Source organism: Triturus cristatus, chromosome 1_1 (genome assembly GCF_964204655.1).
Source record: "Triturus cristatus chromosome 1_1, aTriCri1.1, whole genome shotgun sequence".
Lineage (NCBI taxonomy): Eukaryota > Metazoa > Chordata > Amphibia > Caudata > Salamandridae > Triturus > Triturus cristatus.
This window is the reverse complement of record NC_140579.1, coordinates 86,920,498-86,992,586: the sequence shown is the minus strand read 5'-3', so window position 1 is coordinate 86,992,586 and position 72,089 is coordinate 86,920,498. Positions and strand designations below refer to the sequence as shown.

At 51.3% G+C, this 72,089-nt stretch overlaps 1 protein-coding gene across 6 annotated transcripts; it reads right to left on the bottom strand.

The window, feature by feature from the left end:
- Positions 1 to 15,763: 15,763 nt before the first annotated feature.
- On the bottom strand, positions 15,764 to 47,230 carry LOC146869552 (G protein-coupled receptor 4-like). Of its 6 annotated transcripts, none has more exons than XM_085654235.1 (3): positions 47,159 to 47,187; positions 20,805 to 20,910; positions 15,764 to 18,111 (listed from the first exon to the last, which is right to left on the bottom strand). In XM_085654235.1, the coding sequence occupies exon 3, from the start codon at positions 17,909 to 17,911 to the stop codon at positions 16,955 to 16,957; it is 957 nt and encodes a 318-aa protein (XP_085510361.1). In that variant the 5' UTR covers positions 17,912 to 18,111; positions 20,805 to 20,910; positions 47,159 to 47,187; the 3' UTR covers positions 15,764 to 16,954. The 6 variants fall into 6 exon arrangements, with proteins under 6 accessions (XP_085510361.1, XP_085510374.1, XP_085510366.1 ...); XM_085654248.1 differs by lacking the exon at positions 47,159 to 47,187 and adding an exon at positions 45,808 to 45,909; XM_085654240.1 differs by lacking the exon at positions 47,159 to 47,187 and adding an exon at positions 21,327 to 21,447.
- Between the last annotated feature and the right edge of the window lie 24,859 nt (positions 47,231 to 72,089).

Here is a 72,089-nt window from a genome sequence, read left to right as displayed (position 1 = left end):
TTAAAGACTTATTACCTTTGGCTTTCCCAGAAATGTTCCTAGCTTCTGTTGACTTAAAGGATGCTTACTTGCATATCCCTATGTGCCCCTGTTCTCCGAAATATTTAAGATTTTGTGCTTTAGGCCAGCACAATCAATTTTGTGTCCTTCCTTTTGGTTTGGCTCAGCTCCTAGAGTGTTTATCAAGACTCTGGCACCTTTGGTGGGTAACCTTCATTCGCAGAGATTGATGGTTTTTCTATACTTAGGCGATTGGTTAATCTCTACATCTTCTTTTCTTAAGGGGCCAAGAGACAGTCCAGTTGGTGTGCAAAACACTTAGAGAGCATGGCTGGCTGATAAATTGTCCAAAATCACACTGTGTGCCTTCCCAAGAACTGCAGTACATCAGAGCCCTGTTAAACACTGCAGTGGGCAAGGTATTTATGCATCCATCTCATCAGGAAAAGCGCAAGTCTCTGTTAAAAACTAATTTGCAGTTTTGTCAGGCTCCAGCAGCCAATGGTTGACAGTCCAAGTAGACATGGCTGTGACTCTGTTGTTGGTACCATTGTCTCGTCTTCACCTTTACCTTCCGGTATATCATCTTCTTCAATTATGGAGTTAGACTTCCCAGAATTACGAGGCCCTGGTACTCGTTTTGCCAGACATTATCCACAAATCTCAATGGCGGTTGGATTCCAACAGTCTCAACAAAGGAGTCTTGCTCTCTCCTCCCCTTCTTGTGACCATCACTTCAGGTGCAAGCAGTCTGGGGTGGGTGGGTGAATCTGTGGAAACTATCAGTTCAGGGTCTGTGGATGGCGTCAGAATTCCCCAATTCCTCACATTTTAAGGAGCTGGAAGCAGTGTACAGAGATTTGCTTGTCTTTTACCCCTGATCAGCAACAAACCTGTGTTAATTTGCATAGACAATCAGCTGACAAGAGCTTATGTCAACCATCTGGGGAGTACCCAAATCCCCCTTTGACCTAAATAGCAGAAAACATTTGGGTTTTGGGGGGGGAGGGGGGAACCAGTTGAGACCAGGTTAGTCTTCAGTTTATCTTCAGGGGAGGAAGTATAGGCATGCAGATCTTCTGAGCTGCACATTCCCCTCTTTAGTGACAATGTCGCTTTCCCCACTTCTCTTCCAGGAGATAATCTGGAAATTTGGAGAACCCTGGCTAGACCCATTTGCTTCTCCACAAGACACTCAACTTCTAATGTTCTGCTCCTTTCTTCCATCCGAGTAAGCATGGAAGATGGATGCAATCAGTTTTTTGTGGCCCAAGGGCCTCCTCTTTGCCTTTCCCCCTCCCTTCCCTCTAATAGCCAAAGTCCTGGCTAAAATTAGGGACGAGAAAGCAGAGGTGCTTCCAGTCATTCCATCTTAGGGTTGTCACCCATGGTACCGGTTACTCAAGCAGCTGGCTTTCCATCCTCCTTGAATTTTCCCTGAGACTCCTTCTCCTCTTAGATTCCCATCCCTGCAGGAGAGAATGCTCTGCCGTCTGTTCCTGGGGTCTGGAACAGTTAAGAATGGAGACCTGTGGAGGTCACCCCGAAAATTGCTTTCTCAATTCAAAACTCTAGACGAAGTAGTACACTTAAAATCTATGAGAGGAATTGGAAGGATTCTTCTAATCGGTGTGAGAAGGACTTCCTTAATCCTGGACAGCATTCAAGGGTGCTACCCTAAAAGACATTTGTTCTGTTGCCACTTCATTTGTGCTGCTGCCACTTGGGCTACTCCCCATACTTCCATTTCGCATTATAAATTGAAAATACAGGACACTTTGTTTCTCTTCTTTCAGGTCTAATTTGCTTTCTACAGTTTTCTAATTTATCTACACTTATTGTTTAATAAATTTCACCTGTTGCATTCCACTTCCTCTATATTACGTCTCTTACAATAGAAATTGTTGTTGTCTTGACTTTGATATATGCTCCATATGTCAGGACTGAGAGCCTGACGAGGACGACAGAGGAGGAAGGTATTGACTTATGATAATCTTCAAACTTCGAGGCATAGTCTTCCGCATCCCAGTCCTCAATTCCCTCCCTTCCTCCCTGGGTTTTGATAAGTGTTATACTAAGCTTTGTTTTGCTATTTTCAAACAGCTTATGTTACTTGGTACAGTCATGATGCTCCTGACTGGGCCCCTCCTACTGATACCTTGAGAAGTATCTTTAAGTGGGAGGGGATTGGCCTGGGAGAGTTTTTTTAAGCTGGGTGAATTCATTTGGAACAGGAGACATCGCTCCATATGTCAGGACTGGGACGAAGAAGACTGACTTGGAGTAATGAAGATTACCGGTAAGTAACCGGATCCGAGTCATTTGATACTGTCCTACAAAAGAAATCAGAGCCATAATATTAAGTAGCTCAATATCTTAAAGGTAAGTGTATATACAGGTAGGTATAGATTTTCTATTCTTCGTACCTCTCCCTCCCTGTCGCATGGCAATGTGTATATGTGTAAGGTACCTAGATGTGGAGTTATTAATAGTAAATCTATGCGTAGTTACAGATACATACCTTCAATATTGCGGTAGTTAACACACTGGCTATATTTTTGGAGAACGATACTTTTGCATCCAGTATTCTAACCTAAAACCCATCCTAACCCCACTAACTTGTGAATGCTATCCAGAAAAACACCTAACAAAAATCTTCAATTTATTGGAAAGTACTACATAACAATCCCACCTGAGAAAAACTTTATTCACAATTCCAGTCTTGTTTGGGTGGTCTTGCCTTACAATAACATAACAAACATGACAGAATTTAGCCAACTTTCCAATCCCCTTATGATCTAAGACCTTTGTTCACACAAGACAAATTTACAAATCACATGACCTCTTTGCCAAATATCACTTTCTTTCAAAACCAAAGAAACACACCCAAGAATAGGTCAAAGGTTTTTTTCTAGTATTTCTGAGAACCATTAGTCCCAGTCCCAAATTTCACCACCAATCAAATCATTCAAATAAGTGGTGATCTCTTTACTTCAGGCAGAAAACAGAGATTTTTCCATGGATTATAACTCATGACAATCTACTGAATTAACATACACGATGCAGATCCAGCTCCAAAGATAATGAATTGCTTCCTATGAATCAGCATCATAATCGCTAAACTCGCAATGCACAACTGGTATTGTATACGCTATTTAAATAAAAAAACAATTTAGCATATGCATTACATTTGAATGAGCATTGCCATTAATGTGTCACCAGTCACGTCTTTACTATTCACAATTACATTAAATTTATTGTAAATATTAAAACAGCACGCTATTGTCAGCACTTCAAAGGGAATAGTGGTTGGACCACTATAAATATCTGAATGACTCCCTCAAATAACGGTCTAACCAAACTATGGGCTCCAAGTCCGCAACGCGACACCTTTAAAAAGGCGACCAATAGGGCAGTAAAGCTACAATCCCGTCTTGGATACAAAATCAAGTTCAGCTCCCGCTCTCACGCATGGATGGTAATTAAAGACTAAAACTCCATGACCCCAGCACCTCACCTGGCAATCCCGTCCTCAGCACGTATAAAGCGCAAACTCATGATTCCGCGCAGGAGTAACGTACTAACACTAGCAAAGCAACCAATTTGGAAATACACTGGTCCGACATCATGTAGACTTTGCAAAGGAAAAAAAATCTCTCACTCATTGGCTCTGCATCTGTCCCAAACTGCGCAAGCTACGCTCATAAATGTTAAAGAAACGGTTCGACGACAGAGGGATCCATACATGTAGGGAATCCATAATAGCATGCCTTAATCCTGGAGACCTGCAGTTAAACTGCACATTTCTGGGAATGGCTCAAACCGAATAAAGAGTGAATCTAATATTAGCGTGACCAGTCCACTAGCACACTATCCTGCTTTGGGTGGGATAGGCGGTTGAACACAAGTTACATTCGTGTGCGTATTTGCACAAGTACTGCCACAGTTTTAATGCTGAGTGGCTATAATCATGTAATTTTTGGGTAAAAAAAAAAATGATTGCATAGGATGTAATATTTTATTACATTATATATGGTAATATTTTATATTTTAAACTGGGAAATTGTCATGGCTTTGCATATTTGCACATATACTAGCCCATCTTTTAAAGCTGATTGGATTTAATCATGTCATTTTGGGGTAAAAAATTGATTGCACCTTTCCTTAGGATGTATTATTTTATTACATTATATATGGTAATATTTCATACCTTAAATTGCAAAATTGTCATGGCCTTGCGTATTTGCACATATACAATCCCGGTCTTAAAACTGATCGGTTTTAATCATGTAATTTTAGGGCATAGTCACGGATTGCATAATTTCTTAGAATTTACTATTTAATCACCTTACATATGGTAATATTTATGCTTAAGTTGCAAAATTGTTATGGTTTTAAATAACTGAAATTATAAACGTGAACTTGATATTGTAATTATTGCAAGATTTATTAATTAAATACAAAGTTTGCCTTTCTATGGTCCCAAATCAACAGTGTTTTATTTTAGTTGCTTTGCAATTTCAGGTTTTTTAAAACATTTTAAATACTTTAAAACTGTTTGTGCTGAAATATGAAACTAAATAAAAACCCTTTGCTGACTTTAGACGTTTCCATTTTTTACATTCAGATTTTGCAATTGCAGCTGTCATTTTAACATGGAGGACACTTTATGGGTTTTCTCATTGTTTTCAACTAAATACACTGTGAGTGGAGTTTCTTAGTATAGAGTTTTGAGAGTACATAGGAAATGAGGGAACTAAGGAATATGTTGGTTATGAATAGAAGTGTGGTACTAATGAGGGGTTATCACAGCAAAGGTGGGATTGAGAATCTTTTTTGGTAGGGTGGACTTTTGATTTTGAGTTCTATCTTTTTTAATCTATGTATATGATGAGAAGGAGGAATCTGATTTACTGGAATGCTGCTTTTTAGGTCTCGTGAGCCAAAGGCTCGAAGAGACATTTTATATCTGGGCTTTTTCAAAGTGCTGCCGTGGCCTAAAGCTACAGTGCACGTGAACGTGCACGCGCGCAGTGCCATGTGTCTTTCCTCCGTAGCGATCGTAATCACGATCACTTTCACTTTCGCGGCCGCGTTTCCAAAGCTTGTTTTCCTTATCTTGGAGCATTTCTCGGCAAGTCACCAGGACATAAATGGCAGAGCTACAGAATAACTTCACTCTTCCATCGAAAGTAAGCTCATTCTAAACAAGAGACTGTTTTCTTGTTTGCAGCCATTTCTACTCTCTAATTATGAGTCGCTTCATAAGGATGGATGAGGGCGCTTTTAGAAGTATGAAAACAGACGACTGAAATTACCAAAAATGCCACTGGCTTTTATTTTTTCATTAACTTGCTGCTAACCTTTTCACTTTTCAAAGTGACAATTCTCAGCTTTATCCTAGAAGTGCACTTGCTGTTAATGATAACCCGGTTAACAACAAATAAAGTGGAGCAGACTTACACATCACAGTCTTACACCTACGATTTGTCTAGATCTGTTTTTTAAGAATGCTCAAATTCCGAGGGGTGCGTTAGAAATGTAGGAAGATCATTTTCCAGGCCCCGAATCGTACCCCTGCAGCTTGTGTACCGTGTCAAGAACCCACACGGTCAGTGCAGGAGTTATTTTTCACGGTTTGATATTTTTCCACCTGGTTAACAATTTTGCGCGGGGAGAATTCTCTCTCCTGAAGCCGCATAAAAATAAGTCGTATGTATAAAATATTTTCTCTCATTCTTACACCAATGTTTTTCGTAACTGAAGTGTGCATTTACGGAAGGAAAAGCCATTAAGATGGTCTGTGAATACGCACACACTTGCATTTTGAATGGGTGCCATAGATTTTCAGGGGTCACCCCTCAGATCTCCAGGGGACTCCTATCCTCCCACCCACACATTACATTTACGGCTGCGGAAAAAACAACCCACCCGGTGGAGTTTTCACAGCTGTGCGCGCTGAGGGGTGCAGGTATCCACCACGAACCCCGCTTCTCTTACCTGAAAGCTCTCCTTTTCAGGGAGACACTTTGCGCCCTCCTAATTTCCCTTTGGTGGTGACACTGTTTTGTGAATCCGGCCCACAGGGAAGGAGCAGGTGAAGTACAGGTAGGAAGCATCTTTCGCTCCCACTTCCCATCACACTCGAGCTCGGCCTCTGGCACACCCGCTGCTTCAGACAACAGTACCAGGCGTCAGCTGGCACACACATTCTGCAATGGGACTGGACAGCGCTGTGCTCAGTAACAGCCACAGGTAAGCATCAAACTGTACAGCTAAAGAGGCGCGAGGCAAGAGATGAACAATAAATGTGTTACTTGCTGTCATTTCATTTCCCATGGCATTGCTGGGCTGTGCCTTTTTGAACTCTGCTTGCACTGTGCTATCACAGCTCTTGTGTTATTCATGATTCAACGGCTCATCCTGCGCAGGTAAACATTTGTGGGGCTGGGCTTGTCCTCATGGGTCTATGGGTCATGGATGGATCGTACATTGCACATGAGTCATGACCCCAGGGCTAGTCGTTCATGCGAGGGTCCCTGGCAGTAAGAAGCATTCGGCCTCTGGGCAGCGAGGTGGCACCAGCACCTCTGCAGAAGGCGGCACTGCCACATGCTGATCTACGTCTGTGCCTCCCAGGGGTGCTGGAACAATGTCAGAGTGGGGGGTGGGGGCTGCCATCGGCGTTACATCACTGAAGCCGTAAAGATTGTGAACATTCCAGGCGTCACACAGTGAACACGTGCGGCCCTTGTGTTTAGCGGGACAGTGGTCAGGGGGTAGTAAGTAGGTGCTGGCGCTCCTTCGAGAACACTCTCACAGATATCTCACTAAAGCATGGCAGCGCCACGTCATTACAGAGGACACATCTTCTATTGAACTGGCCACTACATTTGCGCAGTCACACCGTTTTTTTACTGATAAAGAGGTCACAATCTATAATGTATGGAAATTGGGTTTAGGAAATAAGTATGCCTTCATTTCTATTGATTGTATCAACATCTTTGTTTTCATTACACTTCAGAATTGCACGAAAGATGCATCATTTGAGCTCACCGCACTGCTGTGAAAGTCTGAAGCATTTATGTTTTAGTATGTGATAGAAAAATGACAAACACACACATGCATTTACACACACATATGAACATATACAAACACACACAGACATGCATAAACATATGCATATACATGCACACCAACACACCAACCCCACATACACATATAAACAAGCACGCACACCAACATACTCAAACACATATACATACACACAAACATGCATACACAGACATAGGTATACACACAAACATGTGTACACATCCATGAAGACAAATGAACACAATGACACACCCATACTTGCACACCAACACACACATGCATACACAAACATATACACATACAAACACACACACATGCATACACACAGATATATACATATAGACACACACACTATGCACACACACGCATCTCCCATACTGTCTCAGGGGAAGAGTTGGTGTCAGCTGTCTCCTAGAGGGAGATCTCGCATGAGACAGTAAGACTCAGAGACATGTGGCGGTGGGGAGAGACAGACATGCCTCCCTTTCATTGTGTTGTTGCAAGATGGGGACTATCTTCTGCCACTGGTGCATTCAGATAAGCGGCAGGAAGTTCGCCGGACACATGCACTGGTTTCAATTTCGAGAAAGTGGGGTGAACGTTTCACAGATCGGGAGTGTGTGTCAACACGTGTTTCTCCTTCACGGCAAGGCCAATCAGTACATTTTGTTTAACCGTGTGGTCATGAATCCTTTAATTGCATAAGTGAGCGGGTATGGATGTAAACAAAAATTTAACACTAATACCACATTTTCTGTCACTCTTGTGAACAGGTTTGCTGTGAATGTATGAATGAGAATGGCGTTTTAGAATACATTGCATGGAAAAGGGTCAACATGGTGTATACGTGTTTTTGGGTGTTTTTTTTATTTTATTTATTTTTTATAACATGGTTAACGTCATGATATACCGGATTCGGATGCTTCATTGCAGATCAGTTGTTTGGCCCGTGGTTATTTACGAGTTTGGAAAATACTTTTGTATTGTTTCGATTCTTTTTGTATCTGCCCTATCTATTGGCTGCGTCCTTACTCTCTCCCATCTTCTCTCTCCACCTCTTTGCTACATGTTCTCTCGTAATGTTTTCATTTTCCCCAACTATCCTCTTTACTCTCTCTAATTCTTTTTTTGCTCCTTTTCTGTCTCTGTCCCTTCTCTCCTCTTTCTCTCCCCACCTGTCCCTTCTCTAACCCCACTCCTCTTCCTCTGCCCGCCCCCCCATCCCTCTCTCTCGCAGTACTGCAGCATAGGCAGCACCAGGTCTCTGATGCCTTCTCAGTGTTGGCCCTGGGGGTGGATGAGGTAAGTCAGCCCCCCAAGTGAATCCCATTATCAACAGATAGTGAACCTCTATTTACATACAAGTACGGAGCGGTCTCGGGTGACGGCTGATGCGAACAGTGATCTGCTCTCTGTCCCGGCAGGGCCTGTGGGGTGGGGGCGTTACCTTACACTAGGAGAGGAAGTAAAAGTGATATCCTCCCCTCCCCCCAGTCCACCACTGTCTATCCTCATCCTCCACCCCTCTCTCTCTCCTCCACTTCTGAATCCCTTTCATCTCAGTCTCTCCTTACCCTCCACCTCGGTCTCTCCTTACCCTCCACCTCGGTCTCTCCTTACCCTCCACCACGGTCTCTCCTCACTCTCCACATTGGTCTCTCCTCACCCTCCATGTGTCTCTCCTCACCCTCCACACGTCTCTCCTCACCCTCCACACGTCTCTCCTCACCCTCCACGTGTCTCTCCTCACCCTCCACACGTGTCTTCGTCGGACACATGCACTGGTTTCAATTTAGAGAAAGTGGGGTGAACGTTTCACAGATCGGGAGTGTGTGTCAACACGTGTTTCTCCTTCACGGCAAGGCCAATCAGTACATTTTGTTTAACCGTGTGGTCATGAATCCTTTAATTGCATAAGTGAGCGGGTATGGATGTAAACAAAAATTTAACACTAATACCACATTTTCTGTCACTCTTGTGAACAGGTTTGCTGTGAATGTATGAATGAGATTGGCATTTTAGAATACATTGCATGGAAAAGGGGCAACATGGTGTATACGTGTTTTTGGGTGTTTTTTTTATTTTATTTATTTTTTATAACCTGGTTAACGTCATGATATACCGGATTCGGATGCTTCATTGCAGATCAGTTGTTTGGCCCGTGGTTATTTACGAGTTTGGAAAATACTTTTGTATTGTTTCGATTCTTTTTGTATCTGCCCTATCTATTGGCTGCGTCCTTACTCTCTCCCATCTTCTCTCTCCACCTCTTTGCTACATGTTCTCTCGTAATGTTTTCATTTTCCCAAACTCTCCGCTTTACTCTCTCTAATTCTTTTTTTGCTCCTTTTCTGTCTCTGTCCCTTCTCTCCTCTTTCTCTCCCCACCTGTCCCTTCTCTAACCCCACTCCTCTTCCTCTGCCCGCCCCCCCATCCCTCTCTCTCGCAGTACTGCAGCATAGGCAGCACCAGGTCTCTGATGCCTTCTCAGTGTTGGCCCTGGGGGTGGATGAGGTAAGTCAGCCCCCCAAGTGAATCCCATTATCAACAGATAGTGAACCTCTATTTACATACAAGTACGGAGCGGTCTCGGGTGACGGCTGATGCGAACAGTGATCTGCTCTCTGTCCCGGCAGGGCCTGTGGGGTGGGGGCGTTACCTTACACTAGGAGAGGAAGTAAAAGTGATATCCTCCCCTCCCCCCAGTCCACCACTGTCTCTCCTCATCCTCCACCCCTCTCTCTCTCCTCCACTTCTGAATCCCTTTCATCTCAGTCTCTCCTTACCCTCCACCTCGGTCTCTCCTTACCCTCCACCTCGGTCTCTCCTTACCCTCCACCACGGTCTCTCCTCACTCTCCACATTGGTCTCTCCTCACCCTCCATGTGTCTCTCCTCACCCTCCACACGTCTCTCCTCACCCTCCACACGTGTCTCCTCACCCTCCACGTGTCTCTCCTCACCCTCCACACGTGTCTCTCCTCACCCTCCACACGTGTCTCTCCTCACCCTCCACACGTGTCTCTGCTCACCCTCCACACGTGTCTCTGCTCACCCTCCACACGTGTCTCTGCTCACCCTCCACATGTGTCTCTGCTCACCCTCCACACGTGTCTCTGCTCACCCTCCACGTGTCTCTCCTCACCCTCCACACGTCTCTCCTCACCCTCCACATGTCCCTCCACACGTCTCTACTCACCCTCCACACGTCTCTCTCCTCACCCTCCGGGTCTCTCCTCACCCTCCACGTCCCTCCTCACCCTCCACGTCTCTCCTCACCATCCACGTCTCTCCTCACCCTCCACGTGTCTCTCCTCACCCTCCACGTGTCTCTCCTCACCCTCCACGTGTCTCTCCTCACACTCCACGTGTCTCTCCTCACACTCCACGTGTCTCTCCTCACCCTCCACGTGTCTCTCCTCACCCTCCACACGTGTCTCGCCTCACCCTCCACACGTGTCTCTCCTCACCCTCCACACATGTCTCCTCACCCTCCACACGTGTCTCTCCTCACCCTCTGCTGCACGCCGCTGCATGTCACAGTGCTGCATGCCTCACACTGCTGCACGCCGCACACTGCCGCACGCCGCACACTGCTGCACGCGGCACACTGCTGCACTCCACACACTGCTTTTATGCGAGTTTATGCTACTGACATTGTAAATGACAATGCCTTTTATTTGTTTTAAAACCAAAACATAAATAAAAGGCATTGTAATTTTACAAGGCTAATAGCTCAAACTCTTATAAACGCGAGACCTATTGCATTGCAAATGCTTGTTAAGTGAGGGGCACTGTTTTGTTTCATTTGAAATTTAACTTAAGATTCCTTTTTAAGAAAAGAATACCAATTGATTATTCATATTCTTTTCTATCTTTCGGCATGTGCTTGGAGTGTTTGTTTCTTTCTTTGCTTTATCGATTCACTTGATGCTAAATGTTTTTACATTGTTTGACTGGCATTTGTGTGTAATTTTTTGCACTTGAAATTTCCATTTGTTAATGTATAGACACGTAAAGGTCTCAAATTTGGACCGTGGTATAAAACAAGCAATGGAAGTGTTGGTCCAGCCTCGTATTTTATTGAAGCTGATGTTCTAGTACTGCTTTTTAGAAATGATACATGTCTAAAAAGGCACCAATCAAGTCCATCAACAGCCACCAAAACCCTTCAAATGTGCCCAAACGTGGTCGTAACTGACTCTTCTCAAAAAATTTAAAGTCTAGAAGTTCATTTCAAATTTGTAATATGTTACTTAGAGCTACTTGTTGTGTTTAGTTCTCAAATAAAATAGAATTGTGTTTATTATTCCAAAATTATGATGCAAAATATTGAGCATCTTCCAATAAATATTCAGAAAATATGTTTCTTAAATGCTTCAATGGCAGCTGCTTAGGCAGGTCGCTCCCCTCGCCGCACAGCACCACCAGGTTTGTTGCGCCCTTGAGCCCTGCTGCCGCTCTGCCGTGAGATCGAGGCCCTCCTCCACCCGCAGGCTACCACCTGCAGGCTACCACCTGCGCCTTATTCCTGATGGCCAGTGGTAGGCCGCAGGTTTGCTTGCTTGCTTGGTTTGTTGCCCACATTGTATTGTAATTGTGCCCGTATTATTTTGCAATTGTATTCTGTACTCGTGTGTCGCCCCTTAATTTCCCCTATCTCTGCTGTGCCCCTCTTTTTCCCTTCTGTACCCTCTGCCGATACCGCTTTCCCGCCGCTGCGTCCCCGCCCCCCCGCTCCCATTCGTCCGCTTCCTCCCACCTCCCAGCTGTCCTCGATCCCACCTCCCCCTTCTTATGGCGTCTGCTGCGCGGTGAAGGCAGCGATCCCTTGACCCTGCTTAGGCAGGTCGCTCCCCATGCTGCACAGCACCACCAGTGTGTTGAGCCCTTGAGCCCTGCTGCTGCTCTGCCGTGAGATCGAGGCCCTCCTCCACCCGCAGGGTACCACCTGCGCCTCATACCTGGTGGCCAGTGGTAGGCCGCAGGTTTGCTTGCTGGCTTGGTTTGTTGCCCGCATTGTATTGTAATTGTGCCCGTATTGTTTTGAAATTGTAATCTGTACTCGTTTTTCGCCCCTTTATTTCCCCCATCTCTGCTGTGCCCCTCTTTTTCCCTTCTGTACCCTCTGCCGATCCTGCTTTCCCGCTGCTGCGTTCCCTGCGTCCCCGCCACCCCGCTCCCATTCGTCCGCTCCCTCCCACCTCCCCTTCTTATGGCGGCCATGCCGCTGGCGTGCCCCTGGTGCGCCTAAGGCAAGCCCGTCTGCGCCTGGACCGCGCCCAGCGCAGAACCCCTGGCCCCTGCGAACGCCATGACACCCGTTTCTGCTACAACTCCAGCACCCTACACGCACTCAATGCCGGCCAATCACGCACCTGCTGCCTGGCTGTCCCGAAGCGCACCCAAGGACCCTTCTCCTGGCGAAACTGCAGCTTCAGCAGCATCCGACCCGCCAACGCACCGACCAGGAAAGAACCCAACTACCTCAGCTGCATGCTTCTCAACACCCGCTCCGCCCGCAAACACGCCATTGAACTCTGGGACCTACTCTACTCTACCTTCCCAGACGTCGCCTCCCTGATGAAGACCTGGCTGAACCCCTCCTCAGCACCCAACATCGCCATAGCCATCCCGGAGGGCTACAGGATCCCCCGCAGGGACTGCACCAACAGAGTAGATGGAGGAATTGCCATCATCCACAGAAACACCCTCAGAGTCTCGACCAACACCGACGGCACCCTCAGCACTGCCGAACACCCGCACTTCCAGATCCACACCGAACCCAACACCACCCTCAGAGGAACCCTCGTCTACAGACCCCCCCGGACCCTGACCACAGTTCAGTGACTCCATCACCGACTTAGTCAGCACACACGCCCTAGCCTCCACAGACTACATCCTCCTCGGGGACCTGAACTTCCACCAGGAGAACAACAATGACACCAACTCCACCACCCTGATCGACAACCTAGGCAACCTCGGACTCAGACAACTTGTCACAACACCCACCCACTCCGCCGGCCACACATTTTACCCCATCTTCTCCGCCAGCCCCACGTCCCCTTCAACCACACCACCGAACTCCACTGGGCCGACCACCACTGCATCCACTTCACCTTCAAGAAGCCCACCGCGCACCACCGCACCCAACAGATGCCTCGCCGCTGCTGGAGCAAAGTCACCGAAGACCAGATAACCACCAACCTCGCCCGGAGCCCACCCGCCGACACTGCCGCCCGCAACCTCAGACAGTGGATCGACGACTGTGCCAACACCCTCGCTACGTTCAAGAAACCCCCCAACAATCACACCAGCAATAAAGCCAGCTGGTTCACAGAAGACCTCCAGGCCTCCAAGCAAACCTGCCGAAAACTGGAGAAGAACTGGCTCCGCGAACAAACACCGGACACCTACGCTGCCCACAAGAACACCACCCACAGACACCATCACCTCATCAGATCCGCCAAAAGGGCATCCTTCAAAGACCGCCTAGACAACAACGCACACAACAGCAAAGAGCTCTTCAACATCGTGAAGGAACTCTCCAACCCCAGCTCCAACACCAACGACATTCCACCTTCGAAAGACCTGTGCGACTCGCTGGCCACCTTCTTCCACTGCAAGATCGCAGACATCCATGACAGCTTCAATGCCTCGACCGCCCCAACAACCACTAACATCGTGAAGGAACTCTCCAACCCCAGCTCCAACACCAACAACATTCCACCTTCGCAAGACCTGTGCGACTCGCTGGCCACCTTCTTCCACTGCAAGATCGCAGCCATCCATGACGGCTTCAATGCCTCGACCGCCCCAACAACCACTAAGACCTCCGGCCTAACGACCACCACCCGCACCAACCGCATACTCTCCTGTACCAACATCAACGACACCATCAAGCTCATGAACACCATCCACTCCGAATCTCCGTCAGACCCATGCCCACACCACATCTTCAACAAAGCCAGCACAGCCATCGCACCCCATCTCCGGAAAGTCATCAACATCTCCTTCGAGACAGCAACCTTCCCGGAGAGCTGGAAGCACGCCGAGATCAATGCTCTACTCAAGAAACCCAAGGCGGACCTCAAGGACCTCAAGAACTTCCGGCCCATCTCCCTGCTCCTGTTCCCGGCGAAGGTCATCGAGAAGACCGTCAACAAACAACTGACCCGCTACCTTGATGAGAACAGCATCCTGGACCCTTCCCAGTCCGGGTTCTGCAGCAACCACAGCACCGAAGCTGCCCTCATCGCCGCCACAGATGACATCAGGGCCCTGCTGGACAATGGAGAAACAGCGGCCCTCATCCTCCTGGACCGGTCAGCCGCCTTCAACACGGTCTGCCACCGCACACCAAGAACACGCCTACAGGACGCCGGGATCCAAGAGAAGGCCCTGGACTTGACCACCTCCTTACTCTCTGGCAGAACACAGAGCGTCCGCCTCCCCTCCCTTCTGCTCCGAAGCCACTGAGATCATCTGCGGCGTACCCCAGAGCTCAGCCCTATGCTGTTTAACATCTACATGGCACCGCTCGCCCACGTCGCCCGACTGCACGACCTCAACATCTCCTACGCCGATGACACCCAACTGATCCTCTCCCTCACCAAAGACCCCCACACCACCAAAACCAACCTCCACAAAGGAATGAAGGTCGTCGTGGAATGGATGAGGAACAGCCGACTGAAGCTGAACTCTGACAAGACGGAGGTCCTCATCCTCGGATCCACCCCTTCGGTCTGGGACGACTCCTGGTGGCCGACTGCACTGGGAACTGCTCCAACACCCACCGACCATGCATGCAAACTAGGAGTCATCCTCGACTCCACCCTCTCCATGACTAAGCAGGTCAACGCCGTCTCTTCCCCCTGCTTCAACACCCTCTGCATGCTCCTACACCGAAACGAGAAGAACGGTCACCTAGGCCCTCATCAGCAGCAGGTTGGACTACGGAAATGCCCTCTACGCAGGAGCCTCGGCCAAATTCCTGAGACGGCTTTAACGCATCCAGAACACCTCGGCACGCCTGATCCTCGACATCCCTGGCCGCAGCCACATCACACTCCACCTGAGAGACCTGCACTGGCTCCCCGTCAACAAGAGGATAACCTTCAAGCTCCTCACCCACGCACGCAGGGCACTCCACAACACCGGACCAGTGTACATCAGACGACTCAGCTTCTACACCCCCCCCCCCGCCAGCTCCGCATCCGAAGAACGACCTCCGGCGGCAGATCATTCTCCCACTTCGCCACCAAGACCTGGAACACCCTCCCCATCCACCTATGGCAGACCCAAGACCTGCTGACCTTCAGAAGACTCATCAAGACCTGGCTTTCAAGCAGTAGCAGCACCCCCCAGCGCCTTGAGACCCTCACGGGTATGTAGCGCGCTTTATAAATGACATGATTGATTGATTGTAATCCATGAGGCAGATTTCTGGACATATACTCTGCTGTTTGCTTTGCTTTTCCTCAAAAGGTATTTTGAAGGGTTAATATTCTGTATTGAACAGCTGTGAGTATATGGAAATAATTCCTTCTGAATGTGGTGAAAGGCAATGTTAATTTAGCATAAAGACAACAATAACATCTTAAAGTGTCACAGCTTTCCTGGCTGTTAAACATACAATTGTTTTCTATAGGAAAAATTGTATTTTCACCATTGTGGTTATTACATTATATGAAATGATTCTATTGTTTTTCTTAAGAGTTCTCTCTACCATATTTTTATTTTTGAAGTTTTGCTAAGTTGTTTTGGCAGTTGTTCTACAAACAAGTATGTTGGCACAGCACTCTCAAAACAATACTACTGTGAGCTCTAGTTGCCCTTTTTTATCATACTTATTTCTCTTTTTATTCCAGTTTTTGCCTATGTTCAGGATAGCGGTATGCTAAATTCCCGTACCTTATGTTGTTGCTTATCCTCTTCAGTTTTCTTAGAAGTACATTTAGCATTCGCACAAAATTTTTGCAATGTTATAATTTTCTCAATAATTTTTTTTGCATAAATAAGTTAAGATTCATCTTTGTTTGAAATTATATCTATGCATTTAAAATTTAATTTACACAAATATACAAATATTTAATAGCCTATCACATGTTTTCAAATATTTTCTTTGGCTGTCTTTGATATAGTGAGATACGTTACTGTCACCTGATTTCTTTACTTGGCACAACCTCATCCATTTTTCTTCCATTAGCTGTGACAACTGTTTACTCACCTGTCTAATTGACAGTTTAGATTGTTCAACACTTCAATTAAAAATAAAATCTTACATTGTGGTTTTTATTAGTAATTTATTCTTGTCATTTGTTTAATTAAAAAGGTAAATGTATTATTTCTTTGATTTTTATTCTGATCCTTTTTCATAAAGGTTTTTCTTTTCACAATGTAATATACCCTTTCCGGTGATTTGTATTACAATTAAACTCTTATGTACAATTCATGTTAGATTACATTTGTGGAAAGATGTCACCTAGAATCTCTGAAACTATACCAGGGTGCTTTGTGGTACATATATACCACAACACACTCTGTTATACTGCCATGGAGAGCTACACTACTTGTACTCTAAATTGCCGAAACCGAGCCCTCAATCCAGCCCATTGCAGAGATTTAGGATTTCACTCTTTAAGCATTTACACAACTTTTACAATGAACAGAAGCAGAAATAATGCCTACTTTCTCTTAGGACACAAACACCCAATTCTAAATGCAAAAAACTATTCATCCTTTAACAGGTTGAAAATGACTTCAGTTCATTAGAACAGATAAATAAACTACAGAAATAATAGAAAAAAGTAATAATAATAAGTGCAGTGTGTGAAGAGTCTTTGTTTTAGGATAGTCCTTCACCTCTCCTTCCAATACAGAAACAGTCTGGCAGCCAGTTGAAGGGGTTTGTAAGCGTCTACAGTCGCATCTTTGCTGAGCAGGACATATACCAATGGGTTCACAATGTTCCCCAGGGTTGTCAAACCAAGGGCGATCTGGATGTACAGTAATATAGATGCCTCGAGCCTGCAGAGCTCTCCTTGGTTGTTCATATAGATGATTTCCATGAGGTGCTTGTAGAAGCTGGCGACCTGGTAGGGCCCCATGATCAAGAAAAATGTGACAACAGTTAAGATTGTCAAAACAAAGATCCTTTTTTTCTCCTCCGGCGGAATGGACTTCACCTTTCTCAGCTTCAAAAGGATGCTACTGTAAAAAACCACCATTAGGAGTGATGGAACAACAAAAGAAAGCCATACTGTGGATAACTTAAAGATGGAATAGTTCTTTCCAGTGGGATAGCCCTCATAGCACAATGTGGAGTTCTTGTGAACAGGGTCGTTCCTCAAGATAATGTAGGCAAGGGCGCACACCAGAGCTACTAACACCCAGGCACAAACACTGATTTGAGCAGCTCTCAGCAGAGTGTTCCAGCTGCGGTACCTCATCACGTGGACCACACCAATGTACCTTTCCAAGGCTATGAGGCAAAGAAAGCCTTGCTTGGTATAGAGGTTGGTGACAAAGCCCAGGCCCACAGAAGCACAGGCGGCTGAGCCCAGATCCCAGACGCGACTATGTTGGAAGTAGTGAATCCAGAAGGGCAGTGTGATGAGTTGCAGGAGTTCCGCCAGGGCCATGTTGGTCATGTATACAAAGAGCACTATTTTCCTTCGGATCCCTGAGATGAGGACCCACAACGCAAGGCAGTTGAGTGGAAGTCCGATTGCCAAAACCAAAGAGTACAGGCTGCTTAGAAACACATCAGCAATGGCAAAATCCAAGTCACAGGAGGTCACGTTTAAAGTATTCATGCTTTAAATGTCAGCACAGATGCGATGTAGCTTGTAGTTCTGTATGTACTGATTGAAGTTCTGCAAGGCTTCTTTTTAAAGTGGATGCTTTTAAGTGCAGTCTGCCAACGCAATACCGCTGGGGGTTCTTATTTTACAATCTCATGCAAGCTTTCCCTTGATAGTGTTTAATTATGAGAACTTTTCCCCAATGAAGGGATCTGCATAAAAGAAGGAAAAAGGAGAAACATTAACTGCCTTTGAAACACTTTGTACAGATGCATTCACCATCAACCCATGTGAGCATCCAAAACAAATAATGTACAGATGTTCTCATCACCAAGAGTAAACATTTCTCATTCCCATAAGAAACATGACCTGTAAATGAAATCAGCTTTCCACTAAGTCTCACTGAATTTGATAAAGACTATAATGATGCTTTGGCTACGAAACGTCTGGAAATGTATATTAAAGCCTTAACTCTCTGTATCCAAACTTTGGTCTCATCACTCTGCTTCTTAAACAAACCATATGCTGACCAGTGATCCTATCGCCTGTTCACTCCAATAAGTACCAGTAATAGGCTGCTGGCAAGAACGATACTAACTCCAGTAAAAGCCAAAATTGATCTTTCCGGATCAGCCTCATTTGATTCCGGGATTCGCAACACAGTAAATGTACCATGCACAAGATCGGTGTAGGGAATTATTCTCTCACTTTTGAAATTCCTAAATAGTGCCACACTTGCAGGATTCAGGACTTTTGGAGTGATTTACAAACCTCTCACACTGTAGAGGAGGGCTAGATAGGGTTGTCACCAATCCACTCATTTTTGCTGTGTCCATACTGCCCCTTAGCTTGCTCAGTGTGCAACAAGCATATATACAGAGGTATTAAATCCATCGGCATGAATCAATATTATAATCATATACTGATACTCTGTAATGGACTCTTGAAAACACTGATAATACACTCCCCAATGTGGGTAAACATGAAAAGTTAAGAATTACAAGTTATCTCTTCCCAGAAGCAACAGACTAGCAGAAATACCCTACAAAATGGGGTATGGTCCACTCATAGGTCTAGTGACATTACTATCAGAAGAATTCCAGAGGCACCCTTGAAGTGCTGAAAGTCATGGTACCCACCTGGGTTTTATTACATGTAGCCTTGATGGTTAGACTCCTGAATCAAAGGGATTCCTCTTCCCTCAACCCGTTGCCAACATCCTTGGTTAATTATTTAGGGGCCTACGCTCTGCTCCCCTTTCCCTCACTTTCATTGAAATCCGCTGATCCTTCTTCGTGATCTGAGTGACCTTGCGTTTCGGGATCATGAGACCTGTCACTGATGGCTCAATGCGCTAAATAGTGAATTCACTATTAAGAGCACCTCTGCCTTTGGTTTTAGGGTGGACAATTCCTTAAGGGTTTACTATGTTCTATAGGGTGATACAACTCATGATGATCATAGGTATAGCATAGCTTAGTTGCTACTAGAACAAATACTGTGACAAATGATCCAGAAGTCTGTAATGCTTCCCCACATAACCTTGATTTACTCCTTGGAACCCACATCATCGTGACCTTACATCGGAATCTGCATTTGTCATTCTTAGGGTAGGTATACAGTCCTGAGGAAACCTGTTAATTAATAATAGATTATTCTTTATATTTCTATGTGTTGTTTTTGGAACACACTAATGCAACCAGTGGAAGCTGCAGAGTAGAGGATAGCCAAGGAAGAAAGAACCATATACCAGGTTGACAAGTCATTCAAGTACAAGTTGTTGGTGGAAAACGTAGGTTTCAGGTATTTGTTATACTAAGTGATGTCTAACAATGCTAAGGGGCCAATTACGAGGGGGGCGTGGCTAACCGCCGAGAATGGCAGCCGCACACTGACGGAGCTACAGTGCGAGATCCGCTTAATCCAGTAATTACTATGAAACCTGGGGGCAATTTCTACCATTTGCATCCCCTTTTCGCACCGAGATGCTGTGGACAACACTTGGTCTGAGTGTCGACCCCGGAAATCCAAATCTGACTGGTGGAGCCGTGAGCGAGTTTCCCAACGAGCTGCGTAGCCCGGTGGGACAACTGTGCGCGGCCTTCCTTGGCCAACCTGACTGCCACCCTGAACCGCCGGCTTTCATCAACATGGTCTGTCAGTCCGCGAGGAATGCGCAGAGATCTACCCATGCCCAACACTACCGCCCATGCCATGGGAGAGCCTTGAAACGGAAAACAGAGGCCATCGGCTGGGCCCGTGTTCGGCTTGGGCCTGGGCTTAACAACTATCGTGGAAGCGGAGGAGAGCGGAGGGCTCCCTGAGACGGCACTGGGTATCGGAACATCGGCGCTGCTTGGAGTTTGGACAGAGGCAATCTCTAATCTGGCTAGCGGATTGCTTGGATTGCTGCCAGGACTGCCCTTCTCCCCGATTACACAGTGAGGACACGGAAGAGGCCTAACTAAGCCATCGCTGGCACTGAACGGAGGCCGGTGGGAAAAAACCTTGACTGGGTCTTCGCATAAATTGGGCCGGTCTCCAGCAAATATCATGGATATAGAGGTGATCGGGGGGCCCCCTGGCGCGATCCTGTGACCTGGTGTGCTGATACTGCCTGTGGCTCAAGGGGGGGGGGGTGCCCCCCGGTCTTACGGAGGCCTTCGGGCCATTCATTCTGGCCCTGCATTTGCTTCTCTCCCTGCCTACATACCAGAACACTGGGGAAGCCTATCTGCGCCACACTCATTGAGGGGTGAGCTTTGTCTCTTACCCTTCGGCTGTGTCATTTCTTGGGGTTGAGGTTGGTTGGTGCACCCCTCCCACCATTGTCATTGCTGTATCCGGTGCCTGCAGATCCCCCTTTCAGTTTACTGAACACACACACACCAATAGAGGAGCTTACCTTGTGAACTGAGTGATACCGAGCCACACTGAACTGCTCCTGGGGCCTTTGCTCATGCTGCAATCGCAGTCAGGAAAACGGCAAAATATATACCTTGGCTGGGCATCTAAAAAAAGATTTGTTTTACTCTTTTTAGGACTCCTACAAATACAGTGTATACTCCATACTCTATGTTGTACAACATGGGGCCATTTCCATCTATGCAATAGTAACTGATATTTGTCCTGATACATTGCATTCGCTTTGATTTAAAACTTGCGGTTGAGCGAACACTTGAACACCGCAGATACGACCCCCTTTCCCCAATATCGTGTAGACGGAGATTATCGGTCGTGGACCTCTTACTCAGTGAGCCGCTGCCCTCGATCACGAGGCCCAGAAACAGTGGGCCAGTAACTACGCCGATTTCTAAATTGAACAATTTCACACAATCGCAAATGTAAATTGGCTTCTATCGATGGCTTAAACAACAAGTCAGTCACTCTACCCTGTGGCTATACCCTACGTGGCTCTCCCTCTCACCTCAAGTTCACCACACGTACTGGAATGGGGCACACAAAAGGAAACATTCTGATATGCCATCAGCGGAAGTGCCAACCCAGGGGGTCTCCGACTCAGCCTCTCAATCATCCTCCATAAGCTGTGTCCCACCGATATATTTACCAACTGTTCCTGATAAGCTGGATCAAATTCTGCAGGAAATAAGAGACTCACGTCAATCCATTGAACACCAAATTGGCATACTACTAGAAATAGCACCACAACATAAAGACCATGCGTATCAAATATTGCAAATGCAAAAACAACTGGCCACCCTTCTCGATAGAGCCGATGATGCAGAAGGTACAGCCAGACGTAATAATGTTCGCATCATTGGAATGCCGGAGGGTTCTGAGGGCACAAACGTGACCCAATTTGTGATAAAATGGCTGAAAGAGCACATAGCCCCAGAAGGCCACTCTGCCTATTTCTGTGTGGAAAGAGCACACCGGATCCCTATGGGCAGACCGACAGCAGGAATGCTGCCCAGACCACTAATAGCCCGTATCCTGAACCTTACAGACCATGATTTTCTGCTGCAAAAGGCTAGAGAAAATGCTCCAATACAATTCGAGGACACTCTAATCTCTCTCTACCCAGACTATACTGTACAAGTGCAACGCCAAAGGGCATCCTACCAGCCACTTAAGCGGAAATTCCAGGCTCTCAATTGAAATATGCCCTATTGTTTGCAGCATGACTAAAAATTATATACAATCAAAATCCCACTTTTTTTAATGCCCTGAGACAGCAAATGACTGGCTGAAGTCCACTCTTCCCTCTCAGACTCTGGACAATATTGATCCGCAACTACGACATGTCCCAACAGGGTCAAATAAACCTGGACCCCGACGCAACAGATCAACACAAAAACTCCCCACCAAGAAACCATCACCGGAACGGGCTCCACTAGAACAGGAATTAGCATTGGCGGCGGCCGCCTCAATGCGCAACCCTACCAAGATAACATCTCTGGAACAATCAGATGATAATCTGGTGCCTAATCAGGAGTTATTGCAGAGTTATCGGCATTTTATCCCAGCCAAAGTCGCGATAAATTTATCACCCCATTCACAAGCTGGTGGTAACAGCCCATATCACCAGATTACCTGCGATAGCATCCGCAAAAAACATCGCCACAGATGACCCCGGCAACTATCGCTAATGAGATGCAGAGTAGGCGTTCCCGAGCAAAAAGCTGTGACAACACCACAACTCAACATTCTCAACAACCAGCCAGATCGGCGATAAGACCACAAAACAGGCAATAAGGCATGTTTGCAGCAGGAAACTAACACCTACTCTGACCTGGTGCAAAGTCAGACGACAGCCTGCACCAGAAAAGGGAGCCCAGCACAGAGCCACACTTGAAGACCAACAGATGATATGGAGCCAAAGATAATGCGACTTGGACACCCTAGAGTGCCACAACAGCCACCGCCACCACCCCCAGGACCGCCACCCCCCCCAGACTCCACCCCACCCCCCCCAGACCACCACAGAGGCAGCGGAGACAGACAGCGGACCTTCAGGAAACGCACCAGCCTCACTGACCTAACACCAGACAATGTCATCGCCCACTACAGGCTCAAAGGGACAACCATCCTCCGCATCCTGACCATCATTGCCCACAGGCTAACGGTACCAACACAGCGGACAACCAACATCCCACCGCAGACATAGCTGCTGGCTGTGCTGCACCTATTGGCCTCTGGTACCTCCCAACCAACAACCGCCAGAGTCGGAGGAGTCTCACAGTCAGCCCTATCCAAGTTCCTCACACCTGTCCTGGATGCCATCATCAGCTTGGTACCCCAGTACCTATACGTCCCCCACACAGCACAGGAACAGCTGGAGACCAAGAAAGGCTTCTACGCCATAGCTGTATTCCCGCACATGTTGGGGCAATCGATTGCACACATGTCCTACTTGTGCCCCCTGCCGACACTGCACACAATTACCGCAACAGAATGCACATGCATTCCATCAATTTGCAGGCAATAGTGGACCACCGGGGAATCTTCACCAATGTCGTCGCCAACTACCCAGGCAGTGTGCATGATTCATACATCTTCCAACAGTCCATTATCAACCGGTGCTTCTAGGAAGACACCTACGGAAATGACCTGCTCGTTGGTAAGTACAAACTGAACACACCACACCCCCAACTCCACAATCATGCAACTTACAACTCTGGCAATGCACACGTCACAGACTCACATACAACATGCCAAGCAACATGCCCACCCACCAGACACGACAGCACAACTTACTGTGGCAAACTGGGCTAGCCATGTACATGAACCAACAGCATGGCACCTCAGCCACACAATAGTGGAATGGGGGGAGAGGTGGGAACCAGGCATGTGCAAAGGAGTGACCCATGAATGAGAATGTACACAATGCTAAGTGTGGCGGAGATGTGATGGACAGACTGCAGTATGCATACCACAGACATATCCATGTCTACATGCACTGCTGGTGTTTGGAGTGTAGTGGACAGTGGACACAACCATGTCACCCCAGCCAGTGGGGAAGATTGCGGAAATGTAGCTTGTGACGCCCCCCGCCCCTGAAAGCGAGTGCGGAGTTAGATGGCCTGGCGCCCGCCAGGCCAGCGTAGGGGTGTGAATAAAAAGCACGTAGCTCTGGGCGCGGTTCTCTTCCGGAATGCCCAACGTGTCTGCCAGGGCGGCGCCTTCCACCCTGCCATGAGGCCGACGCCATGAGCGGTGTTGCCTGCGATCCTGTGCACCTGCTGCACCCCGGGCGGCTGGTCCCCAAACCTGTCTTGCCCGCCCCTGCGCACCCAGGCCTCACTGCTCACCTGCCGATACTGGCGTGTGTCAAAGAGGGCCCACCACGTGCCGGCGCAAGCTCCGAGCCCGAGGCCCACGACCTTGGCAGCCTCCTCAGACCATCACGGCCTCTGAGACACAGGCCCGCAGTACTCCTTTCTCGTTGACGTACTCCACCGGCCTACACTGCGGTCAAGTAGGTCACACATTTGGAACCGAGTCTTGATTATGCAATGGCAGAGCACACACTTTATGGCAGAGTTTATATCACTATACTCCCTTCGATGTGGTGCCACCAAGTCTGTGCAGAGCATTTCAACCATACGTGTCTGTGGTCCCTCGCTGACTACCGCCTTTGGGCCCCACTGCGGGCCAGTAGGTCACACGTTTGGAACGGAGTCTTGATTTCTCAATGGCAGAGTCCATATCATTGTACGTCAGGAGAGGAGTAAGACGAAGACGCGGTTCAGTCCGGAGCAAAAAAGGATCATCGTTGCAAAGGTGTCCGAACACTACCAGAAACTGCTCTGGTGTCACTGATTGGGTTTCACGCGAGCCAACGACACGTGGCTGTGGGCCCCTGTTGACCGCTGCCTCGTGCCTTCACTGCGGTTGAGTAGGTCACACATTTGGAACTCAGTCGGGATTTATTTATGGCAGATTTTATATCATTGTACAGGCCTCATCAGACTATCTCCTTTCAGCTCCAGTGCCACTAAGTCTGTTCCCCGACATCCATGGACACTTTCTGGTTGAACTTTGGTGGTAACTAGTCTATGGACTGGGGGTTGTCTTCATCATCATGTTGTTGATACTGACTTTGTGGCAAGAACGAGGCTGTAGCATGCCACTCCTCCATTTGCCACTTCCGGCAGGCTTCTGCCCTCTGTATCATGTCCCAGAGGATACCTTCCACTGTCCCCCTCAACCCTCCTCTACATTTACCTTTGACATCGATGAGGACCCCGCTCACCTCGCGTGGCCCTACCTCAGTGCACCGCAAGTCCCCGTGGAGGTGTGCCTGTGCCAGCCGCAGTGCATCCGGGGCCATTAACTATGTACAGCTCAAGTTATGGACCCTGTCTGATAGCATATTGGATGGTCTCTGGGTCGATGGCCTGGGGGTCATCAAGGCCATGTGTCTGTGACCCTGCGCTGTCCGCTGCCTCCGGACTCAACTGCGGTCCACCTGGGCTCCCACATCAAATCTAGTCCTGACCTACTCGGACGTTGCATCACACCAGGATGCACATGCCACCACCGCCAGGACCAACTCCAAACAGGTGCCAGAGTCAGAAGTGTCTTACTGCCAAACTATCAGAGTCACTCACACCGGTCATGGGTGCCATCATTAGCTTGATACCCTGCTCAGCTCTTCAGGTGCCACTAACTCAGTGCACCACATCTCATGGACCATTCTGGTTGCATATTGGGTGAACACTGTACTTTCTCTGGCTACCACCATGATGCTTCACAGTTGTTTCTGTTATGCTGGTGTTTTCTGTTTCCGCTTTAATTGTGATCACTGGTCAAGTTGTTGCCAGCACCAACGACTCCATGAGGGCTGGCTTACACTCACCCCACACACATTCAGCACAGGCATCACTGTACATGTGACCCTTGCAATAAAGGTGTCGAGCGCACGTGCCCGTAGCCAGTTCAACAAACTGAGTGTGTCCATGTGCTCATAATGTATGCTTTAGGGCCCCGGGTCCTACAACATTACATTGTGCCGTGTACAGCTGATGCAGCCATGTCACCGCAGGCAGCGGGTGAGACCTTGCACATGTAGCTTTGTTGTCCCCCACTCAATACGTAAGAGGAGTGAACTGGGCCGGCGTGTGCCAGTCCAGCGTGGGGGTGTAGATGATTATCCCGTGGCTCTGGGTGTGGTTCAGTACTGGAAATGCGCAAAGGCATGTGTCTCTGTCGCAGTGTGGGTCTCCATTGGGGAGTGTAAGTTGTCCCTGATGGGACTCAGACACCCACGTATGTGGTCTAGTTCTGCTTCCATGAGGTCGAGCCCCACTCACACCTGTTTGGCTACCCCCTTCTGGCATGTCTGACACATGCCCTTGGAATGCGATGTATGCTTCGGTGGGATGCTGGGAGCCAGCCGTGGTGGTAGGTGCATCCAGCTGTGTGGTCTGTGCAGGAGGTGCCGTATCCTCAATGCAGCTGGGCTGCCCTGCTCCTGGAAGTCAATTGCCTGAGATGTCCATGAACTGTTGTAGGGCGTCGGTGTCGAAAGTGTGGCAGTCCTCTTCAGCATCACTGTAGAGTTGTCTGGTCTGCTCTGCTAGGAGTGTTGATTGTCCCTCTGCAATGTAAAGGGGAGATGCTGGTTGACAGTGTGTTCCATGTATGTTGACACATTGCACATGTTTACATACAGACTGCACAACAATGTACATTGTGACTGTTTGGAGCTGACTATTTCATGCTGAACAGTGGACATTTGAACTACATCAGGGATGTGAGGTTGTACACGTACACTCATCTCACAGTTTCCTGCTATGCCAGATGTGATTTACTAGTTTCTACGCACAAGCGGAACCAATTGTGTCCTTTGTTCTGCAGTGTAAGTGTTGCACTGTGTACCACATTGTCGGCACTGTGAATGTGCTGTTATTGCTGTGTGTGTGTGATGCATTGTGGGAGAGTCGCCCATGCAGATGTGATTTTGCTGCCCCTTATCCCTTGGAGGCGGTGTGCCTTTGACTTTTGTGCTTTTAAGGTGCTGTGATGTTGGCGATTTGTGTTCTTGGACGGTTTGGTACTCTTGTGCATTGTTTGCAGAAATATTGTTGATGTCAGTGGTTGTTTGTGCACGTGGATGTGTCAGTATGACCCGTCCTTTACGGATATGGTCCACACTCAGCCACCTCAGTCTCGTGGCGTGCACAATGTCATGGTGATTGTACTCCAGCCATGCTGATCGTCATGTAGTGTTACTTGCATTGTCAGTGTGGCTCACAAATACGCATCTTTGCTGTGTTTCACATGGGTGCATGTGTGTATTGTGGAATTGGTGATGTGTGGGGTGGGACCCTTTTGGGCACATGGTCGACGGGGGCCTACTTGATGTTTGTATGTGTGCTGCAGTGTACTACGGGGATCAGGGACATGATCCAGTGTCATTGTGGGTGTGCTACACATTGTTGTGCATGGGTGCCATTGTGCCCGTCTCCCCTGGTCGTTACCCTGTTGATGTTGTGTCAGGTCATGTCGAGCTGTGTCCGGACTCCCTACTCATTGCACCGTCCCCACACAGATGACTGTGGCCACCATTTGCTCAGGGTCCTCCTGTGGCGCAGGACTCCCACCTCCAGTCGCCGTTGCTGCCTTCCTGTTGGCGCAGATTTCTGCTTGGTTTGGATTTTCACATCATTCCAGCACATCTTGACCTCCTCAACACTCCGACTGCATTCACGATGGAATGACATTTATCCGTCAGTGTTGCCAATGACACGGTGGAGGTGATGGACAGTTGTCGTTAGTGTTCTGTCACCTCCGTGACGACGATCCGGCTGTCATGCATGCTGTACCACGTCTTCCTTTTCCTCTTCCCCTTGGCCTGCCCAGACCCCGAGGTTCCTTGCTGGTGGTCTGTGGGGCTTGTGGGATTTGCGTTGACCTGGGCACTCGGTCCGGAGGCATCCATGGTGCTACACAGTTTATTTTTTTGGCCTTTTTTTTGTTCTGCTTTTATAGTGCATTTTCCAGCATTACGCGTGGGAATTGCAGGCCTGTCGCTGGTTATCGATGATTTTTGTATTGCGGTTGGCCTCATCGCAACTTTGTTTGCGTTTCGCATTTTTGCGGCATTGCATTGATTTTAACGCAGTCATTTGGCGCGTTATCGTGGGACTATCGCATGGTGCCACGGGGTGAGAATACTCCGTTAACATTGCGTTGTTTTCCCACGATAGACTGCGATGTGCAAAGCTGCGTTAAGCAAATTTTGCGGTGATTGTCACACGGTCTTGAGAATATGCCCCATATTTGGTTAACAACAATGGAACATCACACAACAACTGTTATAATTAAGGACCTGACCGAACATGCCAGAGGTAAGTAAGATACTATCAGTGTATTACTATTTAGTTTTTTTCTCCCCAGATTTCTGCTAAATTTTTTATCTTGTTATAGGGTCCCGCCATGAGTATAGCTCTGTTTGGAACTGCCAAGTCATGTACGGCATAGGACCCACCCCCCCTGCAGTTATTGCATTGCAGTTTCTTGAAGATTTATGGGTTCCTGGCTCACCCTATCTCATACATTGTAATATATTCCTCGTGCCTCCCCTGGGTATTTTCTTATATCTGTCTGATATTGAATGGCTGTGTTGGGTAAATACAAAGTGCTAACGTGGAATGTACGGGGAATGGGATCAGTCTACAAACGTCATAGAATTTACACCCAACTAAATAGACGAAAAGTGCAAATAGCCCTTATTCAAGAAACATCTAACCAATTCAAAAGTGACCAAAATGCGTAAAAAATGGAAAGGCCAAATATTTAATACAACCTATTCTGCCTTTGCAAGAGGATCACTCATTTGGATCAGACATGGGGTACCATTTGTTCTTGTGGAACAGCATATAGACACGACAGGGCGTTATGTATTGCTACAGGGCAGACTAGATGGCATTCCTATAGTTCTTGGTAGTGTATATGCACAAAATTATGAACAAAATGCCTGCCTCACTACCCTAAACACAGTTTTAGCCAACTGGGGCGTATATCAATGGGTCCTTGGTGGGGATTATAACTATTTCAGATTTCCACTTAGATCGTTCTCCCCCCCCCCCCCAGTTCGGGGAGCTGTGTCTACTAAAAAACACAGAGTTTCTACAGGCTTGGGCTGCGAGCTGGACACTACAATATGCGTGGCACCTGCAACATCCTACTAGTCGAGAATATTCATTCTATTCCCCCCGCATCAATTGCACACTAGACTAGACACGATATTTTGCTCCATGTCTTTGGTATCCAGGATTTCCAAATCCACATCTTGGAAAACACTCTCCGACCACAATCCGCTTGAACTAACTCTTGAATGGGGGACGGTGCCCACCCCGATCCTGACATGTAGGCTATGGCCTCAAACCCTAGAAGACACAGTTTTCCGGGATAAAATAGGCACTGCCATTACTAATTATTTTACAGAAAACAATAATTCTGCATCTTCTCACTTAGTGGAGTGGGATGCTGTTAAACAGTGATCAGGGGCACGGCAATAGGGGCAACTGAGGAGCCCGGCAGGAAACACAAAAACCTTACCATAGTAGAGGACACCCTTAATAATTTAGAGAACAACGCTATTACTGACCCGAATAAACAAGTACAGCTACAAGAAGCCAGAATCAAACACGCTGAACTTCTTGAGCAACTTCGCCTAATAGATTATAGCTCATACACTCAATACAGTCATAAGGAAGCAGATAAATCAGGTACCCTTTTAGCACGTCTCATACGCAATGCTCCCCCCCCCCCGTCCCAAAACCGGAAATAATTCTCCCAGATGGTACTGTTGTGCTTACTCAAGCAGAGATCACTCTTGCATTCTGCACCTATTACAAACAACTATACAGCGCCCCAGCTATTACATCACATGAATACATAGAAGCCTTTTTGGACACTCTCACGTACCCAAAACAGACAACTGACGCTCAATCAGAATTAGAAAGCCCCTATAACCAAAACTGACGTAAAAGAAGCATTAAAGACCTTCCAAATAATAAGACTCCGGGTCTGGATGGGCACCCAACTGAATTGTATTCAGCATATGCTGATAAACTGGCCCCATGCCTAGAGAACCTATATAAAACAGCTTATGAGAGGCGCACTCTTCCATGGACCACTATGCAAGCGCTAGTTACTTCTCTCCCCAAACCAAATAGAGACCCCTGTGATATGTCGGATTACCGGCCCCTATCATTATTATCCACTGAGTATAAAATACTCGGTAAAATATTAGCCAAGCGGCTTCTTCCCGATCTCCCAAAACTAATCCACATTGATCAATGTGGATTTGTGCCTGGCCGCAGTACCTCCCTAAATATTAGACATTTCCATTATATAATGGAAACTGCATGGGACTTCTCCTGTAAAACCGGGTGTATCTCCCTTGACCTGCAACAAGCATTCAATACACGCAATTGGACATATATGCTGGCAGCTATGGAAAAATTTGGCATCCCAAGAGGTTATTTACAATGGGTTGAATTACTATATACCGCCTCCACAGCACAGACCTTTCTGGCTCTCATATATCCCACCCATATTCAGTAGCAAGGGGAACTAGGCAAGGATGCCCCTTGTCACCACTGTTATTTGTCCTGCCTCTAGAACCCCTGCTCATTAAGCTCTGCAAAGAGGCCACAGATATGGGGATTATAATAAGAAATTCCATACATATAGTGTCTGCCTATGCCGACAACCTTATACTTTTCTTAAAAGATATTACTACAGATTTAGAACCTATCCCATCTATATTCCAACAATTTGAACTGGGGTCAGGGTTAGCAGTCAACGCAAATCAATCAGATGCTTTCTATATGAGAAAAGGAACCTAGACCCCATTAAATTTGGCAATTTTACTCTATCGACAGCTCCACAAACTTTTAAGTATTTGGGCATACAAATATTTAGATCTTCCCACAACCTAATAGATGGAAATCTGTTGAGGATCCTTGCGGGTGCAGATCTCTTTTTGGACCTCGTTACCTTTGTCCGTGATGGGCAGAGTGGCCGTCTCCAAAATGGGAATGCTCCCTCGACATTTATATTTTTTCACTAATCTACTGATAATAACCCCAGCCAAAATCTTTCGTATTCTGGATACCCTCCTATCAGAACTTATTTGGGGTACGGGTCGTAGGAGGTTGAGTCTGGATAAACTGCAGTTGTGCCCTGAAGAAGGAGGTCTGGGCACTCCGGACTTTCAGGCATATTGCATGTCTAGTCAACTACAATGGCTATCGTACTGGCTAGCAGGGCGACATACACAAAATTGGTTTTACACCACAGCTTCTTAATCAGGGTACTCTTCATGCGTTATTGCTCCCAAACGCTAAGATTCCGCCCACAGTTTCCCCCTGCTGAAAACAGCCCTATCATACCGAAGACAGTCACTCCAATACACTAAAAGAGTCTCCCCATACTCTCCCAATATCCCCCTGCTTGGGATACCTACCGCCACTGGAGTAATTTTGAAACGTGCTGTGTCGCAATAGACACAAGAAGGAGTGACGACGATTGGAACACTGTTTATAGAAGGTACACTAGCAGACCACGATAATTTCACTCGCACTCAAGGGCTTCCTCGGACACTGTTTCTCCTCCATGCCACTATCTCTCATTACATTAAACGGTCTGGGCTCCTGAAGGGACTGAACCTCCTACCCATGAGCTAGTCCATGCAGTGCATCTAATGGGAGAGGGACGTCACCTTACTCGTTGGTTTATACAGGGGCATTAGGGCACACTCGGGAATACCACTAACCCCTCTCCGGACGAAATGGACTATAGAGTTGGGCAAGGACCTAACAGACAAAGAGTGGGCATCCATACTAGAATTCCCTAAGAAAGTGTCTAGAAACGCTGATTTTAAATATATACAATACATGATTTTGCATAGGGCATATCTCACACCACACCGCCTTAATAATATCTACCTGAATGCACAACTCTGGTCCTAGATGTCAGGAGGCAGATGCTGACCTATTCCATATGTTATGGGATTGCCCGCGGTTACGGGGATTTGGGCACACGATACGGTACAGGGTGCAAGAAATCACTGACACGAATGTCTGGGTGACAGCGGACAGTTGTCTATTGGGTCAACACAAGTGTCCACAGAGGCAGAAAGTCCATTACAGATTTGCTGACATGACTATTCTACGGGCAAAACGTGCCATCACCATGCGATGGAAATCTGTTTCTCCTCCTACACCACTTCCCTGGCATGCAGAAATGATCCGTTGGGGCAGCGCAGGAAGTGCCACTATGAGACAAGAAGAATTTTGTCTACGTAAAATACCCATCTCTATGCAGTGGGATCAGAAGTTGAAAGCCCTGAAAGCTATAGACCCTTTGCCCACTCCAGCGTCTCAGGGAGCACCCACACCCCCCACATCCATACTAGCTAACTCGACCGAACCCTTATAATGCCATATCTTTCCCAATCTCTTAATACCTAGGAGCATATAAATGTATATTACTAGTACAACTGTATGGTTTTTAAGCGAGAGAATATAACCGGTCATGATTGTGATTACATAGGAATCCAGAGAACCGGGGGGAGGGGGAGGGGTATTTTTCAGTTTAAGGAATACTAGCCTATAGTTCATTGCATAAGCACGAGTTTCTATAATATGTGGTTGTTTATCCACAAATGTAATCCTAATTTACTATACTTACTACTCCGTTGTACTGTACAACGTTATAATGCAGTTTTGCTCATATAAACGCTTACAGCCTGGTTGTATTATCCTATCACAAGAACTCCGGTTCCACAGTATGTTTTTATTCACAGCAGTGTATCTCATATGCTATAAGAAATTAATAAACTCAATAAAATTGTAGTTAAAAAAAAAAAAAAAAGGGGCCGAATAAGAGTCTGGCAATTCTCAGACCGCCAGACTAGTGTTGGGGGGGTGGTGGTGGTGGTCTTGCCACCACCACATTAAAACCCTAGTGGTGGTGCTGCCTTGGGACTGCTGACACCACCAGGGAACCACGATTCCCAGGCAGTGGCGTGGTGGTCCAGATGCATCTATATACTTGGTGGGATCGCCGTGGTCCCGCCAAGCATATTAGTAGTTTCCTCTCTGCCAGAGTTTTCATGGAGGTTCTGTTTCAATGAAACACCCGCATGGAGAGAAAACCAAGGGGGCCCTAAAGGACCCCCTTGTGCATCATGCCCTGTAGATGCCCACAGGGTGGCACAGAAGGTCCAGCACAGCGTGGACTTTTCAGTCCATGCCGTGCTGGAACTGTTTTTGACGTTCCCATGGCGGTGCCTAGTTTATAGGCACCGCCATGGGCACACCAAAGGAATCGTCCACTAATGACTAAAAAAGTCATTATACGGCGGGCGGTTCTCATGCGGGTTTGGAGGTGCGGCGGCAGAGCGGTCCCACCTCAGCACCATCAAACCCGTAATTGGCCCCCAAGAGGCACTGAACGGGTGCTTTAGCTCATACTGTCCAGTAATCTCCCCAATATCATTTGAATCTCTAAACTCAAAGTGGTTTACTGCTTTAAGCCCTTGTATGACCTTTCACGTCCATATTTGCTTAAATAACTTGTTGTTTCAATGTTTATGTCTTTCTGTGGATGCCACCCTCACATGCATGGTGTGTGTGTGTGTGTGTGTGTGTGTGTGTGTGTGTGTGTACGCGCTTTCGTAACCTGGTGCCACTATTTGAATAACGGAGCCGCCGTGAGGGAAATGGCATACTGGTGTCATTTTGCCCTGAACTCTGTATCCTTGCCGTGAGAGGAACGGCCGCAACTGGACCCCACTTCCCAGACTCCCTAGCTCCGGGCGCCTGCGTAGTTGTCATCAGGCAGCGCCCGGGCTCTACATAAGGGACGCCAACGAACCGCAGCGCGGGACGCGCTTTCTAAACCTGGTGCCACTATTTGAATAACCGGAGCCGCCGTGAGGGAAACGGCGTACTGGTGTCATTTTGCCCTGAACTCTGTATCCTTGCCGTGAGGGGAACGGCCACAACTGGACTCCACTTCCCAGACTCCCTAGCTCCGGGCGCCTGCATAGTTGTCATCAGGCAGCGCCCGGGCTCTACATAAGGGACGCCAACGAACCGCCGCGCGGGACGCGCACGGGCCGCGCCCGGACAAAGCCCGGGCCAAGGGCAGGCCCGTCCTAGCCCGTCAGAGCCAGGAAGAGGCAGGGCAGGGCCTGTCCACTAAGCTGTTGGGTGTGGCAGAGCGCTGTGTTTCAGAGAAGGTGGGCGGCGTAGCAATTGCATCATTGATGAACTTATTGTTTATTTTTTTTTTTATGTTGTAATTGTCAGCTGCGTATCGCCTTAGGTTCTTGTGTCGCCACAGAGGAAGGTGGGCTGTTTTTGTGTAGGGTGGATATTGGTTTTGCTTTAACATGACTAAAAGAAGGGCTGTTGATAAGGTGGGGGGGACATTAGACGATTATTTAATTAGGGCTGAGTCTGCACTGAATCTTGAGATCCAAGCCGTGGAACGTAGACTCTCTTTAGATCCCGCTTCTTCTTCACTACCATGCGCCCAGATACAGAAAGACCCACTCGCTTCTGGTAATCCCAATATAGTTGTTGGCACCACTACCCCCCCAATGCTTATTTCTCCAGATTCGGGGTCATTGGATACTTCCCAGGCTTGTGTTAGTACCCAGAGTCCTCCTAGGGTTACAACAAGAGGGAGGTTGGCTCATAACAGCAAACAAAAAAGAGGTTTCTAGCAAAAATAGGAGAGGCCAAGGGATTAGTAAGCTATCTGTTGTGACGCTCCAACCCGAGCCTAGTGGGACCTCCGTAAAAGGGAAGTGTCCTGATTGTAAAACCAATTCCTTGTCTCAGGTTGCGATCCAACCTCTCCTGGATTCGCCTATTTGTTAGTCTTAAAGACCATTTAGCTTGCCTCTTAGAACCCGTCCTTCATAAACTGGATCTTATGGCCGGAAGGTTGGATACGCTAGAAGCCAGACTCCTTGGCGATAAGATCTCTGTAATAGGGCCTCCCTTACAGTCAAACGGGGTGATGTCTGTCGGTGTGACCAACGAGGTTTGTAATGCTAGACCACCTAAGTCTGTGGGGGTCTTGCCAGCTATTCCTCCTATAGGGGAAGAGAAGGGTTATGACCCAGGTTTGGAAGTGGTTACTGCTAGGGGCAACAACTATTGTGACAAGCAAAGTCGCCCTCCCCTGGGTAATAGGGTTGGTAATGAGGAGGTGGGAGCAGGGGTTTTTATTACTCTTCCCAACTTACACCTCCCTCCGCAAGCCTCCCCCTACTCCATAGTCTTGGCTACTGTTCCACCCCTCTTGGAAGGAACCTACGAACATTGGTCAAACCTTAAGAATAAATCCCTGCATTACTTGGGTACTAAAATAGGGAATAGTAAGGCCTTGTTCGATGATTTTAAAATGGTTAGGCGCATTAACTGGATTGGCCAGTCTTACAAGTCCCTTCCTGGGGATTGTGTGGTGTTGAGCTTTAGGTCCCCGGCACTGGTCGAATATATATTGGAAGCCGCTTCTCACCAACCTCCAACATTTAACTCGATTAAAATTCTCCCACTAGGCTTTTTTTATAAGCCAGGGTGTATTCAATCTATGGGGGATAATCGTGCTTTTTCGAGCTTTCCAGTAAGGTGTAATCAGCCCATAGTGACCTCCAATCGCTTGGATATCCTCTCAACATTGGAGGACAATGATTGACGTAGGGCTAGCTTTGCTTGTCCCCTACTGACAGATCCTGGGGTTTCGGGTCTCTCTTGTCATCAGAGCCCGGATACTACTATGTTACTACCTCCTAGTGTTACTCCTTGCACGTCTAACCCCTCTGTTTCTATACAGCCCTTTTCTGTTAAATTGATTGACCCCCTGGTTGTGCCAGGTCAGGTGGTGGAAATTGGCCTTGTTAAATCGCCCCTGAAGTTTGGTTCATGGAATATTGCAGGGTTGGGATCCAGGCTAGACATTCCTGATTGGGCCACTTTTATTGACGATTTTGAGATATGGACATTCCAAGAGACCTGGGCAATGGTGCCCCATTTCCATATAGGTTTCTTGAATTTTTTTAAACCTGTTGTCAAGGGCCACAGGGGTAGACCGATGGGTGGATTAACCACTTGGGTCCGTCAATGTGAGGGTGTCTCTGTGGCAGAGGTCCCAATCGATAGTCCAGACATTTTGATCATCAGGGTCCAATCTCTCAATGGCCTTAATCTCCTTATAATAAACATTTATGTGAGGGGCCTCCCGGGAGGCAAATGTTCGCCCACTTGTCTCCTTTTGGAGGACTATTTAGGGCTCGAATCGAAATCCACCAATAAGATAGTGGCTGGAGACTTTAATGTCTGCTTTGAGCCCTTGGGTGTTGATAGTGGGGATCTTACAGAGATGAAGACTCTCTCTGGGGTGTTCCCCAGTTGGAGCTGGAACCTGTAAGAAAATGGACACAAGCGGCCCTGTTCATGAAAGGTTTATGTTTAAACCAGGGAATGAGAGCAGTTAATGGGCGAACAAAATCGGATAGGCTGGGGAGGATGACCATTGACAATGGCAGAACTGGGAGTCGAATCGACTATATTTTAGTCAATTTGGAGTTGTGGTCGCTTATTGATGATATGGTGGTAGCAAGTAGAGTAGAGAGTGACCACAACGCACTGGTCCTTTGTATTAATGATAATAGCTTTACTGACCCTCTTACTACTCCCGATGCCCGTACTTCTATGGATGTTATTCTTACAAACGATCTAAGAAGGGTGAGCTGGCCGAAAATCGCCACTTGTGAGGCTTCTCGGGCAGCTATCAGGAATTTGGTCAGCAATACCATGGCAACTCTCAACCAGTTGAAGTCCCAAGATCTGATTAAGGCTAACATACAGGATATTCACAACGTGCTCTTTACCGAACTTAAATCATTCTTTGTTAGAACTCCATCTTCTATCGGTAAAGGCAAAGAGTTGCGATCCTGCACTTGGTTTAACAAGGACTGCAGACTGGCCCAAAGTGCCTTGATACAGGCCATTAAATCCAGTTCTCCCACCACCATTCAAAAATGTAGAACTGCATATAAATCTGCCCAACCTAAGGCCAAGCAAAATTGGGATGAGTACCGCTGGAGGGACCTATATCAGGCTTGTCATGACCGTAATATGGTCCAATTCTGGCATCTTCTCAAATGGGGCAACTGCCCCTCGGATATCCAGCCCACCACTTATGTTGAGCCACAGCAGTGGGTTGCGTATTTCGAGGAGCAGTTCAAGGTTAGCGATAGGGTGGTTAATAATATTTGTCCATTTTATGTTGAAAACCCCTTGGAATTTTCCCCCTGTGAGGTTAAGTCTGTTTTAAAATGTATTAGGAGTGGTAAGGCCCCGGGCCCCGACTGCATCCCTGCTGATTTATTCATCCAAGAGCAAGATGTATGGATCCCGTACTTGACTGTGCTAGCAAACTTCCTTGCGGGTGGTGCTGCTGTCCCTGACTCATGGCTCGGGGCAGAGATATTGCCGATTTATAAGAAAGGCGATCGCTCTGCCCCGGCCAATTATCGACCAATTAGCCTTATTGACGCAGTACAAAAAAATATAGCCCGCCTTGTACTGGGTCGTATACAATCCTGGATGACTGACTAATGTGTTGTCCCCTCTTCAGGCGGGGTTTCGTTCACATATTGGGACCCTGGACCAAGCATTTAGGGCTGCACTCCTTTATTGGAAGGAGGTTTTTTTGGGGGTGGTAAGCTTTATGCGGCCTTCGTGGACCTACGGTCCGCGTTTGACCTTGTGCCGAGGGTCAAGTTATGGGAAGCACTTTTGGAGATGGGCATGCCCAAAGAATTGGTGTCCTTCCTGGTTACCATTCACGATAATACGTATGCCCGTGTTCGATGGGGCAAACCAGGGGAGGTGACGGACAGATTTAAAGTATCCAAAGGAGTTCGCCAAGGGTGTGTGCTTGCTCCCACTCTGTTCTCACTATTCATTAATAGGGTTATAAACTATTTCTCCAACCATCCAACTGATGCTCCCTCTTTGGCTGGAATGAAGATTCCCCTACTCATGTTCGCAGACGATACTCTTCTGATTTCGAAGACGAGACAGGGCTTGCAGTTAGCCCAGTCTCGCTTCGAGGTTTTTTGTCGCGAACATGAGTTGGAAATTAATGTTGGGAAGACCAAGTTCATGGTTTTTCGAGCCCCAGGCGCATTAATGTGCGGGTGCTTGGGTGGTGTCAGTTTGGATCAAACGGCTGTGTTTACTTATCTAGGGGTTACCTTTAGCGAGACTTGCAGCTGGTCAAACCAGCTGGATCTTCTCGCTCTTAAACATGCCCAATTAGGTGGAGCTTTGTTGAAAGAGCATAAACATTCTTTAACAAAACCAATAGCTCCCCTAATGAAGATTTATGGCTCCAAGATTCTTCCTGCCATTTTATATGGTGCTGAAATTTGGGGCTTTAGTAACCTGTCCAAATTGATGACTGCCCAGAACAAATTTCTCCGGTCAGCAATAGGGCTTCCGCAATCAACACCGCGTATTCCATTATTATATGACTTGGGAATCCAGCCTCTAGAGGACTTGGCAGGGTATAGACCCCTGGCGTTTTGGCGACGCCTGTGGACTACTCCCGAATTATCTATCTATGCTAAAGCACTCTTGGAGGTCAAAGGGCTGGAGGGTTCGCATAGGATATCATGGTTGTCTGGTATTAAAACCCTGTTGACAGACCTAGGGATGGGTGACCTTTGGGCCAACCGAGACACTGCAGATTTCCCAACGAAAAATGTTTTAAGGGACGCTTATTGGTGTATGATTAAGAACAGGAGATTTGCCTCCCTTACGGGCACCTCCACGACTGCTACATTTTTCGCTCTTAAAGACGAGTCTGTTTATGAAGGTTACTGGGACACCATTATGAAACATCTTGATCGTAAACTGTACCATCAGTTTAGAGTGGGCGCCCTACCACTGCGAGGTCTCACTAAAAGCTGGAGTCCTCGTGGTAGTGATAAGTGCCCCTTTTGTGTGGATATGATCGAATCTATGGATCATTTTCTTTTTTGCTGTCCATCCTACCTTCTTCCTCGACGTGTTTGGCTTCGTCCCGTCTGCAGATTAATGAGCACCCGTTCTGCACAGGTTGCCAGTAGAATTTTGAAAACAGACACATCAAAACCTGTTGTAATAGGTGTTGCCAAATTCATTAGTTGGGCGTGGATTCTTAGGGCACGGAAACTTAATTCTTGATGTGTGTCCCACACGGTTTCAGTTGCTTTTAAACTAGCGCCATCACTATGGACTTTTAGGTTAGACTGGCGTGTGTTTTATTAAATTCTACTATGCTTAGTCATTATGTCTTAATCATTTGACTACTATGAAATATTTTACATGATTTTAATATTTTTATCTTGTACTGTAATATGATATTGTATTTTATATGAACTTTCTTTTTCTAATATGTATAGTATGTCTTTTATGATGTTAATCGAATAAAGACTTATTGACTGACTGACTATGTGCACACGCATCCCCCTCTGTCAGGCAATGTCATTATAAGACCCAGAGAACACAGATCCTCAAATGCAAATCTGCTGAGGCCTCTTCCCTTTAGACTAAAAAGCCTGGAACTAACTGCCAACCTACCTCCGTTTCATTGATGCAGAAGAAACATTAAAAACATATATAAAGACCTTGCTCTTCCTTGCCTCAGATGCACTCGGCCACGCCCTTATTTAAAATGATCCATCTAGGTTTACGTTGGGGTTCACAGTGTCCCATAGCATAGCGCCAATTACGAGGGACAGTGCTCTTTAGAATGCAACATTCATTCAAAGTGAATTGCATATAAACTTCATAGATATCAAATAAAATATATACATAACGTAATACAAAACAGTGTAGGGGGTTATAGCCTTTTTAGAGTGAGCTGCAAAATAGAGCTGTAAAATCTCTCCGCTGAATTACCCATTACACTCTGCATTTTGGTCCGATTTAGAAGGTAACAAACCAACGGGGACATTTTGAATTTTCCCAGTTTTAGTTACTCTTGCTGTTGGCCTGAGTATTGGCTAATGGGACAGTTTGGGCAGTGTCCTTCCTGCAGAGCTAAACATGAGAGCCACCGACTGAACTCACTATTGGCTTACTAGGACACAAACCTAAGAAGGTCTCTCTGCCCCTCACTCCCAGTGAATTTGGAGCTTTAACTTTCATAGAAACTGGGCTGTTGGTTGGTTCAGCTAAATTTGCTCTAAATTAAATTCTTCAACTTAATTATGGCCCCGCGATGGAAACCATGACGGACAGGATAGAGCGATGGCTGAAATTACCTCCGACAATGGCGGGGAGAGTCGCCCTAATTAAAATGGTGGTTGTACTGCAATTGTTATATTTATTTCAAAACATTCCGATACCCTTAAGACTTTTTTCGCCACTCTTCGAACACACTTAATACGGTTAGTATGGAGGGGGGGGGGGGAACAGGCCAGGGTCAGCTGGAAAGTTAGGACACAACCTTATGAAAGAGGTGGGTTTGGTATTCCCAATTTCCGAATTCACTATTTGGTTGCCCAATGCAGTTTCTCTAGACACTGGTTCCAAGCCGACTCTCGTACACCTTATGTTCGCCCAGAAGCGTCCCTTTCTTACCCTACTCCATGGTCTGCTCTGCTGCCAGTGGGTCTAGCTAGGGACCTACAAGATCTTCAAACGCTGTCAACGACTAGCTGGGCCTTGAAGCAATTGTCCCGGACAACCGGGATGCAGCTTCTTTATTCTTCCTTGCTCCCACTATCTGGGAACCTCCTGGTCAGTATTACCTGGGAGAGAGCGGTACAGCGCACTTTGTCTAAATATTATTTGGCTACATTTGGCGATCTGTTCCCGGATGGCCACATATACAGATATTCGCTTTAGAGATGCCACCTTCATGGATCAATTCACGCTTTGCAGATTGCAAAGAGCCCTTAGATCACGGTCACCTCGTTATCCTATAGAGCCCCCGGACTTCCCACCACTGACGTTTCTTATTAAGGACACTGAAGGGGGGCACTTAATGTCCAAAATGTACAAATCCACAATTGCACTACTCCCACCCAGGGACGACAAGACACGTTCGGAGTGGGAAACAGACTTAGGACCACCTAAAACCGACAGAATCTGGGGTTACTGCTACGAACAAACGCGCAAAGTCTCCTTCAATCACAAACATAAAATATTGCATTTTAAGTACATTAGACGGGCATATATTACACCAGTCAGAGTGCACCACATGGACCCCACACACACACACACCTGCCCTAAGTGCAACTCCCAGATGGCTCATTTTGCACACATGACTTGGACATGTGGGGAGATAGCTAAATTCTGGATAGAGGTGTTTAACGATTTATCTCAAATGGTAGAAATCCCCGTCCCACCCTCACCATTAATGGCTTTATTGGGATATGTAAAGACCCTCCCAAGATCTGTATGCCTCTCCTGTGCACTAGCGCTGCTGCTGCTGGCAAAAAGAGAAGTAGCGTTGAAATGGGGAAGCCAGTACTTGCCAAAGGTGAAGGATTGGTTAGCATGTCATATTGTAATACGAACAGTGAGGTGTATGCACAGCTGCGACCCCCGAGGTCACGGCCTTTAGACATATGGCAACCATACAAATACTTACTGGCACTAACCTCTGTGGGCTTGCAGACAGATCTTGACCTACCAGAGGAAAGCCCCTAGAGGAGATGTGAAGGGACTAGTCGAGGTGCAGGGAAGGTTGGGCCAGACATCAGATGTGGTTTCTCTAAAAACTGCATAATGCATCAATTGTAATGTATGTATGTGAATCGACTAACACTACCATGCTGGTTTCCTTTTGTGGTCTGTTTCCCAGAGTCAGAGGGGCACTCAGATGAGAAACCTGAAAACAGCGCACACTGCAAGTGGCAGCCTGATCTAGCCAGGCAGCGGGGAACAGGCAGAGTCCTAAAGTGTGCCCAACTCCTGCTTGTAAACAAGATAGATGTGCTCCACTGAGGAGCCCGGCTGCACAGTGAGAGAAGGAATAACGGGGCATATGTACAAGGAAATGTTGGGGTGCAAAGCTGCACCAAATTTGGCAGCACCGCGCTCTGATATTTCCAAACGCAGGGATGCATTGTATTTACAACAACACAGTGCACCCCTGTGTTTTCCCTAGTGCAGGCGCTAAAATTAGCTGCACCAACGCAAGCACCCTTGCACCATAGTGCAAGGGTGCCTGTGTTGCAGGGAATGATTGTTTATGTGCAGGAATGTGTCCCTTCCTGCACATGATGAATGAATAATGGTGATTTGTTACTTGTACGCGTGCTGCAGAATGCAGCACACATAGAAGTAACAAATAGTCCTTATTTAATGATGGTTTATGTGCAGGAAAGGACACCTTCCTGCACATAAACAATCCTTATGACATTTTGCTCTTTCGCTCATAGAAAAAAGCAAAAACGAGGAGAAACAAAAGTATTTCTCCTCGTTTCGCCATTCTAACGCCTGCTTTTGCATGCCGTTAATTTGACACATCCCTGTAAATCTGGGGCAGCGTCAAAAAGCAACGGGTGTTGCGATGGAGCACCCGCAGCAACACCCATTGCACGCCCCTTTCACGCAAAGTGATGCGTGTAAAAGGCCATACTTACAAGGCAGCGTTAAGCCACGAAAAGTGGCTTACCGCTGCTTTGTAAATATGGAGAAGGGCATAGCGGCACCAGAACATCGCTGAAAGTGACATTCTGGTGGCGCTATTCCCGGAAATGATTCTGGAGATGCCCACCCTTGTGTCCTGACAACGGTAATTACTTGAAGGGTGTGTGGATGGGTGGGAGCAGGAGTGAGGAGGAGGCTAACCAAGGAGAGGAAGGGAGAGGTGTCCAGGAGGACTGCGCCCTCAATGAAGAGCCTGCACAGCAGGGGCGTAATATAGGGTCCCACATCCCCACTCATGCCTTACACTTGTGAGGCTGAACAGGATATACCCGAGTAGGTCAGCGGCATGCCCGAAATGTAAGAGTCAAGATACCTCAATGGGCTATTTGGAGGCAATAGTGACCAGATTACGGCTTGTGTCGGCCACTGGTATAGAGACCTCTAACAAACACTGGCTTCTAGAAAGAACCCCTAAACCCAAGAAGAAAAAATGCAATATAGGTTTGCGGTGTTGGGGTTGCTCCTGGCCAAATGGAGGATTGCAAGACATTGGTAGTCCCTCAAGCGACTCACAATTCAAGCCTGGGAGAGGGATTTGTTGGAGTGGTGAAGAATAAAGGAAGAATGTTACAGCGCATCACTATTCGAAGTATGGAACAATGTGGCCAACGCACTAACTCAACATCTGCAGAATGACGTCATCACCGATGATCAGGAGAAACTCCCCGCAGAGGGAGAAAGGAACTCAGGTCCTGAAGATAACTAACAGATATGGAGATGCGGCGAAGATGGCAGACCCAGAACAGGCCGAGGATGGCATTTTTGGTGGGATGATGGGAGGTTTAATTGAATGAACTGTGATCGATGCAGATGTTCATGCATATATGAGGGACATGGGGGGAGCATAGGGGCTAATCGCAATGATCAGATTAGGATTCCATATATGTTGTATGTTTGCAATCGAACGCCAGTCCATGCACATGTTCATGAAAAAGGCAAATGATGTATAAAGAAGTTTTTAAAAAGTTAGAATGAGCCCGTATGGGATGAGGAGCACAACGCGGAAGCTCTTGAACGGAACGTTTGCCACCATCGGGGGTGGAATGCGTGTTTCTCTTTCCAGCTTGGCTTTTTGTGACAGAGGACACGTTTGCTCATTGATACGTGTACGTAGGGTGACCAACCGTCTGTAAATTTCACGGACAGTCCGTAATTTCGGCCGTCTGTCCGTTGTCCGTGAAGGATTCTTTAACGGACGCCATTTGTCTGTAATTTTAACCGGGCAGCGGTCGCACCACCCTAAAGCCGGCACAGCTTCCACCCACCTCCCTTCTTGACTCCGATGCTGCTGAGGTTGGTGTAACAGACTCGATGCTGCTGAGGTCGTGTGTAACAGACTCCGATGCAGTACCAAAGCTCAGATACCCAGCAGCATTGGAGAGGCACAGCGGGATGGCCACCCTCACACCTTCCGCCCTTGATGAGCTGTTAAGAGGGGCTTGAAGGTGACAGAGGGAGGGGCTGCAGCTTCAGGATCAGGGGCATCTATTCAGATGCAAACAGCCCTGAATGCGTCATGTCTCTGCAATTTAGAGGGGCCTCACACATTCCCTTTCTGCCCAGGGCCCCAAACACCCTAGAACCGGCCCTGATTACACCGAGGCAGCACGGGGTTCTCTTCACAGAGCTTAATTTCGGTCACTAAATTGTAAGCAAACCTCGGTTCTTCAAACATGCAGTCTATAATGTAATAAAACAAAGAAATGGCACAATCGCACCCACACTGATTAACAAAGTATGGAGGACAATCAGTTAAATCAGTTCTCTTGGAGTATCTCCTTTAAGTACTGTACATCACAGTGGGGGATGGCAAAACTAACATTTTGGAAAGAGAGCCTGTCTTCTCCTTGTCTTGTCCAGGAGGGGGTGAGGAGCCCTACCCCACCCTGGAAGAGACCAAGATGATACTAGAACACTTTATGCCCACCCCTGTGCCCACCCTGGTGGATCCTCTTCCCCCTCCTGTGATGGCTCCTGCCGCCCCCCCAGTGATGGCTCCTGTCGCCCCGCCTGTGATGGCTCCTGCCCCCCCCTCCCTGTGATGGCTCCTGACCCCCCTCTGTGGTGGATCCTGTCCCAGTCCTGGAATGGCTCCTGCAGCGAGGGTGAAGTTCTTGATGGGCCTCTTCTCAAAAAGGCTCAGCTCAAAATTAATATGAAAAGGTGGGAGTGTGAGTAAGTGAAGGGATGGGTGGATGCCTGGAGGAATTAGTGAAAGGGTGAATGGATGAATGAAAGATTGAATAGATGGATAATGAGAGAATATGGATGGATTGATGAGTGAGTAGAAGGATGGATGAGAGAAAATGTAAATAGCTGGATGTATGAGTCGGTAGCTGGATGGGTAAAACGGTGGATGGATGAGTGAAAGGATGGATGAGTGAAAAGGTGGATGATGATGAGTGAGTGGATGGACGAGTGAAATGATGGATGGATTGATAAGTGCAAGGGTGAATGGATGGACGGATGAATGAAAGGGTGGATGTAAGGATGGATGAGTGAGTGAAAGGGAGGGTAGGTGGACAAAAGGATGAATAGATGAGTGAAGGAGTGAAAGGATAAATGGATGAGAGAAAGGATGGATGAGTGACAGGGTCAATGGATGGATTCATGAGTGGATGAGTAGATGGGTGGGTGGATGGAAGGAAGGAAGGATGGCTAAGTGAAAGGGTCGATGGAGAGAGAAAGGGAGGATGGATGACTGAAAGGGTGGATGGGTGGAAGGATGAGTGACTGGGTGGATGGATGAGTAAGTGAAAGGATGGCTGGATGGGTGAAAGGCTAAATGGCTGGATGGATGAGTGAATGGATGGGTAGAAGAGTGAATGGATGGGTAGAAGAGTGGATGGATGGGTAGAAGAGTGGATGGATGGGTAGAAGAGTGGATGGATGAGTGTACAGATGGATAGGGTGAAAGGCTGGATGGATGAGTGAAAGGATGGATGAAGGGATGGATGAGTGAAATGATAGATGGAAGGATACCTGATGGATAGGTTTGCAAATGGTTGAATATGTTTGAATATGGCTGGGCTTACTTATATACTATTGCGCGACCTCCTCTGATGTGTCTGTAAAACTTACCTATTGTCCTGAAATTTTGTGCTGAATTTTGACCTCCTGTCCTGAATTTGTGTCCTGAATTTTTACCCTTTGTCCTGAATTTTTACACTCACCGTCCTGAATTTTTACACTCACCGTCCTGAATTTGCACCAATGCCGGTTGGTCACCCTACGTGTACGTCGGAGTCTGTGCAGCCACGTTTTGAGCCTCCGACACCTTGCGAGGAGGCCCTTCTCTGTTCCGCTGCTGGCCGATTCCACCCAATCCCCGCTATTTTTTCCACCCCGTCCCCACGCCCACTCCCGGCCTTCTCCGTGACGGTTGTAAATGAAGGTGAACTCCGCACCGCTTCCTTCCTGTGCTCATTTATGTCTGGGTTGTCTGCCTTCGTTTGCGGCCTGAAAATAGATAGCTCGGGCCGCGATCGAAGCAAATTATAAAGGGGACGATTACCTCTGCACGTACACAGAGAATGTGACAAACTCCTGCAGACAAACGCATGCGTGGTGAGAGTATGGCCCACGGGAGCGCGCGCACACACACACACGTGCAAAACTAATACCGAAAAACGGAGAATGCGAGGGGTGATGGTCTATATAACCTCGTACCGAATATCCCCTCATCCATCCACCCAGCCAAAGAGGGGCGGGGCTCTGCCGCCCCGCAACCAGGCATGCGATGCCCAATGGACTAAAACGGTTCTGCTTCCCCCACGCCTCCCCATCGCATGTCTCAGTCCAGGCTCCTGCACACACAGCTCTTCAGCTCGTGTATTTACTGCTATTGTTTCGCCGGGAGTACTCCCATCTTTGATAAGGGCTGATAGACCGGTCTTGGGGATACGAGTTTGAAAGGGATCTTTCACTCCATGGTTCCTGGAAGTAGAGGGTTTTAAGACCCGGGACTCTGTCTCATCAGGGGCGAACGTTAATATTTCGTGTTGGAGGGGAGTGAGCCCTATCCTATATAATAAGTAGTTATCTTTGTTGTACTTTCGCTAGCCAGTTTCTTCCCGTTGCACCGCATAGATTCTGCCTCCTCAATTCCATTGTTAATTGCGGCTCAGGTGCAGTTCTCTGCTGCGGTTTTCTTTGCATGTCCGATCTTTGGTATTTTATTCTTCCCTGCGTCTGTCTGTAGCCTTTCTCTTGCCCATTTGCGAGAGGGGATAAAGGGTATTCTTTGTTGGTTAATTTTAATGCACTCTAGATTAATTCAACTTTTATTCAAGATTTGGTATAATATGCAAACCTAAAGAAAGGACAGCTCCAAAACGGTAAAAAAAATAAAAAAGAAGAAATATATTATCCCAAAAGTGGAGGAGTGAAAACGGGCGGTTCGGGCAGTCACTTTTACAAGACGAGTTTTACCTCCAATGGTACAAACATAGGTTTTTTTAGATTGAAGCCCAACTCCATCCAATTGTGCAATGGCTCGCGATACACAGGGTTTTAAGTAAGTTCCAGTATCAAGATGTCCACCTACTTATGTCCATGGGAGCCACGGTCAGTGCGGTTCCCAAAAAAAAAAAGCCAAGGGGGGTGACCCCTGCCCTGCCTCTTCCTGTCCCGCACCGCAGGGGCAGCGCTTTATGCATGATGGACACGCCCCCCCCCCCAATCGTCAGCGGCAGGTGCACCCTGGGACAGGAAGTCTTACCAGGGTGGATGGAGAAGGTGAATCAGCCCCCCGCAGGAGCAAATAACACCAGAGCGTCAACTTGTTCAGATAAAAATGGGAACGTAGCTGGTATGTGAATAGCAATTTATGAACAATCCTCAATATGCCTTTTTTTTATTAAAAAAATTCTATCACAATTCTGTTAGCTTTAATAATAATTTAGGAATTATGTTTATTGTTTGGAAATCATTTTGATGCAATATATGCGGAACACTGGAATTATACAGCAGGAAAGCCAAATTACGCGGTAGTGTTGAGTTAAGATCCGCAGATTTACAGCAGATGATGGATTATGTGGCAAATGCAGCAAATTTAAAACTATGCAAAAAATGCCCCAGCCGCACAATCGCATTATTTGGCCAGGATATATTAACTGTTTAAACCTTGAATTTCAAACAGGAACAACTAGGAGCTTTTTGTTGAGTTGCAAGGGTCTTTCCCAGCCTTAATTTAAAACTATCCACCATTTTGGTAAGTGCCTGGCCAGGTGGAAGATAGAGCATGCATGTAAGATGGGCAGAACCAGTGGGAAATGTAAAAGGCAGGGCAGAGCCGACAGTCAAAGATGAGGGCTTGGGGGAGAGCGGTGAACCCATCCTGCTCACAGCACTGGCAGCAAAGATGAGGGCTCGGAGGAGAGCGGTGGACCCATCCTGCTCACAGCACTGGCAGCAAAGATGAGGGCTCGCAGGAGAGCGGTGAACCCATCCTGCTCACAGCACTGGCAGCAAAGATGAGGGCTCGGGGGAGAGCGGTGAACCCATCCTGCTCACAGCACTGGCAGCAAAGATGAGGGCTCGGGGGAGAGCGGTGAACCCATCCTGCTCACAGCACTGGCAGCAAAGATGAGGGCTTGGGGGAGAGCGGTGAACCCATCCTGCTCACAGCACTGGCAGCAAAGATGAGGGCTTGGGGGAGAGCGGTGAACCCATCCTGCTCACAGCACTGGCAGCAAAGATGAGGGCTCGGGGGAGAGCGGTGAACCCATCCTGCTCACAGCACTGGCAGCAAAGATGAGGGCTTGGGGGAGAGCGGTGAACCCATCCTGCTCACAGCACTGGCAGCAAAGATGAGGGCTTGGGGGAGAGCGGTGAACCCATCCTGCTCACAGCACTGGCAGCAAAGATGAGGGCTTGGGGGAGAGCGGTGAACCCATCCTGCTCACAGCACTGGCAGCAAAGATGAGGGCTCGCAGGAGAGCGGTGAACCCATCCTGCTCACAGCACTGGCAGCAAAGATGAGGGCTCGCAGGAGAGCGGTGAACCCATCCTGCTCACAGCACTGGCAGCAAAGATGAGGGCTCGGGGGAGAGCGGTGAACCCATCCTGCTCACAGCACTGGCAGCAAAGATGAGGGCTTGGGGGAGAGCGGTGAACCCATCCTGCTCACAGCACTGGCAGCAAAGATGAGGGCTCGGGGGAGAGCGGTGAACCCATCCTGCTCACAGCACTGGCAGCAAAGATGAGGGCTCGGAGGAGAGCGGTGAACCCATCCTGCTCACAGCACTGGCAGCAAAGATGAGGGCTTGGGGGAGAGCGGTGAACCCATCCTGCTCACAGCACTGGCAGCAAAGATGAGGGCTCGCAGGAGAGCGGTGAACCCATCCTGCTCACAGCACTGGCAGCAAAGATGAGGGCTCGCAGGAGAGCGGTGAACCCATCCTGCTCACAGCACTGGCAGCAAAGATGAGGGCTCGGGGGAGAGCGGTGAACCCATCCTGCTCACAGCACTGGCAGCAAAGATGAGGGCTTGGGGGAGAGCGGTGAACCCATCCTGCTCACAGCACTGGCAGCAAAGATGAGGGCTCGGGGGAGAGCGGTGAACCCATCCTGCTCACAGCACTGGCAGCAAAGATGAGGGCTCGGAGGAGAGCGGTGAACCCATCCTGCTCACAGCACTGGCAGCAAAGATGAGGGCTCGCAGGAGAGCGGTGGACCCATCCTGCTCACAGCACTGGCAGCAAAGATGAGGGCTCGCAGGAGAGCGGTGAACCCATCCTGCTCACAGCACTGGCAGCAAAGATGAGGGCTCGGGGGAGAGCGGTGAACCCATCCTGCTCACAGCACTGGCAGCAAAGATGGAGTCTCCACTGTTTGATGTGCTCTTAACTTGAAGAGGATCCGCAGAAACTGGCAGGTCCAGCATCAGAAGCTGAAGCAAAGTTGAAATGACATCTGAGTCCTCAGGAGGCACTTTGAGGGCGCGGACGACAGCATCTCATTCCTGAATACTGGGCCGAAGAGGCAGAAGGAAAAGCCACGAGGACCAGCGTTCAGATGGGGGCCTCAATAAATGAACTAAGAGCTTGAGCACTGAACTTTCTTTGGAAGGCTCACGGATCTGCCAGTGCACACGGTGCCAATGTGTGCCACACGATTGTGGGTCCTTTCACACGATCACCCAGCGGGGAGTCGAAATCACACTGTGGCAGGAAAGATAAGCTGGAAAGCCCTGCAAAGAGTGGATTTAGAGCTGGTCTTTTGAGGCTGTAAGCAGCCAATGTCCATTAAGGGATGTGAAAACACCCCAAAACGTCAGTGGTAGCCTCAACAACCCTTGTATTTTGGCATGGGGAGGGTGCGTTGGTGGAGGGCAGAGTGCTTCTCAGGGAGCTCTTGGCCCAAGGCCACGCCCCCTCCTCACACAGATAACTTTGTTTATAGGTCTGCAGATATGGGGTTCCTAAGCACGACACTTGCAACCAATTTCCTGACCAAGTTCTCCTCAGTTGAACAGGCACACAGGACCATAGTATCGATACTGCCATCCGGACAGCCAGTGTAGGAAAGTAGGATCTGCTTGACTGGTTACCCCCACTTTTTGCTGGTGTCATAGCTGTTTTTCGACTAGACTGATTGGGATCCTGCTAATCAGGACCCCAGTCACTGCGCTTTTTCCCTAAATTGGGTTTGATTTTGATTTATTCCTATTTGGCTAACTGGGTCACCTGGGTAAGTCCCTAGTATATGGTGCTACAGTACCTAGGGATGGGCACCCCAGGGGTCCCCCGTGGGCTATAGCATGTGTTGTGCCACCCACAAGGGACCCTCCAAACTACGACTACAGGCCTGCCATTGCAGCCTGTGTGAGACGGTGCATGCGCCTCTCAGTCGAGATATGTTTCCTTATCTCTCCCATCACTACACTTGGAAACCTGTAAGCCACCCCTCTAGCAGGCCTTTCAGTCCCGAAGGCAGGGTGCTCGGTTACGAGTGTGGGGGTGGCCCTGCATGATCGGGCCACCCCTACACACCCCAAAGTCCATTGTCCAGGCTTTGTAAGTGAGGCAGCCATTACGATTTAGAGAGGCCCTTCATCATTACGCGAGGACCATCTCTAAACTGGCTGAAACGAATCTGGACATGTTTGGTATCAAACATGTTGGAATCATACCCCAACACCGTATCCGGGGTTGGAGGCATGATTCCATCTACGGTAGGGCCCCTCCGGGGAGACCTCCATGATCCCGGGACCAACCTTACTGAACCTGACAGGGCTGCTGCGGACCACAGACTGCTCTCCACAGCTACCACTTAGAGAGCTTTTCACGGTTATCTAAACCACTAAAAACACCATAAGGGTTGCCTGGACCGGTGCAGGGTGCTACACTTGAACAAGTGTGCACCATATACTGAGCCAGCCGCTCACAGCCAGCCAGACCTATATTCTGCCAACTGTTAAACAACAGCCTAAGAGACACCATCCTGCTGTGTGCAGGCGAGACGGCTCCAGCACTGTCACACAGTGGGTAGGCGTGACTTTCCTTCCTGTTATGCTCCTTGATGAGGCCTTGCGAAGCGCTAGGGCGAGACTGTGCGCACCATGCACAGCATGATTCACAGGGTGCCAGGAACTGTAATCATGGTCGTGCTATGAAACGGGCCATGCCCGTGCTGTGACAAAACACCTGGCTTCCGGTTGACAGGTAGTGGCAGGCAGACGTGCCTAGGCTGGTGTTTGGAACCTCCCATGTATGGCCTTTGCTGCTATAGATCGATGAACATTATGGTCCATTAAACAATGTACAGGAGATGTTTTAGTACAGTTTGCACCCTGAACAATTATGTCAAGATGTTATCAAATATAATGATCATGGAAAGGGAGTCGCAGTGAAGAAAAGCAACTGCCCAGGGTCACACAGTTTAGTCATTCTAGGTAGCCAGGTTCTTTGGGTCAGGGCATCACAAAAGCTTCAGACTGGCCTGGATGGCCCATACCCAGCTGTTGATGCAAAAGTACTGTTATTTCCCGATTATACTCCAAGGGTTCAACAATGGAGCACAACCTCAGACGCTCCACCTGATTGATTGACTGATTGAACCTATCTGGAAGTTAAGAAACAACTCCCTGAATTACACCTCAAGTACAAGCGAACCTGAAAGTCTTGCACAATAGGAAATCTCACTTCTTCACTGATACATGGAAATGCGCTGAAGGACTGACGGAGTCCAGGAGCCCTCTCTACCGGTCATCCCAGAACAGACAGATCTAGGCGGCAACCAGGAGAAAAACCCAAAAGGTTGAAAGACCGTCTGCTATTCTGCACACGCTGAGAGGGCTGCCGCAGCGATGGTCCCGCTTCATGAATGGGGGGCTAAGAGGGCTGCCGCAGCGATGGAGGCGCTCCATGAATGGGGGGCTGAGAGGGCTGCCTCAGCGATGGACCCGCTTCATGAATGGGGGGCTAAGAGGCCTGCCGCAGCGATGGAGGCGCTCCATGAATGGGGGGCTGAGAGGGCTGCCTCAGCGATGGACCCGCTTCATGAATGGGGGCTGAGAGGGCTGCCGCAGCGATGAAGGCGCTCCATGAATGGGGGGGCTGAGAGGGCTGCCGCAGCGATGGAGGCACTCCATGAATGGGGGGCTGAGAGGGCTGCCGCAGCGATGGAGGCGCTCCATGAATGGGGGGGCTGAGAGACCTGCCGCAGCGATGGGCCCGCTTCATGAATGGGTGGGCTGGGAGGACTGCCGCAGCGATGGAGGCGCTCCATGAATGGGGGGCTGGGAGGGCTGCGGCAGCAATGGAGGCGCTCCATGAATGGGGGGCTGAGAGGGCAGCCGCAGCGATGGAGGCGCTCCATGAATGGGGGGCTGAGAGGGCAGCCGCAGCGATGGAGGCGCTCCATGAATGGGGGGCTGAGAGGCTGCCGCAGCGATGGAGGCGCTTCATGAATGGGGGGGCTGGGAGGGCTGCCGCAGCAATGGAGGCGCTCCATGAATGGGGGGCTGAGAGGGCAGCCGCAGCGATGGAGGCGCGCCACAAATGGGGGGACTGAGAGGGCTGCTGCAGCGATGGAGGCGCTCCATGAATGGGGGGCTGAGAGGGCTGCCGAAGCGATGGAGGCGCTCCATGAATGGGGGGGCTGGGAGGGCTGCCGCAGCGATGGAGGCGCTCCATGAATGGGGGGGCTGGGAGGGCAGCCGCAGCGATGGAGGCGCTCCATGAATGGGGGGCTGAGAGGGCAGCCGCAGCGATGGAGGCGCTCCATGAATGGGGGGGCTGGGAGGGCTGCCGCAGCAATGGAGCTGCTCCATGAATGGGGGGCTGAGAGGGCTGCCGCATCGACAGAGGCGTCACTAGGGTTGGTGTCACCCAGTGCGGTAACTCATGGTGTCACCCCCACATCCCCCTGTGTCTCATACCTACGTACTCTTCCGTGCACCGTACCTCCACATTTTCCCTGTGCCCCCTACCTCTGCACTCCCCACTCGTTGTACCTGTTCTGGGGTACAATTTGACCCCGCGGGACCCCCTACAGTGAGCCCCCACGAGACCCTCTACAGTGAGCCCCCTCTCCTCTGAACACGCCCACTCCTGCCACCTGTGGAGTGGGAAGGGGGGGCTCGAGAGTAGTCTACTCCTTGCTAACAGCCATTGACTTTAAGCCACCTGCACCACATTAAAACCATGTCTCCACTCCCGGCCTTTTAGGATATCTAGACTATTTACCCTCACTGCCCCTACCTAGAATGTCCAACGTGGTCTCCCCGGCTGGCACTTGCACTTACCCAAGAGATGGGGACTCACGGGCTGCGGCTGAGTACGGTTCTGCTGATTCTCCTCGCCCGCTCTCGTCTCCGCTCCACTGGCTCACCGCCCGCAGATTGTGCTGCCATTTCCCCCCTCCGCTTTCAAACACCGGAGGTGCCTCTGGCGCGGTGCATCATGGGAGACGAGGTCACGCCCCTCGGGTGACAGAGCGATGGCTTGCGTGCAACCCACACGAGCTACAGGCTGCAGGGCCTGGTACACACCAGTTTAACTCACACTTGTGTCCAAAATATATGTGGAAAAAAAACGTATATTAGTTATGGTGTCACAGAACTAATAGGGCCACTAGAGAGAACAGGTGTAGACATTGTAAAGGCCGGCACAGGAGACGCCGGTGGCATTTCTTCAGGGGAATGCGGCGGCCAACTTGACTGGCTCAGACGAGACATAATCACCTTAAAATGTACAACGGAAGTTTACCTTTTTATCAAAAATACCACGAGCAATGTAATCTTTACGTGTATTTAGAATTAATTCTTATTAGAGAATGATGCATGTCGGCGCACATTAATAATTTAAAACAACGCCCTGACTTTTTTTTTTAAAGTCAAGACAACTTTCTTTTCTTGACAAGAATCCCTTCTCGTATCATTTTAATGTCTTCGGAAACGCAGCCCTCGTTTTATTTTCTGACCTACCGCCGCAGTATGGTCTCGTCTCATATTCTAACATGGCTGCTTCGTTGCATGCCCTTCACGTATAGACTCAGGTCCCACCCACACTTATAAGCGTATTTCTGACGCACTAAAGCAGCTGCAAGGGTTGAGCCAGGCATTGAGCAGTGCCGAAGGAAGTGAGTAATGAATGAAAAATGTCCTAGTTTAGGGCCGTGCAGGCTGGTCCGCGGGCGGGGCGGGGGTCCCATTAATTTGCATTTTGGTCGGTGTCACGGTGTCACCCCATGTAATGGTGTCACCCGCTGCGGTCCGCACCCGCCGCACCCCCCTAGTGATGCCACTGCGCAGCGATGGAGGCGCGCCACAAATGGGGGGACTGAGAGGGCAGCCGCAGCGATGGAGGCGCTCCATGAATGCGGGAGGTTGAGAGGGCTGCCGAAGCGATGGAGGCGCTCCATGAATGGGGGGGCTGAGAGGGCTGCCGCAGCGATGGAGGCGCTCCATGAATGGGGGGGCTGAGAGGGCTGCCGCAGCGATGGAACCGCTTCATGAATGGGGGGCTAAGAGGGCTGCCGCAGCGATGGAGGCGCACCATGAATGGGGGGACTGAGAGGGCTGCCGCAGCGATGGAGGCGCTCCATGAATGGGGGGCTGAGAGGGCTGCCGCAGCGATGGAGGCGCTCCATGAATGGGGGGGGCTGAGAGGGCTGCCGCAGTGATGGAGGCGCTCCATGAATGGGGGGGGCTGGGAGTGCTGCCGCAGCGATGGAGGCGCTCCATGAGTGGGGGGGCTGAGAGGGCTGCCGCAGCGATGGAGGCGCTCCATGAATGGGGGGACTGAGAGGGCTTCCGCAGCGATGGAGGCGCTCCATAAATGGGTGGGCTGAGAGGGTTGCCGCAGCGATGGAGGCGCTCCATGAATGGGTGGGCTGAGAGGGCTGCCGCAGCGATGGAGGCGCTCCATGAATGGGTGGGCTGAGAGTGCTGCCGCAGCAATGGAGACGCTCCATGAATGCGGGAGGTTGAGAGGGCTGCCGCAGCGATGGAGGCGCTCCATGAATGGGGGAGCTGAGAGGGCTGCCGCAGCGATGGAGGCGCTCCATGAATGGGGGGGCTGAGAGGGCTGCCCCAGCGATGGACCCGCTTCATGAATGGGGGGCTAAGAGGGGTGCCGCAGCGATGGAGGCGCACCATTAATGGGGGGCTAAGAGGGCTGCCGCAGCGATGGAGGCACTCCATGAATGGGGGGGGCTGAGAGGGCTGCTGCAGCAATGGAGGCGCTCCATGAATGGGGGGCTGAGAGGGCTGCCGCAGCGATGGAGGCGATCCATGAATGGGGGGGCTGAGAGGGCTGCCGCAGCGATGGAGGCGCTCCATGAATGGGTGGGCTGAGAGGGCTGCTGCAGCGATGGAGGCGCTCCATGAATGGGGGGCTGAGAGGGCTGCCGCAGCGATGGAGGCGCTCCATGAATGGGGGGGCTGAGAGGGCTGCCACAGTGATGGAGGCGCTCCATGAATGGGGGGGCTGGGAGGGCTGCCGCAGCGATGGAGGCGCTCCATGAGTGGGGAGGCTGAGAGGGCTGCCGCAGCGATGGAGGCGCACCATGAATGGGGGGCTAAGAGGGCTGCCACAGCGATGGAGGCGCTCCATGAATGGGGGGGCTGAGAGGGCTGCTGCAGCAATGGAGGCGCTCCATGAATGGGGGGCTGAGAGGGCTGCCGCAGCGATGGAGGCGCTCCATGAATGGGGGGACTGAGAGGGCTGCCGCAGCGATGGAGGCGCTCCATGAATGGGGGGCTGAGAGGGCTGCCGCAGCGATGGAGGCGCTCCATGAATGGGGGGGGCTGAGAGGGCTGCCGCAGTGATGGAGGCGCTCCATGAATGGGGGGGGCTGGGAGTGCTGCCGCAGCGATGGAGGCGCTCCATGAGTGGGGGGGCTGAGAGGGCTGCCGCAGCGATGGAGGCGCTCCATGAATGGGGGGACTGAGAGGGCTTCCGCAGCGATGGAGGCGCTCCATAAATGGGTGGGCTGAGAGGGTTGCCGCAGCGATGGAGGCGCTCCATGAATGGGTGGGCTGAGAGGGCTGCCGCAGCGATGGAGGCGCTCCATGAATGGGTGGGCTGAGAGTGCTGCCGCAGCGATGGAGACGCTCCATGAATGCGGGAGGTTGAGAGGGCTGCCACAGCGATGGAGGCGCTCCATGAATGGGGGAGCTGAGAGGGCTGCCACAGCGATGGAGGCGCTCCATGAATGGGGGGGCTGAGAGGGCTGCTGCAGCAATGGAGGCGCTCCATGAATGGGGGGCTGAGAGGGCTGCCGCAGCGATGGAGGCGCTCCATGAATGGGGGGACTGAGAGGGCTGCCGCAGCGATGGAGGCGCTCCATGAATGGGGGGGGCTGAGAGGGCTGCCGCAGTGATGGAGGCGCTCCATGAATGGGGGGGGCTGGGAGTGCTGCCGCAGCGATGGAGGCGCTCCATGAGTGGGGGGGCTGAGAGGGCTGCCGCAGCGATGGAGGCGCTCCATGAATGGGGGGACTGAGAGGGCTTCCGCAGCGATGGAGGCGCTCCATAAATGGGTGGGCTGAGAGGGTTGCCGCAGCGATGGAGGCGCTCCATGAATGGGTGGGCTGAGAGGGCTGCCGCAGCGATGGAGGCGCTCCATGAATGGGTGGGCTGAGAGTGCTGCCGCAGCGATGGAGACGCTCCATGAATGCGGGAGGTTGAGAGGGCTGCCGCAGCGATGGAGGCGCTCCATGAATGGGGGAGCTGAGAGGGCTGCCGCAGCGATGGAGGCGCTCCATGAATGGGGGGGCTGAGAGGGCTGCCCCAGCGATGGACCCGCTTCATGAATGGGGGGCTAAGAGGGCTGCCGCAGCGATGGAGGCGCACCATGAATGGGGGGCTAAGAGGGCTGCTGCAGCGATGGAGGCACTCCATGAATGGGGGGGGCTGAGAGGGCTGCTGCAGCAATGGAGGCGCTCCATGAATGGGGGGCTGAGAGTGCTGCCGCAGCGATGGAGGCGATCCATGAATGGGGGGGCTGAGAGGGCTGCCGCAGCGATGGAGGCGCTCCATGAATGGGTGGGCTGAGAGGGCTGCTGCAGCGATGGAGGCGCTCCATGAATGGGGGGCTGAGAGGGCTGCCGCAGCGATGGAGGCGCTCCATGAATGGGGGGGCTGAGAGGGCTGCCACAGTGATGGAGGCGCTCCATGAATGGGGGGGCTGGGAGGGCTGCCGCAGCGATGGAGGCGCTCCATGAGTGGGGAGGCTGAGAGGGCTGCCGCAGCAATGGAGGCGCTCCATGAATGGGGGGGGCTGAGAGGGCTTCCGCAGCGATGGAGGCGCTCCATGAATGGGGGGCTGAGAGGGCTGCCGCAGCGATGGAGGCGCTCCATGAATGGGAGGGGCTGGGAGGGCAGCCGCAGCAATGGACCCTCTTCATGAATGGGGGGCTGAGGGGCAGCCGCAGCAATGGAGGCGCTCCATGAATGGGGGCTGGGAGGGCTGCCGCAGCGATGGAGACGCTCCATGAATGGGGGGGCTGAGAGGGCTGCCGCAGCGATGGAGGCGCTCCATGAATGGGAGGGCTGCCGCAGCAATGGAGGTGCTCCATAAATGGGTGGGCTGAGAGGGTTGCCGCAGCGATTGAGGCGCTCCATGAATGGGTGGGCTGAGAGGGCTGCCGCAGCGATGGAGGCGCTCAATGAATGGGTGGGCTGAGAGGGCTGCCTCAGCGATGGAGGTGCTCCATGAATGGGTGGGCTGAGAGGGCTGCCACAGCGATGGAGGCGCTCCATGAATGGGAGGGCTGCCGCAGCAATGGAGGCACTCCATGAATGGGTGGGCTGAGAGGGCTGCCGCAGCGATGGAGGCGCTCCATGAATGGGCGGGCTGAGAGGGCTGCCGCAGCGATGGAGGCGCTCCATGAATGGGTGGGCTGAGAGAGCTGCCGCAGCGATGGAGGCGCTCCATGAATGGGGGGCTGAGAGGGCTGCCGCAGCGATGGAGGCGCTCCATGAATGGGGGGGGGGCTGAGACAGCTGCCGCAGCGATGGAGGCGCTCCATGAATGGGGGGCTGAGAGGGCTGCCGCAGCGATGGACCCGCTTCATGAATGGGTGGGCTGGGAGGGCTGCCGCAGCGATGGAGGCGCTCCATGAATGGGGGGCTGAGAGGGCTGCCGCAGCAATGGAGGCGCTCCATGAATGGGGGCTGGGAGGGCTGCCGCAGCGATGGAGGCGCTCCATGAATGGGTGGGCTGTGAGGGCTGCTGCAGCGATGGAGGTGCTCCATGAATGGGGGGGCTGGGAGGGCTGCCGCAGCGATGGAGGTGCTCCATGAATGGGGAGCTGAGAGGCCTGCCGCAGCGATGGAGGCGCTCCATGAATGGGAGGGCTGCCGCAGCAATGGAGGCGCTCCATAAATGGGTGGGCTGAGAGGGTTGCCGCAGCGATGGAGGTGCTCCATGAATGGGTGGGCTGAGAGGGCTGCCGCAGCGATGGAGGCGCTCCATGAATGGGGGGCTGAGAGGCTGCCGCAGCGATGGAGGCGCTTCATGAATGGGGGGGCTGAGAGGGCTGCCGCAGCGATGGAGGCGCTCTATGAATGGGGGGGCTGGGAGGGCTGCCGCAGCAATGGAGGCGCTCCATGAATGGGGGGCTGAGAGGGCAGCCGCAGCGATGGAGGCGCTCCATGAATGGGGGGGGCTGAGAGGGCTGCCGCAGCGATGGAGGCGCGCCACAAATGGGGGGACTGAGAGGGCTGCTGCAGCGATGGAGGCGCTCCATGAATGGGGGGCTGAGAGGGCTGCCGCAGCGATGGAGGCGCTCCATGAATGGGCGGGCTGGGAGGGCTGCCGCAGCGATGGAGGTGCTCTATGAATGGGGGGGCTGGGAGGGCAGCCGCAGCGATGGAGGCGCTCCATGAATGGGGGGCTGAGAGGGCAGCCGCAGCGATGGAGGCGCTCCATGAATGGGGGGGCTGGGAGGGCTGCCGCAGCAATGGAGGTGCTCCATGAATGGGGGGCTGAGAGGACTGCCGCAGCGACAGCGGCGTCACTAGGGTTGGTGTCACCCAGTGCGGTAACTCATGGTGTCACCCCCACATCCCCCTGTGTCTCATACCTACGTACTCCTCCGTGCACCGTACCTCCACATTTTCCCTGTGCCCCCTACCTCTGCACTCCCCACTCGTTGTACCTGTTCTGGGGTACAATTTGACCCCACGGGACCCCCTACAGTGAGCCCTCACGAGACCCTCTACAGTGAGCCCCCTCTCCTCTGAACATGCCCACTCCTGCCACCTGTGGAGTGGGAAGGGGGGGCTCGAGAGTAGTCTACTCCTTGCTAACAGCCATTGACTTTAAGCGACCTGCACCACATTAAAACCATGTCTCCACTCCCGGCCTTTTAGGATATCTAGACTATTTACCCTCACTGCCCCTACCTAGAATGTCCAACGTGGTCTCCCCGGCTGGCACTTGCACTTACCCAAGGGATGGAGACTCACGGGCTGCGGCTGAGTACGGTCCTGCTGATTCTCCTCGCCCGCTCTCGTCTCCGCTCCACTGGCTCACCGCCCGCAGATTGCGCTGCCATTTCCCCCCTCCGCTTTCAAACACCTGAGGTGCCTCTGGCGCGGTGCATCATGGGAGACGAGGTCACGCCCCTCGGGTGACAGAACGATGGCTTGCGTGCAACCCACACGAGCTACAGGCTGCAGGCCCTGGTACACACCAGTTTAACTCACACTTGTGTCCAAAATATATGTGGAAAAAAAACGTATATTAGTTATGGTGTCACAGAACTAATAGGGCCACTAGAGAGAACAGGTGTAGAAATTGTAAAGGCCGGGACAGGAGACGCCGGTGGCATTTCTTCAGGGGAATGCGGCGGCCAACTTGACTGGCTCAGACAAGACATAATCACCTTAAAATGTACAACGGAAGTTTACCTTTTTATCAAAAATACCACGAGCAATGTAATCTTTACGTGTATTTAGAATTAATTCTTATTAGAGAATGATGCATGTCGGCACACGTTAATAATTTAAAACAACGCCCTGACTTTTTTTTAAAAGTCAAGACAACTTTCTTTTCTTGACAAGAATCCCTTCTCGTATCATTTTAATGTCTTCGGAAACGCAGCCCTCGTTTTATTTTCTGACCTACCGCCGCAGTATGGTCTCGTCTCATATTCTAACATGGCTGCTTCTTTGCATGCCCTTCACGTATAGACTCAGGTCCCACCCACACTTATAAGCGTATTTCTGACGCACTAAAGCAGCTGCAAGGGTTGAGCCAGGCATTGAGCAGTGCCGAAGGAAGTGAGTAATTAATGAAAAATGTCCTAGTTTAGGGCCGTGCAGGCTGGTCCGCGGGCGGGGCGGGGGTCCCATTAATTTGCATTTTGGTCGGTGTCACGGTGTCACCCCATGTAATGGTGTCACCCAGTGCGGTCCGCACCCCCCGCACCCCCCTAGTGACGCCACTGCGCAGCGATGGAGGCGCGCCACAAATGGGGGGACTGAGAGGGCAGCCGTAGCGATGGAGGCGCTCCATGAATGCGGGAGGTTGAGAGGGCTGCCGCAGCGATGGAGGCGCTCCATGAATGGGGGGGCTGAGAGGGCTGCCGCAGCGATGGACCCGCTTCATGAATGGGGGGCTAAGAGGGCTGCCGCAGCGATGGAGGCGCACCATGAATGGGGGGCTGAGAGGGCTGCCGCAGCGATGGAGGCGATCCATGAATGGGGGGGCTGAGAGGGCTGCCGCAGCGATGGAGGCGCTCCATGAATGGGTGGGCTGACAGGGCTGCTGCAGCGATGGAGGCGCTCCATGAATGGGGGGCTGAGAGGGCTGCTGCAGCGATGGAGGCGCTCCATGAATGGGGGGGCTGAGAGGGCTGCCGCAGTGATGGAGGCGCTCCATGAATGGGGGGGCTGGGAGGGCTGCCGCAGCGATGGAGGCGCTCCATGAGTGGGGAGGCTGAGAGGGCTGCCGCAGCAATGGAGGCGCTCCATGAATGGGGGGGGCTGAGAGGGCTTCCGCAGCGATGGAGGCGCTCCATGAATGGGGGGCTGAGAGGGCTGCCGCAGCGATGGAGGCGCTCCATGAATGGGAGGGGCTGGGAGGGCAGCCGCAGCGATGGACCCTCTTCATGAATGGGGGGCTGAGGGGCAGCCGCAGCAATGGAGGCGCTCCATGAATGGGGGCTGGGAGGGCTGCCGCAGCGATGGAGACGCTCCATGAATGGGGGGGCTGAGAGGGCTGCCGCAGAGATGGAGGCGCTCCATGAATGGGAGGGCTGCCGCAGCAATGGAGGTGCTCCATAAATGGGTGGGCTGAGAGGGTTGCCGCAGCGATTGAGGCGCTCCATGAATGGGTGGGCTGAGAGGGCTGCCGCAGCGATGGAGGCGCTCCATGAATGGGTGGGCTGAGAGGGCTGCCTCAGCGATGGAGGCGCTCCATGAATGGGTGGGCTGAGAGGGCTGCCACAGCGATGGAGGCGCTCCATGAATGGGAGGGCTGCCGCAGCAATGGAGGCACTCCATGAATGGGTGGGCTGAGAGGGCTGCCGCAGCGATGGAGGCGCTCCATGAATGGGCGGGCTGAGAGGGCTGCCGCAGCGATGGAGGCGCTCCATGAATGGGTGGGCTGAGAGGGCTGCCGCAGCGATGGAGGCACTCCATGAATGGGGGGCTGAGAGGGCTGCCGCAGCGATGGAGGCGCTCCATGAATGGGGGGGGGCTGAGACAGCTGCCGCAGCGATGGAGGCGCTCCATGAATGGGGGGCTGAGAGGGCTGCCGCAGCGATGGACCCGCTTCATGAATGGGTGGGCTGGGAGGGCTGCCGCAGCGATGGAGGCGCTCCATGAATGGGGGGCTGAGAGGGCTGCCGCAGCAATGGAGGCGCTCCATGAATGGGGGCTGAGAGGGCTGCCGCAGCAATGGAGGCGCTCCATGAATGGGGGCTGGGAGGGCTGCCGCAGCGATGGAGGCGCTCCATGAATGGGAGGGCTGCCGCAGCAATGGAGGCGCTCCATAAATGGGTGGGCTGAGAGGGTTGCCGCAGCGATGGAGGCGCTCCATGAATGGGTGGGCTGAGAGGGGTGCCGCAGCGATGGAGGCGCTCCATGAATGGGGGGCTGAGAGGCTGCCGCAGCGATGGAGGCGCTTCATGAATGGGGGGCTGAGAGGGCTGCCGCAGGGATGGAGGCGCTCTATGAATGGGGGGGCTGGGAGGGCTGCCGCAGCAATGGAGGCGCTCCATGAATGGGGGGCTGAGAGGGCAGCCGCAGCGATGGAGGCGCTTCATGAATGGGGGGGGCTGAGAGGGCTGCCGCAGCGATGGAGGCGCGCCACAAATGGGGGGACTGAGAGGGCTGCTGCAGCGATGGAGGCGCTCCATGAATGGGTGGGCTGAGAGGGCTGCCACAGCGATGGAGGCGCTCCATGAATGGGAGGGCTGCCGCAGCAATGGAGGCACTCCATGAATGGGTGGGCTGAGAGGGCTGCCGCAGCGATGGAGGCGCTCCATGAATGGGCGGGCTGAGAGGGCTGCCGCAGCGATGGAGGCGCTCCATGAATGGGTGGGCTGAGAGGGCTGCCGCAGCGATGGAGGCGCTCCATGAATGGGGGGCTGAGAGGGCTGCCGCAGCGATGGAGGCGCTCCATGAATGGGGGGGGCTGAGAGGGCTGCCGCAGCGATGGAGGCGCGCCACAAATGGGGGGACTGAGAGGGCTGCTGCAGCGATGGAGGCGCTCCATGAATGGGGGGCTGAGAGGGCTGCCGCAGCGATGGAGGCGCTCAATGAATGGGGGGGCTGGGAGGGCTGCCGCAGCGATGGAGGTGCTCCATGAATGGGGGGGCTGGGAGGGCAGCCGCAGCGATGGAGGCGCTCCATGAATGGGGGGCTGAGAGGGCAGCCGCAGCGATGGAGGCGCTCCATGAATGGGGGGGCTGGGAGGGCTGCCGCAGCAATGGAGGTGCTCCATGAATGGGGGGCTGAGAGGGCTGCCGCAGCGACAGCGGCGTCACTAGGGTTGGTGTCACCCAGTGCGGTAACTCATGGTGTCACCCCCACATCCCCCTGTGTCTCATACCTACGTACTCCTCCGTGCACCGTACCTCCACATTTTCCCTGTGCCCCCTACCTCTGCACTCCCCACTCGTTGTACCTGTTCTGGGGTACAATTTGACCCCGCGGGACCCCCTACAGTGAGCCCTCATGAGACCCTCTACAGTGAGCCCCCTCTCCTCTGAACATGCCCACTCCTGCCACCTGTGGAGTGGGAAGGGGGGGCTCGAGAGTAGTCTACTCCTTGCTAACAGCCATTGACTTTAAGCGACCTGCACCACATTAAAACCATGTCTCCACTCCCGGCCTTTTAGGATATCTAGACTATTTACCCTCACTGCCCCTACCTAGAATGTTCAACGTGGTCTCCCCGGCTGGCACTTGCACTTACCCAAGGGATGGAGACTCACGGGCTGCGGCTGAGTACGGTCCTGCTGATTCTCCTCGCCCGCTCTCGTCTCCGCTCCACTGGCTCACCGCCTGCAGATTGCCCTGCCATTTCCCCCCTCCGCTTTCAAACACCGGAGGTGCCTCTGGCGCGGTGCATCATGGGAGACGAGGTCACGCCCCTCGGGTGACAGAGCGATGGCTTGCGTGCAACCCACACGAGCTACAGGCTGCAGGCCCTGGTACACACCAGTTTAACTCACACTTGTGTCCAAAATATATGTGGAAAAAAAACGTATATTAGTTATGGTGTCACAGAACTAATAGGGCCACTAGAGAGAACAGGTGTAGACATTGTAAAGGCCGGGACAGGAGACGCCGGTGGCATTTCTTCAGGGGAATGCGGCGGCCAACTTGACTGGCTCAGACAAGACATAATCACCTTAAAATGTACAACAGAAGTTTACCTTTTTATCAAAAATACCACGAGCAATGTAATCTTTACGTGTATTTAGAATTAATTCTTATTAGAGAATGATGCATGTCGGCGCACGTTAATAATTTAAAACAACGCCCTGACTTTTTTTTAAAAGTCAAGACAACTTTCTTTTCTTGACAAGAATCCCTTCTCGTATCATTTTAATGTCTTCGGAAACGCAGCCCTCGTTTTATTTTCTGACCTACCGCCGCAGTATGGTCTCGTCTCATATTCTAACATGGCTGCTTCTTTGCATGCCCTTCACGTATAGACTCAGGTCCCACCCACACTTATAAGCGTATTTCTGACGCACTAAAGCAGCTGCAAGGGTTGAGCCAGGCATTGAGCAGTGCCGAAGGAAGTGAGTAATGAATGAAAAATGTCCTAGTTTAGGGCCGTGCAGGCTGGTCCGCGGGCGGGGCGGGGGTCCCATTAATTTGCATTTTGGTCGGTGTCACGGTGTCACCCCATGTAATGGTGTCACCCGGTGCGGTCCGCACCCCCCGCACCCCCCTAGTGACGCCACTGCGCAGCGATGGAGGCGCGCCGCAAATGGGGGGACTGAGAGGGCAGCCGCAGCGATGGAGGCGCTCCATGAATGCGGGAGGTTGAGAGGGCTGCCGCAGCGATGGAGGCGCTCCGTGAATGGGGGGGCTGAGAGGGCTGCCGCAGCGATGGAGGCGCTCCATGAATGGGGGGGCTGAGAGGGCTGCCGCAGCGATGGACCCGCTTCATGAATGGGGGGCTAAGAGGGCTGCCGCAGCGATGGAGGCGCACCATGAATGGGGGGCTAAGAGGGCTGCCACAGCGATGGAGGCGCTCCATGAATGGGGGGGCTGAGAGGGCTGCTTCAGCAATGGAGGCGCTCCATGAATGGGGGGCTGAGAGGGCTGCCGCAGCGATGGAGGCGCTCCATGAATGGGGGGGCTGAGAGGGCTGCCGCAGCGATGGAGGCGCTCCATGAATGGGTGGGCTGAGAGGGCTGCTGCAGCGATGGAGGCGCTCCATGAATGGGGGGCTGAGAGGGCTGCCGCAGCGATGGAGGCGCTCCATGAATGGGGGGGGCTGAGAGGGCTGCCGCAGTGATGGAGGCGCTCCATGAATGGGGGGGGCTGGGAGGGCTGCCGCAGCGATGGAGGCGCTCCATGAGTGGGGGGGCTGAGAGGGCTGCCGCAGCAATGGAGGCGCTCCATGAATGGGGGGGGCTAAGAGGGCTTCCGCAGCAATGGAGGCGCTCTATGAATGGGGGGCTGAGAGGGCTGCCGCAGCGATGGAGGCGCTCCATGAATGGGAGGGGCTGGGAGGGCAGCCGCAGCGATGGACCCTCTTCATGAATGGGGGGCTGAGGGGGCAGCCGAAGCAATGGAGGCGCTCCATAAATGGGGGCTGGGAGGACTGCCGCAGCGATGGAGGCGCTCCATGAATGGGTGGGCTGAGAGGGCTGCCGCAGCGATGGAGGCGCTCCATGAATGGGTGGGCTGAGAGGGCTGCCACAGCGATGGAGGCGCTCCATGAATGGGAGGGCTGCCGCAGCAATGGAGGCGCTCCATGAATGGGTGGGCTGAGAGGGCTGCCGCAGCGATGGAGGCGCTCCATGAATGGGTGGGCTGAGAGGGCTGCCACAGCGATGGAGGCGCTCCATGAATGGGAGGGCTGAGAGGGCTGCCACAGCGATGGAGGCGCTCCATGAATGGGAGGGCTGCCGCAGCAATGGAGGCGCTCCATGAATGGGTGGGCTGAGAGGGCTGCCGCAGCGATGGAGGCGCTCCATGAATGGGTGGGCTGAGAGTGCTGCCGCAGCGATGGAGACGCTCCATGAATGCGGGAGGTTGAGAGGGCTGCCGCAGCGATGGAGGCGCTCCATGAATGGGGGAGCTGAGAGGGCTGCCGCAGCGATGGAGGCGCTCCAAGAATGGGGGGGCTGAGAGGGCTGCCGCAGCGATGGACCCGCTTCATGAATGGGGGGCTAAGAGGGCTGCCGCAGCGATGGAGGCGCACCATGAATGGGGGGCTAAGAGGGCTGCCGCAGCGATGGAGGCACTCCATGAATGGGGGGGGGCTGAGAGGGCTGCTGCAGCAATGGAGGCGCTCCATGAATGGGGGGCTGAGAGGGCTGCCGCAGCGATGGAGGCGATCCATGAATGGGGGGGCTGAGAGGGCTGCCGCAGCGATGGAGGCGCTCCATGAATGAGTGGGCTGACAGGGCTGCTGCAGCGATGGAGGCGCTCCATGAATGGGGGGCTGAGAGGGCTGCCGCAGCGATGGAGGCGCTACATGAATGGGGGGGCTGAGAGGGCTGCCGCAGTGATGGAGGCGCTCCATGAATGGGGGGGCTGGGAGGGCTGCCGCAGCGATGGAGGCGCTCCATGAGTGGGGGGGCTGAGAGGGCTGCCGCAGCAATGGAGGCGCTCCATGAATGGGGGGGGCTGAGAGGGCTTCCGCAGCGATGGAGGCGCTCCATGAATGGGGGGCTGAGAGGGCTGCCGCAGCGATGGAGGCGCTCCATGAATGGGAGGGGCTGGGAGGGCAGCCGCAGCGATGGACCCTCTTCATGAATGGGGGGCTGAGGGGCAGCCGCAGCAATGGAGGCGCTCCATGAATGGGGGCTGGGAGGGCTGCTGCAGCGATGGAGACGCTCCATGAATGGGGGGGCTGAGAGGGCTGCCGCAGCGATGGAGGCGCTCCATGAATGAGAGGGCTGCCGCAGCAATGGAGGTGCTCCATAAATGGGTGGGCTGAGAGGGTTGCCGCAGCGATTGAGGCGCTCCATGAATGGGTGGGCTGAGAGGGCTGCCGCAGCGATGGAGGCGCTCCATGAATGGGTGGGCTGAGAGGGCTGCCACAGCGATGGAGGCGCTCCATGAATGGGAGGGCTGCCGCAGCAATGGAGGCACTCCATGAATGGGTGGGCTGAGAGGGCTGCCGCAGCGATGGAGGCGCTCCATGAATGGGCGGGCTGAGAGGGCTGCCGCAGCGATGGAGGCGCTCCATGAATGGGTGGGCTGAGAGGGCTGCCGCAGCGATGGAGGCGCTCCATGAATGGGGGGCTGAGAGGGCTGCCGCAGCGATGGAGGCGCTCCATGAATGGGGGGGGGGCTGAGACAGCTGCCGCAGCGATGGAGGCGCTCCATGAATGGGGGGCTGAGAGGGCTGCCGCAGCGATGGACCCGCTTCATGAATGGGTGGGCTGGGAGGGCTGCCGCAGCGATGGAGGCGCTCCATGAATGGGGGGCTGAGAGGGCTGCCGCAGCAATGGAGGCGCTCCATGAATGGGGGCTGGGAGGGCTGCCGCAGCGATGGAGGCGCTCCATGAATGGGTGGGCTGTGAGGGCTGCTGCAGCGATGGAGGTGCTCCATGAATGGGGGGGCTGAGAGGGGTGCCGCAGCGATGGAGGTGCTCCATGAATGGGGAGCTGAGAGGCCTGCCGCAGCGTTGGAGGCGCTCCATGAATGGGAGGGCTGGCGCAGCAATGGAGGCGCTCCATAAATGGGTGGGCTGAGAGGGTTGCCACAGCGATGGAGGCGCTCCATGAATGGGTGGGCTGAGAGGGCTGCCGCAGCGATGGAGGCGCTCCATGAATGGGGGGCTGAGAGGCTGCCGCAGCGATGGAGGCGCTTCATGAATGGGTGGGCTGAGAGGGCTGCCGCAGCGATGGAGGCGCTCTATGAATGGGGGGGCTGGGAGGGCTGCCGCAGCAATTGAGGCGCTCCATGAATGGGGGGCTGAGAGGGCAGCCGCAGCGATGGAGGCGCTCCATGAATGGGGGGGCTGAGAGGGCTGCCGCAGCGATGGAGGCGTGCCACAAATGGGGGGACTGAGAGGGCTGCTGCAGCGATGGAGGCGCTCCATGAATGGGGGGCTGAGAGGGCTGCCGCAGCGATGGAGGCGCTCCATGAATGGGGGGGCTGGGAGGGCTGCCGCAGCGATGGAGGTGCTCCATGAATGGGGGGGCTGGGAGGGCAGCCGCAGCGATGGAGGCGCTCCATGAATGGGGGGCTGAGAGGGCAGCCGCAGCGATGGAGGCGCTCCATGAATGGGGGGGCTGGGAGGGCTGCCGCAGCAATGGAGGTGCTCCATGAATGGGGGGCTGAGAGGGCTGCCGCAGCGACAGCGGCGTCACTAGGGTTGGTGTCACCCAGTGCGGTAACTCATGGTGTCACCCCCACATCCCCCTGTGTCTCCTCTGAACATGCCCACTCCTGCCACCTGTGGAGTGGGAAGGGGGGGCTCGAGAGTAGTCTACTCCTTGCTAACAGCCATTGACTTTAAGCGACCTGCACCACATTAAAACCATGTCTCCACTCCCGGCCTTTTAGGATATCTAGACTATTTACCCTCACTGCCCCTACCTAGAATGTTCAACGTGGTCTCCCCGGCTGGCACTTGCACTTACCCAAGGGATGGAGACTCACGGGCTGCGGCTGAGTACGGTCCTGCTGATTCTCCTCGCCCGCTCTCGTCTCCGCTCCACTGGCTCACCGCCCGCAGATTGCCCTGCCATTTCCCCCCTCCGCTTTCAAACACCGGAGGTGCCTCTGGCGCGGTGCATCATGGGAGACGAGGTCACGCCCCTCGGGTGACAGAGCGATGGCTTGCGTGCAACCCACACGAGCTACAGGCTGCAGGCCCTGGTACACACCAGTTTAACTCACACTTGTGTCCAAAATATATGTGGAAAAAAAACGTATATTAGTTATGGTGTCACAGAACTAATAGGGCCACTAGAGAGAACAGGTGTAGACATTGTAAAGGCCGGGACAGGAGACGCCGGTGGCATTTCTTCAGGGGAATGCGGCGGCCAACTTGACTGGCTCAGACAAGACATAATCACCTTAAAATGTACAACGGAAGTTTACCTTTTTATCAAAAATACCACGAGCAATGTAATCTTTACGTGTATTTAGAATTAATTCTTATTAGAGAATGATGCATGTCGGCGCACGTTAATAATTTAAAACAACGCCCTGACTTTTTTTTAAAAGTCAAGACAACTTTCTTTTCTTGACAAGAATCCCTTCTCGTATCATTTTAATGTCTTCGGAAACGCAGCCCTCGTTTTATTTTCTGACCTACCGCCGCAGTATGGTCTCGTCTCATATTCTAACATGGCTGCTTCTTTGCATGCCCTTCACGTATAGACTCAGGTCCCACCCACACTTATAAGCGTATTTCTGATGCACTAAAGCAGCTGCAAGGGTTGAGCCAGGCATTGAGCAGTGCCGAAGGAAGTGAGTAATGAATGAAAAATGTCCTAGTTGAGGGCCGTGCAGGCTGGTCCGCGGGCGGGGCGGGGGTCCCATTAATTTGCATTTTGGTCGGTGTCACGGTGTAACCCCATGTAATGGTGTCACCCGGTGCGGTCCGCACCCCCCGCACCCCCCTAGTGACGCCACTGCGCAGCGATGGAGGCGCGCCACAAATGGGGGGACTGAGAGGGCAGCCGCAGCGATGGAGGCGCTCCATGAATGCAGGAGGTTGAGAGGGCTGCCGCAGCGATGGAGGCGCTCCATGAATGGGGGGGCTGAGAGGGCTGCCGCAGCGATGGAGGCGCTCCATGAATGGGGGGGCTGAGAGGGCTGCCGCAGCGATGGACCCGCTTCATGAATGGGGGGCTAAGAGGGCTGCCGCAGCGATGGAGGCGCACCATGAATGGGGGGCTAAGAGGGCTGCCACAGCGATGGAGGCGCTCCATGAATGGGGGGGCTGAGAGGGCTGCTTCAGCAATGGAGGCGCTCCATGAATGGGGGGCTGAGAGGGCTGCCGCAGCGATGGAGGCGCTCCATGAATGGGGGGGCTGAGAGGGCTGCCGCAGCGATGGAGGCGCAATGTGGAAATATGGATTTTTATGATCAGTTATGTCCCCTATCTTGGACCCCAACGGTTTCATGTATAAATCACAAGTACATGTATGTTCCCTCCAGTTCCAGTTATGAAGACGCAAACACATGTGCGTCCACCGTCAACATGTCCTCTTTCAGATCCGCCATGAATGGGCCGGATATTCTATTCCTAAGTATGAAAGGCCACCGGCTTTATATGGTTCATTTATCCCATTTTACAGTCCAGGCGAGTAGGCCCTGATTCTGCCATTAAGCCTTTTCCTGCCTTCTGCCTCTGAAAGCTCCAGTCTGAGCTCGCATCTGTATCCATGAACTTTGTCCTACTCCCTGCGCGGCTAACGGTGCCTGACTCGGCCTGTCGGCCTGTCTGCCTGCCAAAAACTGTATTTCTCCTTCAAGATTATCTGCTCTGCTCCGCTCCTCATCCGATGCATTCCTGTCTAACAGTTTAGGTAAACATTCCTCTAGCTACCGTGCAAAAGGGCCCGGCTCCTCTGTCTTTATGCAAGTAATTCATAGCCCTGTTACTATGGAAGATTTCTGCCCTCGCATCTAGTGTAGACACTTAGACGCTTGTACACGCACTAACAGTCAGTATAGTCAGTATAGAATAAGATTCTATCCTAAGAGACCTCTCTTTTTGGATAACACAGTTCTTTAAACATAGGATATTAGATATGATTTGGGATTAGGTTGACTTAACCCCAGACTTCTGTCTCCACATGTAGAGCTAAATGTCAAGTCCCATTCACCCCCTAGTTGCACGTCAATCACACGTCATGCTGCTGCGCGCGCATCTCTGCCAAGTATTTCTGCTGACATTGCGAAATTCTTTCATGGAACCACCCATTTGTGACATCATACCTAATGACGTTCTTTAGTTACGCCTAGTTACACCCATTTTAGTTACGCATGTATGTTTTTATCTCTGTTATCAACTGTTACGCCTCCTGCATCTGTTTCACTATAATGCCTCTTCTATAAATATGATTATCTGTCAATAAAGTATTGTCCTTCACTTCCTGAACCTTCGTGGTGATGGAATATGAAGCCCACAAATTCGAAATTGTGTTTTGGAATAAAGCCCGTTCCGAACCTCTAATACCACGGATTCTGCCTCTTATTTTACTGAGCTATTCTTATTAATTTTCCGCATCAAATTAAGTTCCGGTAATTAAATTATTTACCACATATATGGCGCCCGAATAGGGACACTTTCTCATCTCACGCGCCGGAGGTGCGTTGCAGGCCCGGTCTCCTGCCACAGCTGGACGGACAACAACGCGTACCCACAGGATTTCCTGTATCTCCCTCCTGCCGAGCGGGGGTAACTGAGGCTGCGATCAACACCCAGACGAGGCGGTGAGAAGTGCGAAGTATCCCGACCAGAGCCTAGCTGAGAGAGCAAGATCCGAGGTATACAGAGGCCCACCAGGTTCCGAAGTTCCGAAGTTTCGAGTCGAGTCCAGTCTGGTCCAAGTCCAAGTTCAGTTCAGTTCCGAGGCCTTCCGTTCCGAGCTACCCGGTGAGTACCATTGCCGGGGAGGCGTTCTGACGTGCACATAGGTTGTGCCGGTCAAGACGGGTTTGGGTACACAAATCCGGTCTGCACTGTTTCAGCAGTGTATCTGTACTGTTTAGCAGTATATCAAGTATGTCTAGTATATAATTCAGAATTACCTAGTTAGTGCCGAGTATTATGCTTAGTGACTAGTTCCCTAAATGGCCATCATTGTTGTTCATCAAATGTTAAATGTTAAAATGTTTTAAATACGTTCTGCATATTGTGGTGTGAATGACTGTTCATTATTGTGTTTTGTTGTATTAAACGTGTTCAAAATTAGGTATCAGATCAGTTCTCAATATGCCGCTCTTTTCGAGATTAAGACAGATCAAAACTAGAAAAGGGGTACTCGAAGAAGCTGTTCCCATTCCTCCTAGGGACACTCCAGGGTACTTCATGTATCATAAACATGGCCTAGACGCCATATTATTTCTTGATTTATGGGTAGACTACACCAAGGAATTACCAGAAAGTCAGAGGTGGCCCGCAGCTGGGACCTGGGATGCAGATTGCATCATGAAAATAGAGGAAGAATTATGGAAAAAGAAAGCTAGACAATCACAGAAAGATGCCATTGAATTATGGCGTAAATAATCATATAGACGTACAGAAAAAGCACTCAGACAGGAAGAGAAAAGTAAGGAGAATTCAAATAAAGTCAGAGAAAAGCTATTAATTGAAGAAGGACCCCGAGCAAAATCAGAACAAGTAGACAGACA

What these genes read in the sequence shown, in the direction of transcription:
- LOC146869552 (XM_085654267.1), bottom strand. Translation starts at nt 17,911, where the DNA reads ATGAATACTTTAAACGTGACCTCCTGTGACTTGGATTTTGCCATTGCT.